Here is a 72089-nt window from a genome sequence, read left to right as displayed (position 1 = left end):
GTGGAGGATTAACAAAGTCAAATGTACTTCTTGTCCTAAAATATGTTCTAATTCCCTTATTGGTTACAATAAAAGGGTAAATTTGAGTGATAAAAGGTTGTACCTAAAATAACGTCTTGATCTAAATCTTTTGCAAAATAAAGGTATTTTAATACAAAAATTTTGTATACAAATATGAGCATTAGATAATTATAATTAATGTTTAATTGTTGACCATTTGTCCATATAATTTTTCTTTTGTTTTTTCATAATATTTGATTGGAATTAATCCTTCTCTTATACAATTTTGATCTGCTCCAGTGTCTACTAGGGCTTGTGTAATAATATCTAACTCATGATTAATATTGATCCTAATGTAAACATGCCATTTTTGAAATTGAATTTTAGAAATTCATTAATAAATGCATCTTCAGTTTCTTTAATCTGGAATCTGATTTTAAGGTTGATGGTTGTCCTACAGGTTCTTTGGAGGCTTTTAAATATAATAAATCTGTTTTGATTTCATATTATCATTTTACAATTCTTTAACTTGATGTTTCAGATATTGATTTCTTCTTGTAAATCACTTAAGTAACTTGTGTGGGTTTGTCAAATCTTTTTAATATGTTTTTAAGTTATAAGAATCTACATCTTTTTGTTTTCTTCGGATAAAATTAATTCTTTGAGTTTTAATAAATATTCTCTTTTAATGTCTTCGTCCTGTATTTTGTCAATAATATCTAATAAAAATTCTTTTGATTTGGTGATAACGTTTATTGACTTAGGTCTAGATGTTGAATCATATTTATTGATTTCATGGTCACTATTATTGCAATTTTGTAAAGACTGGCTCTTAATATCTAGAGGGTTTCCTTCTAAGAATTATTGAAGTTTTGTCAAAAGTTATTGTCAGAATTGTTTTGACTTAGGATTATTAATTGAGGGGTAAAATGTCGTTGAGGTGGTAGTAGTTTAAAGGGTACTTTGTTTTTTACATTATAAACAAATGATTACTTAATTAAATTATTATGTAATTAATTATAACATCATTACATTACATTATATTATGATCACTTAATTAATTATAGCATTACATAGTTAAATGATTACTTAATTAATTATAAATTTATAACATTACATTATAAACATTAGCAATTTACTACATTATTACATTACTTAATTAAATGATTAAAAATTTAATTAATTATAACATTACATTATAGATTTATAGTATGATTACTTAATCAATTATAACATTCCATTATAAACATTAGTATTTAGTACATTAATTAAATGATTAGAAATTTAATTAATTACAATATTAAATTATAGATGTATAGTATGATTACTTAATTCATTAGAATTTTACATTATAGTATGATCACATAATTAATTATAACATTACATAATTAAATGATTACTTAATTGATTATGACATTATATTATAAACATTTGTAATTTACACAATACTTAATTAAATGATTAGAATTTTAATTAATTATAACATTACATTATAAATTTATAGTATGATTACTTAATTAATTATAACATTCTATTATAAATATTAGTATAATACTTAATTAAATGATTAGAAATTTAATTAATAATAATATTACATTATAGTTAAATAGTATATTACTTTATTAATTATAACATTACATAATTAAATGATTATTTAATTAATTATGACATTATATTATAAACATTAAACATTAGTAATTAATTAAATGATTAGAAATTTAATTGATTAGAGGATTTATGAGTTATATTAGACACAAATGAATGAATAATCAAAATTTGTTAGGGGTGTATTTGTAAACTTTTAAGATATTTTTGTCATTTTTTAAACTAATTGGGGGGTAACAATTTTTTAGAGGGTACCCGGGAAAGGAACTGAAACCTGCATTTTAGTTTCCGGTTCCTTGCATTTAAGAACCTGTACTATGCGGTTCTGATCCAGTTCCCCTGAAAAATGCAGGGTACCCGGAATCGCTCACCCCTAGTAACGCTGAAGATGAGTTGTCAACATAAGATTCATTACTAGGAGCCACTAATGAGTTTTGTGGTGTGACCCTTTAATGCTTAAGTTGAACAAATTTATGAGAAATCATTTTATATTCAAAAATTTATATCAAAAATTGATGTATGATATATAATAATTAACGAGTAATAGATGAATTGATAAGAGATATGTGAAAGGGTCAAAGTGAGGGATTATAGAATAGGAGGACTAGATTAATAGTTAGAAAGAACTTTTCATCAAGTTTGAAACTTTCTCTTTTACAACCGTGTTATTTATCTCTTTTATGCCGTGTATACAAAGATCTCATCTAATGCCATTAGGCAATCAAGAGGACAAGAGACAAATAAAAAGAGATAAGTATGAATCAATGAATTGAGTCATTTTGTAACACTTGTTAACAACAATTAATGGCCTTAAAAATTAAGCTTAATGGATAAGTATCTTAGGTGGAAGACAAATAATTATCTCACGTGCATAATAATATCTTTGTAAGTCCTATTAATTATCTAAATTTAATTAAAAATAATTAATTTACAAATATATTTTATCCAAAATTACCCATCTCAAATCATTATCTTCCTAGAATTCTTTTGTTGAGCTCCATTGCATATATAGTAAAACCTCTCTATGTCATAATGGTGAGACTAACTAATTTTATTACTATAAAGAGGTTATAACTTAATAGAGGAGTAGTTTAAAAATTTCTTATTTCATAATTAATGTTTTAGTAATACAATATTAGGATTTCAATTCATGTTTTAATAATATTAGGGTTTCAATTTATCGCTTCAATTGCCTACTTTTGAAACGGATGGAAGATCGTGTTTTGAAACCAACAAAGATAACTGTCCTTGATAGAATTGTAAATGTAGTTGTTGCATGACAACTAATGTGAAGCCACAAACAATTATCAATTGTTTTAAGCATTACAAAATTAAGACCTCTAATGTCGATGAATTACAAGTTATAAATGAAATAGATAAGGAGAATCAAAAAATCATTGTAGAATTATGTGATCAAATTCAGACAACTTCATTGCACTAATTGAATGAATATTAATGTCTTCCTTAATCATCTAAATGAGTAACAAATCATGTATGCTTTAGCAAAAGAAGAAATCATTTCTACAATTAAACAAGAAGAGAAATGAAATAATTATGAGGATAATAATATGAAAATACAAAAAATTTCATGTCAAGAAGCTTTAAACATGTTTGAGAAACTAGAAATGTTCTGGTTTTAACAAAAAAATGTACATGCTAGCAAGTAATGTATCCACAAGTTAAAAGATGTGGAAACAACTCTAAAACATAAATTATTGTCTCAAACAATTTCAGATAAATATTTTATTTCATTTTAAACCTTTAATGTAACATACCATATTTTTTTTGCAACACATAGATAATTATTACTATGTGGGGGCAACTTTCCTTAAGACGGGAATTAGAAAAATTATAACTTATTACAATGTGGAGTTTATTCTTATTTATAACTATTCCAAATTGGGAATATAATTTTTTATGATTATGTAGAGTTTATTCCTATATAAAGTATTACTATAGAGAGCTTTTACTGTATATTTTAGTGTATTTCACTTCACATCATCAACCCATCTCATCCACAAACCTTCAAATATTGTTTTTATTGTTTTTAACTTCTCTTCCTCTCTCTTACACCGTCTCTCTTTCCTTCACTGTCAAGTGAAATACAACCGTCCACATCACTGTTGCAAGTAGAAACAATTGCCTAGTTTTAAGTTTAGATAATAATAGTGGTTGAAATTTAATTCACGAAAAAAAAAAAAAAAAAAGATGACGAGGTTAACAAAGAAACTTAGGTAAAAAAAAAAAAATTGGACTTAGCCAGAATTTTAAGTGAGTGGGTTCAAAACATTTATGTTAATAAATTTATAATAAAATTTTGTGGGGTCAATAAGAATTTAAGTTGAGTAAAAATTCTAAATATTATAAAATATAAAGCTTTTTTTTTTATTTATTTTTTTCAGAGTTCACAGAGATGGTTTTGGAATGAAATGTAATATGTCTATAAGGTAGCGTTTGGTTCAGGAAATGTTATATTATTGAGGAATGTTGTATTACTGGAAAGATAGATCAGTAGGGAATCTTTAGAGAAATGTATTTGGTCGGTTGGAATAAATTGATGGGTATTTTATAACAATATGTTTGGTTGGGAGGATAAATGAGTGGGTATGTTATGTAGATTACTAAATTGCTCTCATTTTAAAATAATAATATAATATTATTTTTTAAATTATTTCTTTTAACCCCCTTATATTTGAAATTTTACCAAAACACCCCAACCATATATAACTTTAATTTGTAGCAAAGTCACCCCCACTCACCCCAAACCACCGACTGTAACCACCACCACCACTGGAAGCCGCTGTAATGGTGCACGACCAACCGGATCTGGCTGGTCGTACGTCGATCAGGCCTAATTCGACCAAATCTGGCCTTGAATATAGTCGTTTCACGGCTAGATCTGGCAGTTAATCTGGCCATTTCACGGCCAAAGATGTGGCCGTGAAAAGGCTAGATCTTTGGCCGTGAAACGGTGACATCTTTGGCCGTGAAACGACCAAATCTGGTCGTTTCCAGCCATGGATCACAAATCCATGGTCGGAAATGTCCTTATCGGCACACGACCGGCAAGATCCTGCCGGTCTTGTGCCGATATGACGACTTTCACCGGTGGCCAGCGGTAGGGGTGTTCAAAAGAACCGGTTGGAACCAGAACCGGCGGGTACCCTGGGTTTGGTTCCGGTTCCTACCCAGAACCAATCATCAATGGGTAGGTTCCGATTCCAAATTTTTGGAACCGTTATTGTGCGGTTCTGGTTCTGGTTCCTATAGTTAGGAATCGGAACCAGAACCAGGAACCGAGACTAATATAAAATAAAATAAAATATTAGGGGGGTTAATAAAAACTTTTGTAGAAAAAGTAATGTGAATACATTTATATTTATATTTCATAACATTTAAAGTAAGTTGGTTTGACTTTTGAGAATCTACCATTACAAAGTAATGGAGCTTGTAATTTTGAATTTATAATTTGTAATTTTATTTTTGTTAACAAGTGCCAGGTAGGGGGATATTTGTAAGTTTTTAAGGATTTTTTTTGCCATTTTAAAAACTTTTGGGGGGTCATGATAATTTTACAAGGTACCCAGAATCGGAACTGGAACCGGAACCGTTGTTACAGGTTCTGGTTCTGGGTACCTAGGAACCGGAACCGTCGGTTCCGGTTCTGGTTCCAAATTTCAAGGAACCGTTGGTTCCGGTTCCTTCAAAAAGTGCAGGGTACCCGGAACCAAACACCCCTAGCCAGCGGTGGTGGCTAGCGGCCGACGGTGGTCTTGGATGATTAGGGGTATTTTGTTAACTTTTAAACTTTTTTGTGGCGGGGGTGTTTTAGCTAAGTTCTCAAATGTAGGGGGTCTGGGTAAATGTTATTTGGTAGACATATGAGGGCAAATGTGTTCAGAATGATAAAATATTAAGGGTAAAATAGGGTAAAAATTATGATTACCCTGGTAATCTAACATTAACACCCCCTAGGAAGGTAATCTGATTACCTCCAATATTATCAATAGTAACCACTATTTGTAATAAAATATTACTGTAATATTATATTACTTGACAATCAAATAAGAAAATCTTGAAAATTAAACAAAGATTACAGGATTTATCTTATTTCACCTCGAACCAAACACCCTAAATTATATTTTTAAATCATTTTCATTAATATTGGAATGTGGAAAAAGATTGAGTTGGGCTTAAATAACACTACTCAAATTCAATTTGTTATCTTGGCATAGACGTGGACCCATTTCCCATTTAGCAAGGAATCACGGGTTAGGCCCAACCATCTCAAGCCCAATTTCTTGTCTTATAGGTCACTTGACTCTTTTAGGATTGTCGTTAATCATCCCCGCCTATGAGGTTTTATCAATTTGTATTGGCTAAATTATAACGCCAAAAAATATTATTGTTAGAAAATTTTGATTAGGATTAAAAAAAAATCTACATGTAATCGAAATATCAAATTTAAAACATTCAGGAAGTCATATTTTATTAAAAATTTAGCATTTAATATTTACTAACATGACTTATCATACCACAAAATTATCATTCCTAATTAAAAGTTCATCCAAATACTATTACATCCATTCACATGGTAACATAAATTTCTATTAAAAATTGCTTTTGTTCTCTCAGAAAGTAACTTTCCCAGAATAAATTTAACTTTGATCTAACAATTTCAAGAAATATAAAAAAGATTATTTTATATAATGCCAGTTTTTTTTTTTTTTAATTTTTTTTTATCATTAGGGGTGTCTGCGCCAGGTTACCCACACCTTAACTAATCCCTCAATGTATTGAAACTGTTGTCAGATAAGAACCCCAATAATCACTCTTATTAGTGTTTGAGGGATTCGAATTCAAAAACTCATAAAACCTTCTTTTGCTCTTTTATCATTAGACCAACTAATGATGGTTAAGTATAATATAAGTTGTCAGATACAAAAATTATCACTTCATAATTCTATAAAAAAACATAATATTAGTCTGATTCCATGCATTTTGCATGCAGTGTTTTAGTTAAACAAACATCCATCTCGCAGAATTCATTTTTCATAAATTCAAAAATCATATATTTTGAACATAAATATACATAATATAATTATATATACTAAAGAGGATAATAAGCAAACCACCTATCAATCATGGCAAGACATTCTTTAGGCCTGTACTCTGGTGCTGTGTGACCAGCTCCCTGTAAAATGAAACAAGATTACAATTAAAATTTTTGAGTACTTTTCACTTGAATTCTTTTTCAGAAACTAGAATTGATTAATGCAACGAAGGATTCATGCTTGCCTTAACAGTCACATATGTCAAACTGTATTTCTTCAATGAATACATTAGGTTGTATCTGCGAGTGATCAAATTTGAAGGGATATAAAGTCAATATGATGCTGAGAAACATTGAAATGTAAATTAATTTTGCAAAAAGGTCATATATATATATAGAACAAGAAACGAACCCTGCAGTTTGTCCATCAACAAACCATGGTTCCCAATCATTGCTAAGAGACAATCCCAGAGATTCTATCCATTCTTGTGTTCCCACATATGGAATAACCATGTCATGATCACCGCTGTGGGAAAATAAAATAATACTTTGTGAAGAAAATATTATTTGTCTTGGAAAAAAATTGCATCGATTGACGTAGAAAAGAATTAAGTAACTTTTACAATACTTTTTGATGGAGAAGAATACAAAAAATTTGAAAAATATATACCTGTAGATAAGTGCTCGATAAGTTGTAATTCTGGTGAGGTTTCGTTGATAATCGATACTAGTAATGATGTCATGTACATATGTTGAAGAGAAGCTACTGTTGCATCTCTCCCATTCTTTTATAGTTCCCTGAAAGTGAGCCACATTCACTACAACTTAATTGTATTATTTGATGTAACATACGATTTCTTATTTAATTGTATTAACATACTTACCTCTCGAACATTAAGAGCTTTCTGAACAGTTTGATCATTAGCCCAAATGTAAGACCATAGATAATTATAATTCTGAAAAACAAATATAATTCATTACATATTTAAATTCATATACATAATATTCTGAAGTAATTACTTGTATTCAATTTTCAAACCGATGAAAGGACATTTACTCGACACCATTGTCCAAGAAGTTGTGGAGTTGAAAGGTGAACATCCATGGAATGCTCTCCCTGCAGAAAACTTGGATGCCCAATTGGTTTAGGAGTGAGTGTACTACACTTTGGTTCCAACACTTGAGGCATATATATTTTTTCCAGGCACTGAAGGGTTAACAGTAAAAGATTTTCAGGCCTACAAAAATTAAAAACGATGATAACAGGATCTTTGGGAAACCGAGAGATCAAGATGATATTTACCTTATTCACAACTTCAAGATCGCCCATACACAGTGAGTTATTTGTATCTGGGCGCATATACTCACCCTTGCAATTTATTTTAGTTGACTTGACATACATAGAACAATGCATTCTTTACCATTAGAAAAAACAATGCCATAATGATGAATTGAAGTTACAAGAAAGAGAACAAATTACGTTTTTAATATAGTATTGCATCAAACAACGCTGCTCATAATATAAATTCACCTCATAGAGCTGTTTTGATAGTAATCCCTCTTTGTGAGCGAAGATAATTCTTGAATTGAGGTCGGTTTTCACATCGGTAAATGGGTTACCTAGCACGTATCCCTGAGTTCATTTTGCAGAAAAACAATTAGGTTATATAAATCTCCCAATGCTTAAACAATAAAGGCATCAATATGAACAGGAATTGTATTTCAGTTACTAAATCAGATTATGTACTTTGATATTCATAATGGCACATCTCCCTCTTTAATACCTGCAAGAACATGAAATAAATGAGAACACAAAAACATGCTTCATGTTGGATTAACTATAATGCACATATAAACTATATCCCCCCAAAAAAATCCTTTTTTAGTTTCATGGTGTTTACTCATAATAATTATGAACTAAAAAGGGGAAATAACCGGTTACCATTGTACATTTTCTGAACAATGATTGGAACAGTCATGCCCGAATAAGAATCACCAGAAACATAGAGCGGATTCGAGAGAAATTTGGGGTGATCCAGGAGCCACTGCAAAGGCGCATTATTGACTTAATAACAAACGCACACACAATGTTCAAATAAGATCTCTTGTAACAGCATAAAAAAGTTTCCAAATTGAATCTTGCTCATTCCAGAATTGAGAGGTAACCGACTCATGGTAAGCTTGAAAAATGCAAGTTCACAAAATTCGGTATATATTGCAGGCAATTTAAAATGTCTTACGGCTTTAAAGAAAAAAAACCGAAGAAATATTTACACTGCTTTTGAGAGATCTTTGTCACCTTTCTTAGAAACTCATAGGTTTGAGATGCTGAAGTTAGATCTCCTATGTTATATCCTTCAGAAGTTTTTGCATAAGAGAAGCCAGTACCAACAAGTGCATCCAGAAATATTATGTTGGCAACCTGTAAAATTATAATAAGAGTCTCCAGTAACATGATTTTGGCTATTAAATTACATAAGAGCAAAAGTGGCTGCTCAGATACTAATTTCTTGGTAATATTAATTTTATAAATTTAATACTCTAATTGGTCCTATGACGTAAAATTTTGAAGTTATTGTTGTATAAACAATAAAATGATAATAATGTTATACATAGTAAGTTTGTATTCCAAAACCTAATTAATTTTTTTTTTTTTTTTATTACCAGGGATGTCTAGGTTAGCTTACGCGTACCTCAACTAATCCCTTGAGATCTTAAAACTATCGACCAGGTAAAAACTCCAATAACTATCCCTATTAGCAATCGAAGAGGGACATAAACTCAAAACCTATTGAGTAATACACCCAAAAATCTCTATCAAACCACTTGATCATCTAGAGGTAATTAAACTAATTAATTATTGTCATATCATCAATTATCTTATTTCAATATCCACATGCATAATACTATTTATTTTAATATCAATCACTTGTGATAAATAAAAAATTAGTAGACAAACTTAGAATATGTAAAACTTCAGACATCTGTTAAAAAAACTTAAATGAAAAGTTAAAATAAATTTCCTCCATTTTAAATAAATTAAACAAATTTATTAATCAAAGTTTTTTATTTTTAAATTATAAAGTAAAAGATATTAATTTATTAATGTAAAAGAGTTTTATTAACACGTGTTTTAAAGTAGATGACGCGAGTGACAGTTAGATAAAATAATAATAATGTCTGTCTTAAATAGTTGACACTTGATAATCAACTCTTTCTTTGGATATATTTTTTGACTTGATGAGCCGTTCACAAAGCAAACCACCCTCCGGTCAACATTTATATATTAGGTTACAATTAGTTTATTTCGACACTTTTTAGAATAATATTTAAAAAAAAAGATAAAATTAAATGGTCATTATGGTATAAGATTTAAAAATTAATAAAAATATTTACTAAACACCGTTATAATAAAATATTAAAAATTAACAAAAACATCTTCATTCATTCACTAAATATCGACAATTGGCCACCACCGTCGAAGGGTAGCCGGAGTCACTGTATCAGCGTACGACTGGTTGGATCTGATCAGTCGTACGTCGATATGACCTTTTCTGGCCAGATCTACGACTAGATCTGGCCGCGTTTGGTGGTCAATGACGGCCAAAGATATGGCAATCGTTGACGACTGGTTACGGCCAAAGATCTGGCCTTTTGCAATCACATCCACTATGGATTTAACAGAAAAAGACTAGATCAGCACACTACCGGCCAGATCCAGCCAATTGTGTGCCATTATACCAGATATCAGATAGCTTCCGGTGGTGGTGACATGAATCTGACAAATGTGGATTGTTGAAGTGTTTTTGTCAATTTCTAAATTTTTTTTTAGGGGTGTTGTTAATTAACAAATTTAAGGGGTTTAAAAAAAATTGAATAATATAAAATAATATTTTGAGAATAAAGAAATAAATATTGTATTTTGGATAGAATAGGAAATAAAGTAGTAAAAAATTGTGTACGAAAAGGGCCTTAAGCATTGTGTCCCTGTGCATAGAAGTGGGTTTTGATGAGGTTTTGCCATTAAATAAATAAATCATCTTCTTCAGTTTAACTTATAATCTTCAGTAGATTTTCGTCATGAAAGCATCATATTTTCTTGACAAATAAGATAAAAAGATAAAGGGAAATTTTATAAAAATACCGATTTCATAAAACAGAGCGGACAACGCGGAGCAACCAGGGCCACCGGTGAGCCAAAGCAGGAGCGGATCATCTTTTGGACTTCTCTCTGACTCAATAAAGTAGTAAAATAGCTGCACCTCCTCCAAGTAACCCATCCCAACATACCTTAATTATTTATTAATTCCATAGATCCCACAATAAACATTATTGATTATAATAATAATAAGTGCAAATTTAAGTTAAAGTAAGCCATATACATGTATATATAATTAATGAAGAGAATAAAACTGCACTCACCCAGTTTCAAGTTTGAAAGGGAGGTTTCCCGGAAATCCTGGTAGATTTTTTATTATTGATTGTGAAACAACCGGCTGCTTCGGGACCAAAAATAGAATGAGATATAACACTAGTTTAAGGATGTCAGTGAATGAAGTGAGTAGCCGCAGGTTTCTGTGACTTGGATGACCAAATATTGATGGTGATGGTGATGGTGCCATGAGCTAGCTGCCTTTTTCTACCTGCAACTTAAAATTGTATTGTATGGAGAAGAAACTTACCGACTTTCTGATAAGTTTATAGAGCTGGAAGGATCCAGTAATTAAGACTTTCTTTGTCTTCATTGGAATGTTAGTTGGGAGCTCATGATCGATATCACAGTACAGAACCCTTTTTCAAGTGTTACTTTTGCATTTAGATTTATTTTTCATGTCTTTTTACATGAAGACAAATGAACAAAATAATGACATATATGTGAAAGTATATGCATTATTTTCACTCATTTGTTATTTAATTGATGGAAAATAGATGCGAGAACAAAAAAGGGTCGAATTTAGAAAATAATCTAGTATGCATTGTAAAGAATCTTTCAAATAACTCTTGAGTTTTTGAGCTAACAAAGTTTCTCTATCCACTAATGTAATATCTTTGATTAGTCATAAAGTGTAAAGAAATATTTGTGTATCAAAATTTATATTTTACTGTGAATATTTGATTTTCAGTATGAATGAATGTCATTGAGTTTAAGCATTTGATTTTCTTCAAATTGAAAAAAGAAACCTATATTTTTACAATCAATTTCATATTGGGTTATTATCAATTGAAGGACACCTTTTAAAAAAAAAAAAAAATTAAAGAAGAAACGACACAAGTTTTATTTGTGTAAAAAATAAACGGACACCATTATCAATCAAAAGACATTTTTTAGTAAAACATGTCCGTTTATTGACAAAAATGGCAAAAAGAGTGTATGCTTATTGATAGAAAAGTTACTTATGTTAATTTTGGATCTTGTTTAGGATATATTTTTTAGTGGATCTATTGGCAACTTACTAATGGACTAAAGAAGCCCTAGTTTTTAATAAGTTTTATAATGACAGATTTATCCCATATTAAATTATTAAAATTAACTATAATTTCCTATTCTTTTGACCACCCACTATTATCTGATAAACCCTAATATTTTTATGTTATTCAAATCATTATTAGAAAAAAAAAAAGAAAATTAATTTAATGGAGGAAGAATATTTGCAATGGATATATCATTTTGCAAGCAATACAAAATTATTAGTTTTTAATTTCTTCGCATATAAATCTACTTTTATCTTGTTTTTTAAAGTAGTGGGAGTTGTTTTAATATATATATATTGTGTTGTTTAACTGTATTATGATACTGAGATTACTTCTAAGGATTTTTTTTTTTTTTTTTTTTTAAATTTCAATTTAATTATCTGAAATTTATTTTAGTAATAATGATGGTGGCAGTATATAACAGAAGCGAAGGAAATAAAATGTTAACTTTTTTAAAATATTAAAAATTACAATGAAAGGCATTTATGGAATTTATAAGGTGTCAATAAGAAGAAAAATTAATTTTAGAATTTTGAAATAAGATGCCTCAAGAAAATAAGAAATGAGATTTGTTTAGGGGATGTTTGTCTGAGCTTATGAAAATTAGCTTATAAGCAACAAATGTTTATAAGCTAATTTTAGCTTTTAAGCATTTGAAATTTTAAGCAATTACGTGTTTGGTTAAAGTACTTATGACTAATAAGTAGTTGACGTGTTTGGTAAAATATGACTTATAAGTACATTTTATTATAAAATAACTAAAAAGGGTACTACATTAAACAAGGGTATACTATGAAATTTTAAAATTAAATAAGGATAATATGATAATATACTTTGTCAAACTAGCTTATAGAAAAAAAAAAAAAAAAAAAGAAAAAAAAAAAAAAAAAAAAAAAAAAAACCTCTTCCCAACTTATTTTTTGTTGCTTATAGCTCAACTTTAAGTTTAAAAAAGTTATAAACAAACAGGTCTACTTAATTTTAAAACTTATAAACTAGTTTGACCAGCTTATAAGCTTAGACAAACACCTCTTAGTCTATTAATGAGATGCCAATTACTCCATCTATATTTGTAACCAGAGAATGTATGGGCTGATGGCCCATTATGACATAAACAATAGAGAGCACTATTGGAATGGAAAATAATAGAGATATCGAGAGTAGTGCATCGAATTTATTAGAGCTGGGCATTTGGGACCGGGCCCAAAAGCCTAGCTCCAAAAACCGGTCCTAGGACCGATCCTTGGGAGGACCTTCCTAGGAGGCTAGTCCCAAAACGGGACCAGGCCTAAGGAGGAGGGCCCGGGCCCTCCTCCAAGGCCCGCCTGGCCCAAAAGTTTTTTTGTCTTTTATCAATTTAATCATTTGTAAAATTACATTAAACCCCCTAAATCATGTATAAATTCAAGGACTAAAATAAAATTTTACAAAATTTATTAAAAAAAAAAAAATAACCGTTGCAGCCGACGGTAACTGTCAAGTGCCAACGGTTACATTTATTATTTATATAATAAATTTTTTTTTTCATTTCCCCCCCCACAACTACACTATAAATAACCCTAAAACCTTTAATTTTTTTTCACACCAATCTCTCAATCTCTCATTCTCATTCTCTCAACTCTCTACTCCAAATCTCCAATCAATTTCTCATTCAATTATATTTATAATTATTTTATATTATTCAAATTTTTTCATTTTTCAATATCATCACAATTTCATTATTATTTAATTTCTTTTCATTTTAATTATTTATTATTTTATCATAAATTTATAATGTCTTCCCTAAATGAGTTTTACGTTCCATCACCGAAGAAATTGAAGCCTTCAATCCATTTTCATTTCACCATTTCTCCAGAGATTAGCTGTAATCCACAACCACATTCGGCCGGACGAGGTGTAGCAAAACACATGTGACTGCGAGTCACGGGCACGACATAGCCCAACCCCTCGACCGTCAAGAGGGTCGTGTCCGATGTCTGACGATACTTCACTAAATCAAAAAGGCCAAAGACAAATGGGGAGGGGGAAGAATCGTGTGGGATATGTAATTCATGTGGAACCATTATTGGGCTGAGAAGGGGACTTCGACGATGAGACGACACGTAGAAGAGAGCATCCCCAAATAAATGCATCTTCAAGCGGATCAGGTAGACAAATTCAAACTCAACTTAATTTAATCCACATCCTCAACTCTCTCACATGGCAATACAATACACATGTTGCACGAGAGGAAATAGCAAGATATATAGTTGCTACAGACTCTCCCATTTGTTTATCTGAAAATCTTTTTTTGTTAATATGGTTAAAACTGCATTTTGTCCAGCATATACCCCTGTTAGTAGAACTACAAGTAGAAGAGATATACCAAAACTTTGTAATAAAATAAATAATAAACTTAAAAAGAATTTCAAATTTTAGGAATATATCTATTGCACTTACATCGACATATGGGCTTGTAGATCAAAAACCGATTTTTTAACTGTTACGTACTTTCTTAGATCATAATTGGGGTTTACAATAAAAATTGATGAGTTTTAAACCATTATATGAAAAACATAGTGTTGAAACTATTTATTTTACAATTCTTGAAGTTTTGCAAGAATATTTTAACTGATAGAGTTGTAGCGCTAACGCTTGATATGCAGCTGCTAACACTGCAGCAATATCTTATTTGAAAAGAAATTGGATCCGCTTGGTGAAGACAAATTTTATCACCAGAGATGTGCTTGTCACATCATCAATTTGATAGTTAAAGCAGGTTTAGATGCTATACATTCAGGATGAGACTTGAGAGGGTGCGTAGCTATCGATTTATCGTCGGTGGTAGCATAAAAGATGACAAGAGTACTTCAAATATTGCAAGCAAGAGGACCCATCGGTTCGACCTTTGAAGTTATGTACAGACATGCCTATCCTTTGAACTCTACCTACTTGATGTTGGAAAAAGCTTTCCCACCGTGAAACAAATTACAAATTTCGTCAACTGGAAGACCTATCCAGAGGAAGTTGTCGATTATGATGATTGGGGGTGTTGTGAACTTTTTTATTCATTTCTTAAAATTTTATGATGCTACTAATACTTAAGTGGTATTTATTATCCAACTACTAATTTAGTGTTAGATATTTTAGTTCAAATTGCTAAACTTTTTATCAATATAGACATGATAACATTTTTAGTGAAATTGTTTAAAATATGGAAGAAAAATATAGAGATATTGGTTAGATATTTCATTCTTATATGGATTAGGCCTTTTTCTAGATCCTAGGTTTAAATTATCTGTAGTTAACGGTGTAATTAGGAGTTATGCCATTATTTAGGACATGATTATACGTCTTATTTGACTGACTTTAAAAACAAATTGGATGGCTTTTTTCTTTTATGAAACAGTACAATGCAAGTAGAAGTGTAAGTGGAAGTGGAAGTGGAACATCTGGGAGAGGCGATCAGAACCTTGATGTAGCCCCCCTCAATGGTCGACCAAGTGGGCGTATGTAGCAGGTAGCAGAAGCTCCAGCTCTAGCTCCAGCTCGTACATACATAGCCCAATGAATGACTCGCTACCTACAGGTGACTTGACCTTTATGACGATGAAGAGACACTTGCATGGATATTCTTCAATGGTGGAACCACAAGAAGTCAATTCCCCATTATATCCCAAATGGCACGTGACATTTTATCTGTGCCGGTTTCTACAATTGCATCCGAGTCAACATTTTCAACGAGTGGTCGGATTGTTGAAAACAGAAGATTTTCTTTAACCGATGAGATGATTCAAGTGATAACGTGTTTACAGGATTGGACTCATGAAAAGAAGACTACAACAGCACCCTGAAGATCCCGAACTACTCGAACTCTTTAGGAATACAGATTTGAATAATGTAACTAGTGTTGACGATGAAATTGAAGATGAATAATTTAATAAAAAAATTATTTAATTGTTTATTTGTGAAGCGTGAATGTGTGAAATGTGAATATTATATTTATGTTAAAAATTAAAATTAACTATTAATTTATTATTTTTTAAAATTAATTAAATTTTTAGAAACTTACTAATCAACCCCTAAAAAATACTAAAAACCCCCTATAAATTTTGTTTTGCCCCCAAAATATAAAAAAAATTGAGGGGGGAAAATAAAATTTTCCAAACCCCATGGGACCGGTCCTAAGACCGGTCCTGGGCCCATGGGACCAGTCCGGACCAGGCCTAAGGCCTGGTCTGGGTCCTGATTTTTCTCATGGGCCTGGGACCGGTCCCAGGCCCATGAGAGACTGGTCCCATTTGGGACCAGTCCCAAACGGGCCTAGGCCTGGGCCCGCAAGGGACCGGTCCCTTGCCCAGATATAGAATTTATGCATCAAATAACGTGACATAATTCTGACCATCGATTAATTATAACTTAATATTAATAGACAGTCAAGATTGTGTTATGTCATTCGGTGCATTACTTTCGATAACTGTAGCATTATTCCTATTGGAATACCTCAACATCTTAGTTCTATAGATAATCTCAAGTGATAAACATAGCTCTAGCTATTTAAAGGGATACCTTTATCAATCAAAAGACAATTTTGTTATAAGTTTTTAGGTGTTTGTTTTGTTTAATTTTTAAATTATTTTTACTTTTAGAAAATGATATGTAATAAATATGAAATGACAATAATAGGTTTCTTTTAATAAGTTTTTTTTTTATTATTGGAAATAATTTTTTTAAATAACTGGCCCATAAGGTTGCTGGCAGTGGTTGGTCACTGTTGCTGGAGGCGATTCCAACGACACCGCCAAACCTTTTCTAGCCTGTTGCTATGAAATGTCCTAGCTTTCAGCCGCTATGATTGATCCATTGGGTAAATCAGCCAACGATCTACCCAATAGAGTTGGTAGAGTCATCAAACGCACCTTTGACCACCGCCAGCGGCTAATGTTCTACGAGCCTCTTGTCGGTCAGTTTCAAAGATTTTTCAAATTTTTATTATATTAATCATTTAATTAAAAAAATTAGAATTTAAGTTAATCTTAGGGTTTTTTTTTTTTTTTTTAATTAACCTTTTCAAAAGCAAATTTTGAATTTTAAAGCTACAAATACATGCTTTTGGAATCCCTTTATAAAATAGATTATTTGATAATCAGATTGTTGGATAATGCTTTTTAAACTAGTTTACTAAACACTTTTCAGGATTATAGATTATGAAATAAGTGACTATGGGAGAAGCTCCAACAACCCCAAACTCACCCTAAGGTTCACAACATAAATGAATAAAATGTCAGATAATTCTTTATGCATATTTTATATATAATTTTTAAGTATATTTGAAGTTCAAATTGTCCTATAATTACGCTAAGGAAAGCAGAGTTTTAATACTCATATATCTATATATCCAATATTAAATTGAATGTCTTCTCCACTTGAGGCAGTTTTTTATGGACGTAGTTGCAGATTTTCTGAATTTGTTCATGCCTCAAAATCAGTAAGGTCCATGCTGTAGCCATTGTCAAATTTTCATATCAGAAATAGTACAGAAGCCATTGCTCTGTAGTTTCTCTGTTTTTTAAAAGATCAATATTATGTTTGCAGTAGTATCAAACATTTTCAATTAGCTAGAAAATCCTTAGATTCAACAGATTTATTTTAGATCTCTTAAATTTATCAAATGAAGCTGCATCATTATGAATAATAGTGAAAATGAGATGAAAAGTAAACAAACTTTACATTTTCTCAAAAGTTTCCATCACTTTTTAAATTTACAAGAGAAGGTAAAATTGAGTGCATTCAACTGAAGTGAACATACGTGGTTAGTAGTTAGCAAGTACACACTTGTACTGAATCTTATTTGTCTTAGTAGAAAATTACTAGTGTTGTTACAGAATGCTCTGATTACATTAATAAACAACAAAGAACTGATTCTGAATAGACTCTGCAAACTTGATTATGTTGCAATAATCACTTAGATGGGATAACGAGCGAAGAACCTGTCAACCATTGCTAGAGCTTGTTTTGGCTTAAACTCTGGAGCCGTGTGACCTGCACCCTGAATAAGAAATAAGAATGTGTAAGCCTTTAACTCTACTGCAAATATACCAAAAACTAATTACTTACTTTTAATGTCACATAAGTCAACCGGTAGTTATCATTCATATACTTGGATTGGTATCTGCAAAAAATGTAATACGTTACTATGATCTCATAAAGAAAGAGGTTAACCAAAAACATTTAGTTTTGAGGTTGTTCAGAGACATACCCTGCGACTTGGCCATCAACGTACCATGGTCGCCATTGATCGAAAATAGGTACGTCGAGAAGCCTTATCCATTCTATTGTAGCCAAGTATGGAACAGAAATGTCATGATCTCCACTGCATACCACAAAAAGCAGATATCAAAATTTTTGGGTCAGAAAAAAAGGGCACTGAAACTATATATCAAGAGAAGGCATTAAGATTCACCTGTATATCAAAGCTCGCATGCCAGTGGTTGAAAGATTTTTGTGATAGTCAATAGTGCTATCAATGTTTTCTGTGTAGGTTGGGAAGTCTTTCAGGCATCTGGCCCAATTTTTTACAGTTCCCTAATGGAATAAAGAATAATAGATATGGATAAATGCGATATAATGATAAGTAAGAAAACTCCAAGGAGATATTAGTCTTTCAATTCACATACCTCTCGAACATTGAGAGCTTTCTGAACAGATTTATCATTCATATATTTATAGGAGAGTGCATAAGCGAATTCCTGAAAGAGAAGAAATGTTACCAACGTTGTCCATTATTTTAAAAAGGCGGAGAAGGAGAAAGAGAAGGTTTACCCTGCACTTCAATTCCGGAAGCCTTTTAGCCTTGAGGTACTCCAGGGTGTTTGCTTCCTGAGATCTCACATCCCACTGTGGTTCTTTCGGTTTTGTGAAAGCACATTGAGGTTCCAGGATTTGTGTGAGCTTTATTTGCAGAATGCACTGCAAAATTAAGTAGACATTCAATATCAATAATCAATGTACTTTAAATTCCAGGAAAAACAAATTTTCAAATAAACTAGAAGTAATAATTCATCAGACCTCTTTGATATTTTGCATAGCTGTCACACATAATGTATTGTTATATTCTATGTTGACATAGTCACCGTGACACTGCAATTTGGCTGCCTGCAAAAGCATGATATGCTATACATTAGCTTTATCAAAACTTATTTAAATGGCTTTATACACCAAGATTATTACATATAAAATTGTATTTTAAATCACCTCATAGTAGGCGTCAGAGATAAGCGACACCCGGTGAATGTATGGTATCCTTTCATTGTTATCAATGTAATTGTCTGTCACCGGATTTCCGAGTATGTATCCCTGATGCAAATTAAACCAGTGTACAATGCATACCATCTTAAAACCTCAAAATGGTAATTCAAGTCAATTATAGATACTCTTTAATTGAAGCCAGATTTTGTACCTGGAGATCAATGATTGGATGGACGTCAGCTTCAAGACCTGCAATTCAGGTAAATCAGATACTCCAGGGATTCTCAATTACAAATACATCTTGAAATGATAGAAATTAACTAACCTTTGAGTATATCTGTCACCAGTATTGGAGCAGTTATGCCTGAATATGAATCTCCACCAATGTAGGTTTCATGTCCAATGAATTCGGGATGTTGATACAGCCACTGTTTCACAACTTGTGCATGTCAGTTTTGAGTTTATAAATCACTTTCAAGTAAAAGAATTCAATGTAAAAGCAAAAGCATTTGAAAGCGCTTTATAAAAAGGAAATCAAATTGTGGAGTTACCTTTCTTAAGAAAGTATAAATTTGGGCTGCATTTTTGGTGTCAGAAGTGTTGGCACCTTCAACAGTGGTTGAATATGAAAATCCAGTTCCAACTGGTGCATCTATGAATATTATGCTGGCCACCTGAATTATTATAATGAAATTCCAGTTAATATATTAAGAATTAGAATATGTTATATAGTTTAAATGAAAAAACTATTTTTATGAATTTTTTATTTTTGTATATAGATAAAAGCATTATGAACCTTGGTCCATGAGTATGGGTTTAGCTTAAGACTTGGTAAACCCCCAGTAAAACTTGTAGTATTAATACCCACTGGACCTGCAAAAAAAGTAAAATTTATGTTATGGTAATTTCTGACATCTTTTTACATGTTATTTTCTTGATCAGTGCCACAACTTAGTTCAAATAGATATTAACTTAAATTTTGCAAACACTTTATTACAAATAACAGCTAAATTAAATAAAGGAATTAAAAATTTGATGGCGATTAAAAATAGGCCCTGTTCATATAATTCATGATGTAATAAGCTTCTAATCCGATTACAAAATTAATAGAAAATAATTATAGTAAATTGATGCAGACCAAAATTGATTGGCTATATTGATCTTCATCTCTTTATCATTTCAACAAGAAAAATAAATGGATAGGATGCGGACTAACAAGCAAACAGTTGGGTGCCAAATAGAAGCAATAGAATTACTTCCATAATTTCTGTCTTCAAATTATGCGGCAGACCTTTTTTATTGCCGTATCATCCAACTATATTAGTTACATTAAATTGACTTTTTGTGAAAACTCACCCATTCTTTTTGTCGTTGAAGGAATTTGTATATCTAATATTAATGAGTTAACAAAATAATAGTTTAATGATTATTTTTTACCCATAAACTTTTAAAATATTATTTTATTATCTAAATTTATATTCTGATGACGAACAAAGAGCAAATTTAGTTCAAGCTATTGAGGCTTTTAAAGAGAAAAGACCAATAAGTCTTTTGATGGTGGAATGTTTGATTTAGGTAGTTGGGATTGATCGAAATTTTACTTGGGAGAGTTAACTATACAAACCCTAATCGCTCGATTATCGACAATTGGCAAAGTTGGCGAAAGTAGAATTTGAGAGGTTTCGGTGAGTGATAATCGGGAAGAAAATAGTAAAAGTGTCAAGTCGCAATAATGTCATAATAGGAAACGAAATACAAATTTGGATAATAATGGTATTTTAAAAGTCAGTGAGTAAGAAAATGTCATTAAGCTATTATTTCGGTGGGAAAAAGTCGTTTGCTCAATATTAATTACATAACATTAGTAGTGAAGTGTCATTTTGATACTTTTTGGTAGGGGTGTTCGGTTCTAGGTACCCGACATTTTTTGACGGAACCGGAACCGGAATCGACGGTTCCTTGAAATCTAGAACCAGAACCGAAACCAACAGTTCCGGTTCCGGTTCTGGGTAACATGTAAAATTACAAGGACCCGCCAAAAGTTTTTAAAATGGAAAAGAAAAAAACCTTAAAAATATAAATGTATTCACATTACTTTAAATGTTATGAAATATAAATATAAATATAAATGTATTCACATTACTTTTTCTACAAATGTTTTTATTAACCCCCCTAATCTTTAATTTTATTTAATATTAGTCTCAGTTCCTAGTTTCTGTTCCTGGTTCTGGTTCCGGTTCCGGTTCCGATTCCTAACTATAGGAACCGGAATCGGAACCGCACAGTGACGATTCCAAAAATTTGAAACCGGAACCTATCCGTTGACGGTTGGTTCTGGGTAAGAATCGAAACCAAACCCCGAGTATCCGTTGATTCCAGTTCTAACCAGTTCTTTTGAATACCCATACTTTTTGGGTGGAAAAGTGTCATTAGGCCAAACCTTAAGTGGGAAAAAGTTGTTTACTCTATTAAAAAAATTAGAAAAATTAACCCGTCTATCAGCGTTCAAATTGATAATTGGCCCAAAAAGGGTCTCCAGGCCCAACAAATAGGGACTCTTTAAGTGGGCCTCTAAGTTTGGAGCTTATGATAAAACGGTTACAAGTGCTTTGAAATAAGAGTTCTTCCTTGAAATAAAATTGCCGCACAAAATATTTTTCGCATTCACTAAATATTGACATTTGACCACATCAGGATTTTCTGCCAATGCCCACGCCGTAATCTACCCTTCTTGAAATTTGAATTCTAAATAAGAAATTATTGGACAATACTAGGCATGAACTTGTTACATCAATAACTGGTATGAATTTTTGAGTGGTCATGACTGCATTTTAGTGCAACGAAGCTTACCATTTTCATAGCATAAACAACATTTATTTGTCTCATTTTATGTTAAATGACATGAGAATCGAAGGAAAATAAAAAAAAAAAAAAAAAAAGTAAAACTTACCAATTTCAAAAGCAATTGCAGAGAAGCCAGAACATCCAGGTCCTCCAGTAAGCCAGAGCAAAAGAGGGTCAATCCGTGGGTCTCTCTCGGATTCAATGTAGTAGTAAAAAAACTGCACTTCGTCCGTCTCTCCTACTCCAACATATCTTCACATACAAAAAATTAAAAAAATAACGTTTCTATCAGTTTCTCATTCACACAGAACCAGAAAATAAACTACTATAAATTCTTCCAACAATCATATACTAAAATGACTAACCCAGTTTCAAGCTTGAAGGGAAGCTTTCCGGGATATCCTGGAAGAGTCTCCACAATGGTTTGAGAGGCCGCAATGTGAGAGAAAACTAGTACAAGAAAGATACTCAAACAAGTTCGATTGATGTTTCCTGGAAGCGCCATAAGTTTGCCCGGAAAAGGAATACTGGAACACTTTTCTGTAATTGGTTATTGATTTTGAAAATATTATAAGGTTTTTATTTATTGGATTGGCAAGTTATTAGATGGAAATTTTAACTTGCCACGTGTAGAGACCTGCTGATGAATGAAAATTAGGTAGCAGTGACCAGTTGATAAGTTTTAAAGTCAAACAAGCGAGGCATTCTACTTTACATTCAAACCAAAATATGGTTTGACTCAATGGATTTGAGTTTTGATTCAACAAAACTGCTCAACTGAACTTCTTGTGAACTGAAATGAAGAAGATAACTGCTAACTGAATATTAAAGACTTCTTTCTTTCAGTAGAAAACATGTGATATATTATCTGATCTATTGAAAGAAGAAAGTAGCTGTACCTTCTAATAATTCTCAACTATAGCCACCATTCTAAGGGACATCATATATGCCCTTCTTTATATTTTTCAATTTGAAAACTTTATTTTATCTTTCTAACAAAACTTCCAAATCCTTTAGATTAACTGAAATTCTTGTGCCGGCCAAATCATACATTACTATAGATTCAATATATTAATTCATATCATGCATATTTCATATTTCATTTTTTATTTTTAAATCGAATAAAGGGTCCATTTATTGTGATATTATAAAATTAGAATGATATACTAACTTTAACATTAGTATATATTTAAATAAACAATAATACATGCCCTTGACTAATATATTTAAAATTAAGATAACATATAACTAATTTTACTAATCTTAATTTCAAAAATGTCAAGGGTGACTTAACCTAATTGTCCTTACTGAAAAACTACTGTAATGCGCTAGACTTTCAAGTTTAGCACCATCTAGCATGTTTTTATTAGACTACTAAATCATATTGTTAAATGCTAGACTCAATCTAAATTATTGAGTTTAGCATAGTCTAGCGTTATATATTAGTAATATAATATTTATTGTTTCATTAAGGGCAATGGTAGACCTGAGATTTTTGCCCGGGGGGCCTCCGCAGCTCCACCATTGTTTGCCAATCAACTGGTAAAAACTTTTAAAAAACCATCAAACCTTGAGTAAAGGAAACAATACAATATCGAGAAGCTGAAAAGAAAGAATGCAATAACACAATACTTTCCTACTTAAATAAATCCATGAGAAGCAAAACCTTCAACAAATGTGTTGAAAATAACATCCAATTCATAAGGAAACATAAAAAAAATTTTATGTGGTAAAACCTCTTTAATGTGAAGAGAGCAAAAAACCCTAAACTTAAACCCTAAATCTTGACCTAATTTACTTTTAATTCAAATTCTTCTCTTACTAATTGATGTTATTGATGTTTTATGAAAATTTGTGATGAAATTGGGAGGGAAGAAGCAAGGGCTGAATGAAAAAATGAGTTTAGTTATATGCAAATTTAAATTAATCTTTTATATGATTAAATTCTTTAAAAAATTAAATAGTAAACCATCTTGCTTGCTCTTAACACTAAGTTGTTACAGTCAAAATTCAATGAATGATTCAAATTGCATTATAATCTGATTATTTTTTTAATTATGTCACATCATTGTCATTAATTATAAAATAGATTTGTGAAAATTAAGAGTATAACATAATCATTTGAAGTTTATTAAAATTAGGGAAAAATAATGATAATTATTAAGTAGATTATTAGTTTATAATTATATAAATTATTAAATTTTATTTCTATTAAAAAGGGGTGTAAGTAACAGTATAAAATCTTTCATTAGTAGAGAGAATTGACGTATGTTAAGTAATTAATTAGGGAGAGGGGTGAAAGACAGAAAGATTAATACATATGAAATGACAGTGAGGTCAGGTCGTAGAATTAAAAATCATAGTTAATAATAATTTGTGTGGTATATTACATAGACTAAATTAGGGGAAATGAGGAGGACAGAAAGATCAAATTAATAAAGATAGATAGAATCCTTAATAAAGATAGATAGATAGAATCCCAAAAGGATAAAGAGAGATTATAGGGAAATTAGATTTTTTTTTTTTTTTCCCATTTAGGGTAGGCCCAATGGGCTAGTCCACTCCTGATTAAGGATATAATTTATAAATTATTGGATTTTATGTATGAATTTGTATTTTAAATAAAATCTGCATATTTTAAGAAAAGTGTGATAAAATATGTGTCCAAACCATTACTATTATCTTGTTTTTTTTTTTTTTGTTTTTTTTGGGGGGGGGGTTGGATATGCAAATTATTAATAGAATATTTTCCACGTGCTTATAAAACGTACACATATATTTAATCGATCATGTGCCCACCAGTCCTATCTACAGGCTTTTTTATTGTATGTTTGTTATTTGAACGGTAGTTTTTGTGAGTACCAAGATTTTACAAATTGAATTATAGATTGAACTATGATAAGGTGGAGCGTCCAAAACCAGAAACGCAAAGGCAAATTTTGATTTGATGTGTTCATTATTATGGTAGGGTCTACAATTATTGCATTTACATGAATTGCAGCCATCATTCATTAATTTGCTTGGATAACCTTAAGGATATTAATTTTTTTTCTTTTAAAACATCACAAGCATATGCCCGCGTTGGGGCAAAATATTCCCAATTAGAGCTGTCAGACGAGCCGCTCCTAGGACTGTCAGACGAGTCAAGCGGCTCGCGAGCTGCCTTGACTCGGCTCGTCTCGTCTGAAGCTCGTTTATGACTCGGCTCGAGCTCGCTATATAAAATGAGCCGAGTTTGAACATGAGGAGGCTCGGCTCATAGGCTCGTGAGCCTGAGGAGGCTCGGTTTCATTTGTTGTATTTTATAAACTGTGAGGACTGAAGTGTTATCTATATTCTTTAGTTTTAAAACTGTGTAAAAATGATATTTAACTCTCCGATGTAATTTGTTATAAAACACAAAATTAAACCTCCAAATCAGATATCCCAAATCGACAAAACCCTAACCCCTAAATTTTTTTTTTTGCAAATATTCATAATCAAAAATCAAAATCAAAATCAACATATTGGTTGTGTTGAAGATGAAGATGAAGATGAAGAAGATGGAGATGGAAGCAACGTAAGTCTGCGTAACTCTTGATGCTCTGCAAGATGAAGATGAAGATGAAGATGATGGAGATAAAGACGAAGAAAAGGATGAAGATGAAGATAAAGATTATGGAGATAAAGATATGCAGATGATGAAGATGAAGTTGAGTCGACTCGAACTCGATCGAGCTCGAGTTTGAGTCCTTTTTCTCTGACTCGACAGGCTCGAACTTGATCCTATAACAAACGAGCCGAGCTCGATAAGTCAAAAACTTGACTTGGTTTGGCTCGTTTACAACCTTATTCTCGACGACAATAATTGGATGAGTTGAATGAATTTTTTTTTTTTTTTTTTTTTAATGTGATTGATAATGATGGATAAATAATGAAAAAATATAATAAAGTTGAAAAGGAGAAACAATTGTGTTTGCTTTTGGAACAAATAAAAATCAAACGATCATTCCGTTTTGTTGGAGCAATATGAATAATTTATTAAAACCAAGGCTAAATTCATTAAGTAACTTCAGGTTATCGAAAACTACTGGACATAAACTCAGTTTAGGATTATTCGTAAAAAAGCCATCAACTAAAAAATCAAAAAAAAAAAAAAAAATTATGCCCAAGAAAATGCTACAGTCTAGTTATGTGTTCCTTTAGGAATCTTGTTTGAAAAGGATTGAGGTATTTTGGGTTTAATAAATTTTTTTTGGTAAGTGAGGTGTACAGGGTAACTTGCTTGTATCTCAACAAATCTTCGAGGTTTATTGAACACTTATCCAAATGACTTGATAAACCACAATATTATTGTGATAGATGATCCCAAAGTTTGAATCCAAGAACTTAAGAAATGAAGCAAACATCTTTGACTGTCATGCCAACTTCTTGAAATTGATTTAATAAATCATATGTTAAAAGAAAAATAATTTCTTTTATCGGTTAACATTTATCATTTTAGTATTCTATATGTTGAAATGGAAAAAACTGCTTCGAATCACTTGATTCAAGCTATCGTTTGCTGACTTTAGGGATGTTTTCATCGGTTTTTGAAAGCATTATCCTTGATGATGTAGATAAAACTAAAGGAACTATAATGTAATTGACCTATTTATATCCCAAATGGTGTAAAAATTGATTAAATGGTAACTGAACACAACTATGCCAAATTAAAAACTTTTATCATTTTGATTTTGAGATGAAATGCTAAGATATTTTACCTTTTTGAGGGTAGCATTCTTTGTGAAAATAAATCCAAACATGTGGGTACGTATTTCTGATGCTTCTATAACATAATTTTAATACATATTACAGCAAATAAGAACAACTCAAATGGATGTCAGAAATTACACAATTTCAGACTTGTATATCTTTAACAATCAACGTAATAAATTATCTTCATTTTACCATTACAATACTAAAATGAATTTATTTATTTATTTATTTTTTTTTTTTCCAGTTTTCACATAAAATTCAACATCATTTTTATATCATTGGTATTATCTCATAATTTCATATGAATTTACTTCTCATATATTAATTTGAAGAATTATTCCATTACTTGTTTCAACATCCTTTGATCAGTTAGAAACTTACAACATCGATCAATTCCCAGAATTTCTAAAATGCAAGCTTTCTCTAGAGAGGATAGTAGTGAATAAACCTCTCAAACATGTTATAACATTGCCTACGCTTGGACTCTTGTGGTGTGTGTCCACCTCCCTGCACAAACAAAAACCCAAATTTATCATTAAAATTCTAAGTTTTGAATTTACATTCATCAACTAACTCAGTTATTCGTTTCTTTAATCTCCTTGCCTTCACAGTAGCGTAAGTCAAGCGATACCCATTTTCTGAATACTTTATTGTGTATCTGCATAAAAGCGTTGCAACAAGTTAAATAAATTTTTTCTCTTACGAGGGATAACATAATTATAAGTTATTAAATATAGTTGTAATCTTACCCTGCAATTTGACCATCAACCAACCATGGCCGCCAGTCGTTAACTATTGTCAAATTGAGCTTCCCTATCCACCCTTGTGTTGCAAGATTTGGAATTATAAGATCATGATCACCACTGTGCCAAGATTAGCCAAAAGAATATAATTGTTAGCGTTATACCAAAACATGATAATCAAGAATGGAGAATTGCTAAGTACTTGTATACAAGAGCTTGTAAGCCCTTGTTGGTGAAATTGCGATGATAATCAAGGACACTTTTGACATCCTTTCCGTAATTTAAGGACTTGTTGCATCTCTTCCAATCGTGAACTGTTCCCTGATTGCATTTATCGAAACATATATGGTGTTATCGCTTCTTCTAAGACTTGATTATGACTAATCACAAATAATTGTCACTCTGAGGAATTCCATACCTCACGGATGTTAAGAGCAGCTCGGACACTCTGATCATTTGCCCAGATATAAGATAGTGCATAATTGAAATTCTGTAGATAGATATATAGATTAAGTTTTCATGTAAGTTTACAATTATACCTGGAATGTTGAATGTGGAGAGACAGAAAAACGACTGACAGACTTACACGACACCAAAATTCAGGAATTCTTGGAGGTGATAGGATGAATCCTTCTGCATTTTCTTCAAGTAATCGTCGAGCTGGTTCATCAGCGGATTCTGGGGATGCCCAAGTGCACTTAGGTTCCAGAATGTTATTTTTGTATAGGTCTTTAGTGCACTAGAGTTACAGAAATTAAAATCAATCAGACATTCAGTACTGCTGTTTTCAAAACTATTGCAAAAAATAAAAAATAAATAAATATTTCAACAATCTCTCACTTTGTTGATCAGTTGAAGATTCTCATAGCAAGCTGGATTTTCTGAGGTTGTATCAAAGTAATCTCCTCCACAAGTGACTTTAGTAGCCTGGACAAGATGAAAATAACATTGTTTACTAGAAAGAAAGAGTAAATGATAACATAAAATTCTTAACAAGAATTACATTGTAGAGTTCATCAGATATAAGTCCGATCCTGTGAGTAAAAACTATCTTGGCGTTCGCGGTAATTTTTCCATCTATTTCTGGGCAGCCAAGAATATAACCCTGAAACCACATCAAGAAAATCTCAAATTCACTCTTAAATTTCAATATTCATATCCTTTAAATAAGACATCATTCTAATTGAAATAATCACGAACCTTGAGATTTAGTTGCATCAAGTTTGTATCAAGATTACCTGAAAGTTTATTATGAATTCAACAAAAAATTTAAACGTCGTTCAGGAAGAAAAGTTTCAAGTAAATTACGAAGTAAATGTCACTTGTAGTTACCATCTAATACATGTTGAACAACTAATGTGGCTGATATGCCTGAATAAGAATCAGCCCCAACGAATAGTTGAAGTTTGAGATATTGCGGATGCTCCATCAACCACTGCACAATAACTTCAAAATTAATGCATAAGTAAATATTCTTTGACTCAGTTTATCGCAGGACATTGAGGCAACATTAAAGTTTAGGATTATAAAGGATTTGGCATGACTAAAAGATGTTACAGATAGTTTAACTGACCTTTCTGAGAAATTGATAGATCTCTTTGGCAGCTAACGTATCTGAGGTCGCGAAACCCTCTGGAGTTAATGGGAAGGAAAAACCAGTACCAACAGGTGCATCCACAAACAAAATGCTGGCTGTCTACAACACAAATATTGCCGTTGCTTTGCACTTTACTTTTGTATTTTTAGATGAAACAAATCAATCATAAACTTGTAACATTGGTGGGAAGATTATCAAAACAGTTCTCCGTTATCAATAGGGCATAATATTTGTCAAAGAAAAGAAACCAAATAGGCTTTGTATATTACCTTTGTCCATGAATATGGATAGTACATCAAAGATGGTATGCCTCCTTCATATTCTGTTATATTGAAAGCTAATGGACCTACAAATTGTTGAAAATACATATTGTCATTTCTCATGAGAAACTTTTGTTCTTGATTGGTTATTCTAACTTAAAACGTGACATAATTTTTTTGACTTCCCCCTCTTATTTCACTTCAATAATTTCTTATGCCATGACTCTTAACGCTTTTAACCCAAAAAAAAAAAAATCCCAACTATCGTATGTAGAGATAGATAAGGGCTAGATTGACCGCATATGTCCATGAATGAGATAAAATAGCCCAACAATTTTTTTGCATAAAGTTTGGGCTACCTAATGGTTTCAGGCTTGGCCTAATGCACTCTATTTCTACCCAACAATTCCTCAAATTTTAACTCAAGAAGAGCACAGAAGAAGTTATTAACAGACCAAAAGAGGATTACCCAGATAATATATAACTTGAGCTTAGGTCAGCTTTTTGCTTTAAAATTACTTTCTACTAAACTACCATTATCTGTCTCTATGGTACTTATAAAAGAGAAAGGAAAAAATAATTTTAGCTATTTAAAGAGGTTGAGAAATGATACCAATTTCATAAATAAGACCATTGAGAGCAGAACAACCAGGGCCACCACTGTACCAAAGCAGGAGAGGATCCTCTCTGGGATTCCCTTCAGATTCAATGAAGTAGTAAAACATCTCCGATGTGCCCACTCTCACGTACCTTATCAATCAAAAACCGAAAAAAAAAAAAAAATCCCATTTTCAAATCACCTACAATATAATCAAATCTCAAGCAAAAAAGATAGAAATCTATTTCATTAATTAATTACCCGGTTTCAAGTTTGAAGGGAAGTTCACCATCGAAACCAGGAAGGGTCTTGACAATGGTGCCGGAGAAAGCAGCATTTGCAGAGAAAACTAGTAGAAGAAACAGACGCAAACACCAAGTGGATGACATTTTGATGTACCCGGACAAATACGTAGCGGCCTGTGCTCGCTTGATGGATTTTAAATCACTGTAAGCTGAGAGCTTTGATTGTTGGGTGTGGTGCTACTTGTAAAACCATTATTATATTATATTTTGAAATGAGGATGTCAACGCTGGTAAAAATTGACATTCGGTTTGAAATACAGATACTACTGTTGATACCGTAGAGTCAGATTGGAAATGCTGGGGCTTGGAGTTAGCGTCATTAAAAAATGAAGGAAATTCAACATCTGTTAGTTGGTATAATATAATAATAATTTTGTATTCTAGAGAGGTTCTAACGTTTTGGTAACTGACACTTTAGTCCCCAAACACTAAATAATTTTTAATAAAAAGACATAAATACCCCAGCCATATTTAATTAAAAATAAAGAGACAATAAATAGAAAATTTACTAATTGTTTTATAGATGGCCACTCCATATTCAAGTTCTCATATTTCAAGAAATCTATTTTTCAATTGTTGTGTTAGATTCATCATCTTATATAATCTAATATAAATTAGAATGCATCTTTTAACTTTTTTTTTTTAAATTTTTTATTTAAAAAAATGGAATGATCTTCTATTGAAAACTATTCTTATTAATTTTTAATTAACATATCTAGGGTATTTATGTCTTTTTCATAAGTGAAAAAAAATCTTTGTTGTTTGGGATTAAAGTGTTAGTTATCGAAACATTAGGACCACAAAAAATCCTTAAGGTCAGGGAATAAAATAACAAAATCCCCCTTAATTCTCTAATATTGACAGTAATACACGATGGAAATCAAAATGAGAGAGTTGAGAACCCCAAAAGAAAAATTTTGTCCATACTCCATCTTTATGTGATTAAAAAAGAAGTAAAAATCAGGTGTACCAATACGTCTGAGATGTACAACCACCTTTCTCCATTGCTAACAAGGCCGGGGATGCATTCGAATCATAAACCAATGGCAGAGTAATAGTTTGACTCTACTTTTTCTTTTCTTAAGAAATAAAATAACTCTTTTTAAACTTGTTAGGGCGCGAATAGTATATGGGATTATTTGAGCCATTGAATTAATTATGACTAATATTACCTATATATATATATATATATATATATAATTTTTTCTGACAAAAAGATGAATAGAAAGTGATGTGATAATATTCTTTAAATGACATCAATTCAGAATCTGAAACTTAAATGCTTAGTTTGGGTTGTCGTGTCGATAGTGATTTGCAAGTGTAGGTGGGGTTTGCTGTGCACTTGAGATGATTTCTTTTCTTTTATTTTCAATTATTATTATTTTATTTAACTTTTCTTTCTTTTTCAATTAGAAGTGATTGAAATAATTAATTTCCCTTGTTAGTCATCGAAGTTGCAACGACGTTAGCCCCAACGGCGGTTGGTTAACAATTTTCAAAACATGAAGGTGGTATTGGTATAATAACCCTAAACTCAAAAACTATGTTCAAATTTTTGAAACCGGAGGGATGGTTATTGCAATTAAACCTACTGATTATTGTATGAAATTATGATTCCGGATATTGTGACTTAAATTTTTGATACTCTTTTTTATTTTTTTTTAATCTAAAAGTGTGAAGTTAGAGTTAATTACATTTAATAATGACTCAAAAATCTTTTATTATCATTGGATCAACAAAAATTAACGATTCACAAAAAGTGTCAAAAAATTATGAAAGAATTTTAAGTCACAACATATATCTGATTAATAGTTTTAAAACTAAACGCTAGATAAATATAGTTATATTGATTTTAAATTAAGAAATCAAAATATTATAATCTCATAAAATAATTATAATTTATTTGGCCCTATTTACGCGTCAAACCAAATTAACAACATAAATTTCAGTCATGATTCAATTCATTTAGATTGTTGGAAAGTTATTGAATTAATACAAAAAATATCCACCTCTAATTTATCTATAATAACTCTGCGTACAATTGATTTTTTTGTTGTTGCGATCTATCACATAATTATTGAGTTTTTGAATGTAGTGCTAGTGATTTGAAAATATCATCAGCCCCTCTCCATCACTAAAATGATTGTTCATTCATATAATTAATCCACATTTTCAATTTATCTACAAAAAATAGATGAAAGTTGCATATGAAAATAATATCCCAGAAATGGTACATGTCTAAAAGTAGTATACCAAATTGGTGTCCTAAAAATGGCATATGCCCCAAAAGTGATACATAAATGTTGCCTCATAAGTGACCGATCAAACAATTGCCCCAAAGAGGCACAAAGAACTGTTCCCTCAATCACCATTGAATGATCTAATGGTAAAAGAGTAAAATAAGTTTTATGAGCTCATGACTTCGAACCCCTCATGTATTAATGAAGGTGACCATTAAGTCTCTTATCTGACCGATAATTCTAAGACTCTATGGGATTAGTTGAAGTGTACACAATCTGGTCCAAACACCGCCAGTGATGAAAAAAAAAATGTTCCCTCATAAGTGGCACATAAAAATATTGGCTAAAAATTACCTACAAAAATCTTGAAATTCTTATAAACTTTATATACACAAGAAACGATGATAATCGATGATGCATTTTGATTTCAATAGCTTCTGAAATTATACTTGATGATTTCAAATCGCACATAGTTGATGAAATAGCCGAAAGGATATGAATCAATCAACACAATATCAACTTCTAGTACAAAAAAACGTGAAGTAACTTGTAGTTTAGACGCTTGAAGACATCAAGCTCGTGGTTTAGACGCTTGAAGACAAAATTCTCGAATTATAAATGACGGTTCGCTGTGGAAGCAAATGTTAGACCCTCAACCGAAAAACCACCATCAACATTATATATAACTAATTCTCTTATCAAATACCTAATACAATTAAAAAAATAAGAAGAAAAAGTTTTTGTAACTTTTACTTTTATATGGGTTGGTGGGGTTAAAAATTAGAAAAATTAAGTCAAATGCTATTTACACAAAACAAAGCACAAGACCATTGAATACCCTATAAACCCAACATAATAAGTGACCTCAATGTGGTAGGTGGTTTGAACCCAAAATGTTGATGAATTGAATAACTTATAAGCCCAATGTAGTAGGTGACCCAAGGTGGTTTGAACCCAAGAAATTAATGAATTGAATAACCTATAAGCCTAATGTGATAGGTGGCTCAAGGAGGTTTTAACCCAAAAAGTTAATAAAATTAAATACCCTATAAGCCCAATGTGATTTTAACCTAAGAAGTTAATAAATTGAATATTTTATAAACCCAATGTGGTAAGTCCCCTAGGCTCTGTTTGGTTCAAAATTTTGGGTTTTTTGAAAAAGTTTTTTGAAAAAAGTTAAAAAAAAAAGTTGAATTGGGTGGGTATTAAGATGTAAGATTTACAAATTAATAAAATATCCTCTATATTTGTTTATTTACAAAAACACCCCTATAATAAAACATTAAAAGTTAACAAAAACACCCCCAACCCACCCTCAAATACGGACAGCAGGCCACCACCGCCAGAGGGTGGCCGGAGTAGCCGTATCGACGCATGACCGATTGGATCTTGCCGGTCGTGCGCCGATATGGCTTTTTCCGACCAGATCTATGGCTAGATCTAGCCATTGACGGCCAGATCTGGTCGTATTTGCTCGTCAACGATGACCAACAAACGATCGTCGTTAATAGTCAACGACGACCGTTTGTTGGCCGTCATTACAGACTAGTTACGGCCAAAGATTTGGCCGTCAACGGTCAGATCTTTGATCTTAGATCTGGCCTTTTCCGGCCAGATCTATCATGGATCTAGCCGGAAAAGGCTAGATCGGCATACGACTGGCCAGATTCTATTCTAAATTCTTAAACACATATTTACGAGTAATAATTTTCATTCTTAAATTAATTTGTGAACAAAAGTTGTAATGCTCCAGCAACAACTTATGATCAATATTATTTCAAAGTAGCTAAATTCCCCTTGGTTACACTAAAACGATACAATAATTAATTTATGTCCGTAACAAATTGACTTTCCTGAGGATAAAGCTAGTACATAAACTAGATACTTTTGAATTATTACTTAGAGAAGCTAAAAATTCCTACAGAGGATAATAATTAATCCATCTATGAAACATGATGTAACATTCCTTCCGTTTGTCCTCTGGAGGCGAGTGGCCAGCTCCCTGTATAAACAAAAACAAAATAAATAATTTAATTTAATCCTTTTAATTTCATTTATAGATTAATAAGAACTAATTTAAGGATATATAGTAAGAGTTTTATTGCCTTAATTGTTGCATATGTCAAACGGTATCCACTGTTGTCAAACTTCCTCGTGTACCTACAAATTATGCAAAAACATTTTAACTTAAAAGAGAGTTTTATCAATGGTAGAATTGTAACCATCACTTTGAAAATTCACGAACTTACCCAGCAACTTGACCTTCAATAAACCATGGACGCCAATCACTATCAAGACTCAAATCCAAATAGCCTATCCATTCTTCAATACCGTTATGTGGCATAACCATGTCGTGATCACCACTGCATGCAGAAGGAGAAGTTTAAGAACAATTCTCATTGCAATTTGAGTTTATTTCAATGTAAGATTTGCAGAATTTTTTGTTCTTTTGTGTTTTGAAAATCTCATAAGATTCACCTGAAAACCAGAAGTTGCAAGCCTTTCTGTGTGAGCTCCTTATGTTGAGGAATAGCTGAATTAATATCAACTGTGTATGCCAAACTAATGTTGCATCGATAAAATTCTTTAACGGTTCCCTGTTATCACAAGAAAATTTCAGGAATTTTTGTTGATTATTCCAAGTATTATATAAATCTCATTACTCTCCACAAACTCATACCGGTCGAACTCCTAGAGCTTCTTGGACAGATTCATAATTTCCCCATATGACAGACAACAAGTATGGGAGGTTCTGTCATACAAAAAACAGTGAGGATGATTATATTTTTACTTTAGAAAATAATTTGAGCATGCACGCAACATGAAAATTCATTACATGGCAATAAAGATCACGAGTTTGAGGCGATTGCATGATGAAATTTCCTGTGTTTTCTCTGAGATATCTTCGGATCTTTTGATCTTGTGCTTGCTCCGGAGATAGGAGAGCGCAATCGGGTTCGAGAATATTTTGTCGATTTATCATTTCGACGCACTATAAAATCAAACATCAATTAATCACTCAATTTTATGCCCATATAAGACTCGTAAAAGACCATACTGTAATAAAATAACATTCATAATCCATCAAATTCACCTCATCTATAGCATCAATAGCCTCTACACATTCAGTATTGTTTGGAGCGATAACGGCATAGCTCCCATTGCAACTCTTGTTGGCTTTCTGAAAAAAGATAAAAAGAAAAAAAATTAAATTAAATTCCCAATCCAAAATAACTATTATTGAAAGCATAAGTTCATTTTTTTTTTTTAATTTTGATTATACCTCAAACAATTCATCTGTAATAAGTGCCATTCGATGAGCAAAGGGTATTTTTGCATTAGTTTCAAGGTCTGTATCTGTGTGTGGGCATCCAAGCGATAATCCCTGAGGTTGTTTAAAAGAAATTACAATCAAAGATAATACATAAAATAATTTTAAAAACAAATGACTGACAAAGTAAGATTAGCTTTGCACCTTGAGATTAATAATTGGCTTATCTCCAGCCTCATTGCCTTCAAGTCCAAAGTCATATATTATATTATAATGGTGACTTCAAAATCTGATTAAATTGAGCAGTACAAATGAGTTTGGAGAAGATTAAATTACCATCCAAAATATCAAGAGCAATCATAGGAGCATTTATTCCAGCATATGAATCGGTACCGATATAGACTGGATTTGCCGTGAAACTTGTATGATTACTCAACCACTGCATTGCATTTCAGAACAAAGTAAGTTAAACTACCAATAATTAATTAAATCATATCATTGTTTTGTTAGGTATCATCAAATAGTGAGCTCACATTTCTTAGGAAAGTGGTAACTTGTTGCGCATGTTTTGTGTCTGTTGTGTTCCAAGCGTCTAAGGTTGTAGCATAAGAGAAACCAGCTCCAATTGGTGCATCCAAAAATAAGATGTTGGTAGCCTGAGAAATGAAAACAACATTACTTAAGAACAAAGTTTGAGATAAAAAAGACGCATGATTGATTCTACCTTGGCCCATGAATTGGGTTCATATAGCAATGTCGGTAGGCCTGAAGTGTAGTTTTTGCGGTCGAATTTTAATGGGCCTAAGACACACACATAAACACCAGATGCTAAGATTATATAATGCATACTACTTAATACACTTTCTTTTAATTAAATTCACACAAAAAAGTTACAATTAGAAAAGTTATTATGGAAAAAATGCTGAATAAAAAGAGGATGTCATATCATTTATTCTACCTTCAAGTAAATTTATGTCATATTTTAAAAAAAAAAATTCATCTATCTTTAAATAAATTGCAATTAATAATTATTAAATACAATAATTACTAGCACATAGACATTACATTATCGTCCGTTTGTTTTATTATTTTGGATAAGATTTTGGAAATAATATTGGGTAGTTGAATAGGGGAGTATTACGAGGTAAAATTTAAAAATTTACAAAAAAACCCCTTAGATTTGCTAATTTAACTAAACGCCCTAATATATAAAAAATTTGTAAAATAACAAAAACACCCCCACCACCCACAATGCCAAATTTCGGCCACCACCGTCGGAATCTGGCCGAAAAATGGCGTTACGACACAGACCGGACAGATCTGACAAGTAAGGTGTCGATATGGCCAGAAAAGTCCAGATCTGGTTGTCGCTAACGGCCAGATCGGTGAATTACTAGCTAGTCCCGGTAGTTTGTAGGCTGTTGTGACAGATTTCGACTATCACCGACGGTGGTTGCCAGAATCTGGCAAGTATGGGTGGGTGCGGGTGTTTTTATTCATTTTTAAACCTTTTTTTTTTCTGAGGGTATTTATGAAATTAATAAACTTAAGGGGTCTAAAAATAATTAAAAAAATATAATAATATTTCTCAAATAACAAAACAAACAATATTTTGGGAATGAGATTGAGAATATGGGTAGAAATAATGTGTCGACAGAGTTTTTCTCTCCTATTCAAATATTCAATTCATTTTACCAAAAATCCATTATCCTAATACCAACTCAACTACCATTCAATTTGACTGTTAAGCATAGAAAAATGAGCGTCTCACCTGGTTCTATTTACTGACAAATTAAATTGCTAATACATAAAAAATTCACCCAAAAGAAAATTTCATTAATCTTGGAAGACGAAGAAGAGTGGATATATAAAGCTTACCTATTTGGAAGAGGAATCCATTCAAACCAGAACAACCAGGACCTCCATTGAGATAAAGAAGCAAAGGGTCAGCCGCTGGATTTTTTTCTGACTCCACAAAATAGTAGAAGAACTCAACATCTCCCACACTTGTATATCTGAAGCAGAAAAAAAAAATAAAAAAAAAAATAAAAAAACATTTCATACTTATCAATATTCACATTTTCTTGCAAATAATAAACATCAAAGTTGAAGTAGAAATACTGCATTATAGTACGCACCCAGTTTCAAGTGTGAAAGGTAAGTCACCAGAAAAGCCGGGAAGAGTTTTGACAATGGTGGAAAAAGCGGTGCCTGAGAGAAGGAGCAGAACTAGAAATTGCAAATAATTGGTATGATTGAACGCCATTGCTGCACTTTTTTTGAAGGGGCAATGGAGAAAGCCAGCATAAATAAGGATGGCAATATCTAAAATAGTTAATGAGTTGAAAATAAGCTCAAATTTTGGTACAGAAAGTTAGGAGAAGTAAATTTTGGATAAATGACAGTTAGNCATGACCGGTTGGATCTTGCCGGTCATGCGTCGCTATGGCCTTTTCCGGCCAGATCCACGGTGGATCTGGCCGGAAAAGGCCAGATCTACGGTCAGATCTGGCCATCAACGGCCAGATCTGGCCGTATTTACTCTCAACGACGGCCAACAAACGGTCGTCGTTGATGGTCAACGACGACCGTTTGTTGGCCGTCGTGACCGAGTGTTACGGCCAAAGATCTGGCCGTCAACGGCCAGATCTTGGGCCTTAGATCTGGCCTTTTCCGACCAGATCCACCGTGGATCTGGCCGAAAAAGGCTAGATCGGCGCACTGCCGGCCAGATTCAGCCGGTAGTGCGCCATTCTACCAGATTCCGGCCATTTTCCGGTGGTGGTGGCCGGAATCTGGTAAATTTGGATTATTGGGGTGTTTTTGTAATTTAAAAAAAAATATTTAGGGGTATTTAATTAAATTATCAAATTTAAGGGGTTTAAAAAAAGTTGAATAATTTTGGGAGTAGTATTCCCAAAAATCTGAAATTTTGGGTAATTTACTGTTTAACTTTTTTGGGAATACTAAAAGTAGTATTCCCAAATGTGAAACAAACGCAGCCTATATATATTGCCATCCATAAGCTCTAAAGCTTTAGACAAAAAAATCAAATTCCGACCACCAAATTAAGCAATTCTTGTGTCAGCAGATGAGAGAGGCTGTCCAGGGGCAAAACAAGGATTTTATTTTAGGGAGGGCTGAATTTTTTTAAAATAAAACTTAAATTTATATTGATATTTTTTGATAAATTTTGTTGTCACGATAAATTTTTATTAATAGAATAAAGATCATGAGGGACATGAATATAATGAGTCTTACCTTTTGAATTTTGTTTTTCTAAGGGTGAGCGGTTTCGGGTACCCTGCAATTTTTAGAGAAACTGGAACTGGAACCATAAAGTATAGGTTCCCAGAAAAAGGAACTGGAACCGAAACCTATTGGTTTCGATTCTTAAATTCAAGGAACTGGAACCTGAAATGCAGGTTCTTGTTTCTTACCGGGTACCCTGTAAAAAATCAATTACCCTCCTATTAGTTTAAAAAATGACAAAATTACCTTAAAAGTCTACAAATACAACCCTAACAAATTAAGAAAGCGTGCATTTAATAGTTTTCAACTTTTGATTACTCATTCATTTGTATCCAATGTCACTCATAAATATTGTACTAAATTTCTAATAATTTAATTAAGTATTATACTAATGTTTATAACGTAGTATTATAATTAATTAAGTAATGATACTATAAATATATAATGTAATGTTATAATTAATTAAAATTTTAATCATTTAATTAAGTAATGTACTAATGTAGAAAATTACTAATGTTTATAATATAATGTTATAAATTTATAATTAATTAAGCTATCATTTAACTATGTAATGTTATAACCAATTAAGTGATCATCCTATAATGTAATGTTAATTATAATTAATTAAGTAATCATACTATAAATCTATAGTCTAATGTTATAGTTAATTAAATTTCTAATCATTTAATTATGTATTGTACTAATATAGTAAATTACTAATATTTATAATATAATGTTATAATTAATTAACTTATCATTTAATTATTTAATGTTATAATTAATTGAGTGATTATACTATAATGTAATGTTATAATTAATTAAGTAATCATACTTATAATTAATTAAATTTCTAATCATTTAATTAAGTATTGTACCAATGTTTATAATGGAATGTTATAATTAGTTAAGTAATTATTTAATTAAGTAATCATTTATTTATAATGTAATGTTATAATTAATTAAGTAATCATTTAACTAGTAATGTACTAATGTTTATCAATTTATCATATATAATTAATTAATTACTAATTTACTATAGATATATACTTAGAATTTGATAATTAAAGTAAATAACTAATGAATAATACTAGCCTTACAAAGAGGCATATAAAGACCCATATAAAGAGTCAAATCCAGCCTTTAAAATTCATGATTGCCTATTTCTCTCTCTCTTTTTCCCTTCTTTTAAGGGTTAGATTTGACTCTTTTTATGAGTCTTTGTATGCCTCTTTGTAAGGCTAGTATTACTCATAACTAATTATTATATTATTATTCAATCAAATATACTATTTTATTCAAAAATAATTCTTTTAACAACATCAAAACACTTTTAATTGGATCCTAATTCCAATTATACACTTAATTAATCAAAACTTTAATATTATAATATATTAAATTTTTTTATATGTACATGTTTTAATATGGGATATCATTCATCTTTATCATCTCAGCTTCACTTTTAGGATACTGGTTTTTACTAAGCACGAAATGATTTGCTAAGGGCATTGAGACAGGTTTTGAGTCAGTCATACCAAATTTATTTATGAGTTTCTGCAAATAATTACTCTGATCAAGCTTTAAACAGTTATTCCTCTTATCTCTAGATATCACGATTCCTAATATTTTCTTAGCATTTCCCAGATCTTTCATGTCAAATTCAGAGCTTAGTTTCTTCTTCAGATCTTGCATCCTAGATTTGCATCTACTGACTAACAACATATCATCAACATATCATAAAAGGTAAATGGGCAGATTTTTATCTAAGTCAAAATAGAAGCAACTGTCATACTTGCTTCTCCTAAATCCCAGGCCCATTATAAAGGTGTCAAACCTTTTGTACCACTGCCTAGGGGCCTGTTTGAGGCCATATAGGGACTTATGAAGCAAGCATACATGGTCAGGAACCCTAACATCAATGAATCCTATAGGTTGGCACATATAAATTTGCTTATCTAAATTTCCATGAAGAAAAGTAGTAGTTACATCTAGCTGTTCTAATTCTAGATTCTGGTGTGCAACAATGGACAACATTAGTCTGATGGTTTGGTATTTCACCACTGGGGAAAAGACTTCATTGAAGTCTATTCCCTCTTTTTGGGTGTAGCCTTTGGCAACCAGCCTGGCTTTATACCTAGGAGGGTCAGAAATTGAGATACCGTCTTTCAGTTTATAAATCCACTTACATTGGATCAGTTTCTGGTCTTTGAGTTTGGGTACCAAAGTCCAGGTTTTGTTTACCTCTAGTGAGTGCATCTTTGCCCTTATTGTTGCTTCCTACTTATCTTTATCTTTGGATTTCATAGCCTCATCATATGTTTCAGGTTTTGTCCTATGGACTTTTATACTTGCAAGTAAGGCAGTAAAGATTAGTTCAACATAAAAATAGCGTGCAAGTGGCCTTAGCTCTCTCCTGGTTCTGTCCCTGGCCAGTTGGTACTATTGAAGTTCAACTGGTTGATGTTCTAGGATTTCATCAGTGATTTCTTCTTCTGGTTGTCCAAGTTCAATGTGTTTAGTTTTAACTTCAGTTTGGGGTTCTGTTTCTGATTGGGCAGGGTTAGGCTGATGTGTTAGTTGCTCCACCTCAATTAGTGTACTTCCAGTAGGGTTGGGGTAAGGTTCAGTGTTTTTTATGCTTCCCTGATCAGTGGTAGATCCTTTGCAAGGGAATTCACTCTCATTGAACACCACATCTCGGCTTACAATGATCTTTACCCCTGGAGTCTCCCTATCCCATAATCTATACCCTTTTGTGCCTTCTTGGTAACCTAGGAATATACACTTGGTGGACCTAAGTTCAAGTTTTCCTCCTACAGTATGTGCATAAGCAACACATCCAAATATCCTCAAGTGACTTAAGTTTGGTCTTCTTCCAGACTAGATTTCTTCAGGACACTTTCCATTGATGGCAGTGGAAGGGCTTCTGTTTACAAGATAGGTTGTAGTGGCTAAGGCTTCCCCCCAAAAGGTATTTGGCAACCCTGAGGTAAATAAGAGACACTTAACCTTTTCTAGTAAGGTTCTGTTCATCCTTTCTGCCATTTCATTCTGTTGAGGGGTCCTAGCTACAGTTCTATGTCTCAAAATGCCATGTTCTTTACAGAAGTTGTCAAACTCAGAATTGCAAAATTCAAGTCCATTGTCAGTATGAAGTGCCTTTACTTTCTTTCTTAGTTGGTTTTCTAACAATCCCTAAACTTAGTCAAAGCTTGATCTTTGGTCTTCAGGAGAAATGTTTAAACTTTTCTACTGTAGTTATCGACAATGGATAGGAAGTAACTGTTCCTACCATGAGATTTAATTTTTTCAGGTCCCTAGAGGTCAGAGTGTAAGTATTTTAAACAGTTTGTGGCTAAATGAGTCCCCTTTGAAAAACTTAGTCTATGTGGTTTTCCTAAGACACATTTTTCACAGAATTCTAGGTTGCTAATGGTGTCCCTTCCAAACACTCCTGACTACTAAGGATGTTCATACCCTTTTGACTCATATGCCCCAACCTAAGGTGTCATTTTTCAGTTACAATCTGTTTAGTGGGAGGCAACACAATATTAAAACATTCAGGATGAGAATCTCCACATAGTATATATAGACCATTTATCTTTTCCCCTTTAAGAACCAGATTCTGATTTTTATACACATATAAGCACCTATTGTTAGCTTTATAGGAACATCCAACCTCATCTAGGGTCCCTAAGGAGATAAGAGTCCTTTTTAAATCAGGGATTTATCTAACCTTGATTAATTTTACAAGTTTTCCATCAGTTAGTCAAAGAGTTACATTGCCTATACCCTTCACTTTACAGGCCTGATTGTTTCCCATATAGACAGTTTTAATTTCCTGTGTTTCTAGATTCTAGAACCAGTTCTTGTGTGGGCTCATATGAAAAGAATAGCCTGAGTCGAGGACCAATTCCTTAGCAGTATCAGATGTTGATACTGTCAAGACCTCAGGCTCATCCCATTGGTTTTTACTAGAAGCCAAGTTACTCTCAATGTTTCCTTGTTTATGTTTCTTCAACCATTCAAAGCAGTTTTTCTTGATATGACCAAGTTTATTGCTAAAGAAACACTTCCTAGTGTCAGATTTTGTTTCATTGTTCCCCTTCCATTTTTTCTTGTTTTTAGACCCTTGTTGATGCTTATTAGTCTTTCCTGTTTGACTAGATTTTGACCTACCTTTTACAAACAGATTGCTCCCAGATCTTTTCTGAACCTTAAGCTCTAGTTCCCTAGCTTTGAGTCCAACAACTATCAAATCTAAACTAGGCACAATCCTTGAATACTGTAAAGCATTCTTTACAACTATATAATCTTTGGTTAATGAATTTAATAAAATCATTGCTAAATTGGTGTCCCCTAGTTCTTGATCAGTTCCTTTAAGAATTAAAGTCATTTTCAAGAATTCATCTAGGTTATCCTCAATTGATTTAGAACTATCCATTTTGTACGAAAATAAACCACCCTTTAAAAACGCAAGATTAGGTGCTGACTGTAAAGAATAAAAGGTTTCGAGTTTACCCTATAGGGCTAGAGGAGTTTTTGGCCCATCCACCTTTCGTAGGACATTGTCTGACAGATTCATCACTATGAGGTTGTACGCTTCCTCATTGATCTCATCCTTCTTCTTCCGTTTCTCTTTTGGCCATCTGGATGCGTCTTTCTCTAGGGCAATTCCCACCTTGTTGTGGGAAAGCAATGCCTTCATCTTCTTTTTCCAACTCCCAAAATCTATCTTTCCATCGTATTGAGTGACTTCCAATCGTGTGGTTGTCATATTTGTGTTAAACAATTGACTCTGTTTCAAGAAGCCCTAATTGAAACCCTAGACCGACTTGACAAAAGAATTCTTGAATGATTTGCTAAGACCCGAACCTAAATCTTCAAAGAACTTCCTCGATTGATGATTTGACGACTTGAATCTATAAACTAAGACTGAAGATTACCAGAGAAAGTCCCAATTTGAAAAAGCCCCAATTCTTGACAAACCCTAATTTTTCCAGAAACCCTAGATCACCAGATAATCAACAAATCAATCAAACCTATTGTCTATTGGCTCTGATACCACTGTTATAATTAACCAGCAAACACAAACAAACCACCAGATCACACAATCACAAAGATTCACACAAATCACATAAACACAAGAACACAAGATGTACCATGGTTCACTTATCCAAATTGGATAAACTACATCCATGTTGAGCTCTGGAAATGGGAGAGCTCGTTGCACTACTTATTAGAAAAGATCCAACCAAGAACAATTACAAGCCTATCAACCTCTCTTTGTTACAAGAAACCCACACAGTAACTCCTCCTAGAGACACTCACCTGGAATCCCCAAGAACAAGAGCAAATTAGCCCTCTTGATTGATTACCAAATCACTCAATCAACCCAAGTTGCAAGAGTTTCTTTAACCAAACTAAACAGCTCAAAACAGAGAGTAAAATGCGAAAGAGGAAAAGGTTAAACAGAAGAAAAACAACAGCCAAAAAACTATCGTTGACTGTGCACCCCTCTCCTTTTATATTGTTGACTCAGTGATGATTCTCAGCCATCAGATCTGGAAGAAATCAATGATCAAGATTTGTTTAAGCCAAATGCCAAATGCTGTATTTCATTAAACTTCACAGTGGCCTTATTTCAGTCTTCACTTCAACAATATACATATATATATATATATATATATTAGCCTGGAAATATATATATATATATATTAGCCTGGAAAACTGAAAGTCAGGCCCATAGCTGATGTTTGTTTGTTTCAAACTTCTTAAACAGCTCCAACATCTGAGTAATAGAAAGGACTTTTTCTTCCTGAGTTGATTATGAAAATTTACATAATGCTCATGGATGATTGGTTATGATAATTTAAGCAGTGACCATGCATCTATGTGCCATCAATTTATTTCCTTTATTTCATTTGTTTTTTCTGGCAAGAACTTGCATATATTCTTAATGGGTTGTCTGTTTTATGATGCAAGTATATCTCTATACTTTTTGTTTCCCTTTTATGAGTGTCATTTTTATTGAAACAATTCAACTGATTTTATTGTTTGTGCAGTCGACTGATGGATCCAGTAACTACAGATTTGAGAAATATGAATTCTCTGGCAAAGGTATGCTTACCTGGAGCCTGCTTTACTTTGTTCATGGGATATTAGTGGATTCCTCTGAGAAAGTTGCTTCTTATGATTCTGCAGGTGATGAGGCAGAGACGTATTGAAAGAGGAGCCTTGACTCTTGCCTCTGCTGAAGTCAAATTTCAAATTGATACAGAGACTCATGACCCTCNGTATTAACAATACAATCTAAAAGATAAGTAACGTAATTAAATCAAACTAGTTGATTTATCATTTAAGTATATAAGGTTTAATCTTTTTAAATTCTATGATCATTAATTTGTTATGTCCTCACTTTTTGCCATTGAAAAAAATATATTAAAATAAAAAGGGAAAAGCAAAGGAACCATCCAACTTATAAATAACATTAGACGTAGAAAGTCAATTAAACATATAGCGTATGTTAATATAAATTCATGCTTGCGTGAAATTTCAGTCTAAGAAAATTATTTTTCCTATTTAGACTAAGATTAACAAGAAGTAAAATTGTCCGCCACGACGCATACGACAATTTGGGTCGATCATCACCGTTCACCCCCATCCAACAACTGATCAAAGTCAATACCCTTTCTACACGGACTCACCTCACCACTCAGCATTCAGCAGTCATACGTACTTTCATACGCAACAGGCGTGCTGCATATGCTTTATTTCTTTCGCCTAAATGTGACTTTCGTAATTTCCAACGGTGTTTTGTTTTTGGTAATTATCATACTTATTGATCAGCCCCTTCAACGCGTTAACTATTTATTATATTAATTTCTATGTTATATATTAGATTTTCAAGTTAATTACTGTATATTTGATTCATAGCTTGGACCATATTTGTTCAAACTTCAAACCGTGGCCAATAGTCAAGAAAATAGACTTCATTGTGGAGAACTGAACCTTATCCTCGCCTATATAAGTAAGCAATATGCATACCAAATCTTCACCAAACACATTCCCAGCAAAATTAATTCAATTTCCATTTCTTACTTTCTCGCATTAACTAAAACAAAAAGTGTTTTTCAAATTCAGCAGACAAATGGCCTCTAAAATTAGCTTCTTGTCATTTGTGTTCGTATTCACCATTTTGTTCACTTCAAGTGGCATTCAGTTTGGTGCAGCCATGAGGCCTTTGCACGAGAATCCATTGCTGAAGAAATACTTTCCTGGTCTTGCTCTATCCCTTGTCGGCCCTGTGCCACCAGTTCATGGTTCTCCTCCCACTCACATCCCCGCCGGCAGCGGTAAAGGGACCACTGTCAATGAAATGAACTTTGCCGGCCAAGCCGTTCGTGCACCTCCTGCTTTCTCAGGAAACTTTATTGATTCTTCCGTGGCTGCTTGATCATTTATGGACTGCAATTATAACTTCTCTATCGTGCATTCTTATGTTATGTTCTTTAATTGATTTTTTTTTTCGTGGGGAAAACCATGCATACCTTCGGTTGTCAGAATGATTTTCACTTCTTTTTTTCTTCGACTTAAATAAGGTAGCTCAAAGCCTAAGGCAATGAGAATAAGGTCGATAATGTGTTGTATACTTGGAAAATATAAGTGATTTTTATTCGTTTTTATTTATTAATTCCTGTTCTTATATAATGGTGCTCAATGAAGTTTAGTTTGTACGAGAAAACGGCATGAATTTAATTTGAGAAATTGATGAATGACAGTAGTCAGTAGACCGTTGTTTCTGAAATGTGGGCAAACAAGAAATCCAAAGCCATACTACCGCGTTTCGAACAAACAATTTAAATTATTGATGTGATGAAGCATTTCGATTTAAAATGCTTAAATCATAACATATGTACGTAGTAACTTTTTAAAATCATTAAATCGTAGTGATAATTTTTGATGAAACATGTTATGGTTATTGATGAAAGATAAAAGTTTAATAGAAATCAGCATATAGAGATTTTTTTTTCTGAATAAAATGGACCAAGAATAAAATCTACAAATAAACTTTACACATGATAATACAGGATTCATTGATCCTATAAATAATACAATGCCAAAAGATCTGATTTTGCCCATTCATAATGAAGTAATTGCATGATCGCTTAGACTAATTAACTTACAAAGTTCCATCTCAAGCTCAAAATTAGACCTATAAATATTAGTAATTTTTAAGTGAAAATATTTTGAGTTTTACATATTAATGAAAGGGCTATCAATTATTCACTGATTTAACAAAATGTAAATATAAAAAAGTCACTGATTTTAACTACCTTTAGGTGACCAAGTGATTTGATAGAGACTCTTGAGTGTATTATTCAAAAGGTTCTAAATTTAAGTTTTTCATTGATTGTCGATAAGGGTAGTCATTGAAACACTTACTTGATCGATAGTTTCAGGATTCTCATGGATTATTTGAGGGGTACGTAAGCTAATATATCTAAACACCCCATTTATTAAAAAAAAAAAAAAAAATTATAAAAAAATCACTGAAATTTCATATGTATGTATACATGTTAACATGTTATGCCAATTAAATGCATGTGCGCCATGTGTTGTCTCTGTCAGATGGAATACCAGTCTTTACATTAAAAGGTTAATCGTGTTCTGCAACATATATTGTATATCGTATGATCCACGGGAAAGGAGAAATTAATTAACGAGAGTATAAAATACATATTTAAATAATTTTAGTGGCAAAACATAAACATTACTTGTGGTCTGATAATATGAATTCGTCTTCTGTAAAATATTGTTTTATGAAGGATTCAAATATATTGATTTTCAATTCTTGGGGCAAAATTTTCCACCTTCCCTTCTCACATTTTTTCTTCTCCTTCAACACGTTGTTAACAAGTTTTGATTCAGCAAACTAAACTAATCACGTTTTTCCTGGTCTCTCTTATTCTTTTTATCCTTTTATTTTCCATGGTAAGCAATGACTTCTATGTATCCAAGTCTAGTTAATTACTTATCCAATCGGATTAGGAAATTAATAGTAGCTGGATTAATTGCTGATAGTCTACGTTCTATATCTTAAATGATCTCATAAGACTCAGTTTTATGCATTTTCAAATCACTTTCCTCTATATTAAAAAATTAATAAAAGTTCTTCTTGGTCGCCAAGATACTGTATATGTTTATTCAGATTTTGGACCATCCTGTTAAAAAATCAAACTTATTCGGAGGATGGCCAAGTCAATAACCAAGAAACATCTCCATTTTAGCCATAGTCAGTGCATGCAATTGCCCTATATATAAGAGTACTGAGATATTGTGGCTCACTTTTCTATTTGTTTTAATGTGAAATTGTATGCCTTTAAAAAAACTATTTAATAAAGAATACTATTTACGAAATCTAATTTAGAAGTCTTATTAGGAATTGAAATAAATCTTAAGAATATCTCATATACTACCTATAAATATAGGGGTGAGAGCTAATTCAAGGTTATAAGAGAATGTGAGAATACAGACTATTTGATGTAAGGGTTATTAAACACCATGAGGAGAGTGTCTTAGAAAAACTAGGATTGTTTCCATTCTGTTTTATGTACCGGGTTTATAGTGTTGTGCACTCTTATATATTATGTTCATGAAACTATTGTTGATTTCTCTTAGCCGTGGACGTAAAACTGTTATACCAAACTATGTAAATATCATGTTTATTTATGTGGTGTGATTTTATTCTTATGTTATTTATCTGGTGTGATTTTATTATTGTGTTATTTATCTCAAATGTATATTTTTTGATACGCAATCTCCTAAATAAAGTACCTCTCAGTATCTCCACCCACAACACCATTAATTCTCTTTCCATCTGATTCAGTTTCATTCTCACATAATTAAACTGCAAGTTGCGAAGAGGGCTTGAAATTTCAGCTGACAAAATGGGCTCTAAAGTTTTTTTCTCGACTTTTTTTGTTCGTTTTCACCATCTTTTTTACTTTGACTCAAAAAAAAACTTGGTGCTGCCATGAGGCCTTTGAACGAGAAACCATTGCTGAATAAATACTTTCCAGGTCTTGCTCTTACCCAGTCCCTTCAAGCAGCTCTTGTGCCATCGATTGCCGGTTCTCCTTGCACATACATCCCCGGAAACAACGGCGGTAGCTGCCCATCATCAACAGTGACTGGATCAATGAACATTGCTGGCGATGTCGTTCGTGCACCACCTGCCATTGCACACAACGTCAATGATATGGCGGTGGCCTCCTGAAGGTTAATTAATTCTGAGAATAAAAAAGCAAGATGCAGGCTCTTAAACTTGTTGCTTTGATCGAGAAGGGTTAAATTCTTTGATTGAAAATGGAAGTGTAATTAGATCTGTATACTTATGAAATATAGTGTATTGATTCTTTTATTCTTGTTCTTATATCAAGATGATTGGGATTGCTTTTGGTGTATTGTCACCGTCAACCAATCAACGACCGATTTGTATTTGGGTGTATTTGCTAAATTTCAAACCTGTAAGGACTTAACGAGATTTCTGTGGTATATTTGTTGAATTTTAAATTTTTTGACACCCGGTCAAACCGGTTGAATCAGTCAACCCCGGACCTAACAACTTTGTTGGGTTTCACCTAGTTGGTATTAAAACATTGATTGGATGGTCTTCTTCTCTTCTTCGACAAAATTAAATCACCAATATAGAGACCCTTTATTTTGGTGAAAAATATGAAAACCTTTGGACATATTGCCATTCATAAGCTGTAAAGCTTTAGGGAAAAAAAAAAAAAAATGTCAAATTCTGAATACCAAATTAATCAATTCTTGTGTTAGGAGATGAGAAAGCCTGTCCCGGAGCAAAACCAGGATTTTAATGATATTTATATTTTTTTGATCAATTTAGTTGTTATGATTAAATTTTTACTAATACAATAAAGATCGTACGGGACATGAATATAATGAGTCTTACCCTTTGAAATTTGTTTTTTCATTAGAAGGAAACGTTAATTACGTAAAAGTAAAGTAAATAAAAAATGCAATGTTAAATTAATAATAAAGTAGAACACTATGGAAGTTGTGCTCCACGATGCTTTAAGAAGTAAAATCGTTACTTATTGAATCTGAACCAATATTCTTGACAAATTCTCTTTGAAAATAGACAATCATACAATCTGTTTAATGAGAATTTATATACAAATTATAATTATAATATAAGGATTATAATTTCAATGAGAAAATGATGACCGATCAAGTGGTATTCAAATTTCTCGATACCACGTCTGACAGCGAGAATTTCCTTATATGTGGAATGGTAGTGTTCTTCACTTGGTTTGAAGTGTCCACTTTTGTAACCACATACTTTGCGAACACCATTATTTTCTTCAAGGAGAATGGCGGACCAGTGGGAATCACTAGCATCGGTTTGAAGTATTCGTTGGCCAGTTGAGGGAATTTGTAGTGGGGGCAGCTGTTGGGCAATTTCTTTGAGTCGTTTTACTGAAGTGGTTTGGTCTGGACCCCAGGGAGGAGGATTCTTTCAGATCATTAATTGGAGGGGTCGGACTAAAGGGGAAAGTTTTTTGATAAAGGGAGCCATGTACGTGACAATGCCAAGAAACTGTTGGGTTTCGTTGAAAGTGAGATGAGTGTCTGGGAATTTGAGTAATTCCTTGCCAATATGGGGTTGAAGTTGATATTGGCCATTTTCAATATGCATGCCAAGAAAGTCAATGGAAGTTGTCTGAAGAACCATCTTTTTCTTGGAAAGCATGACACCATATTTTTTGAGAATGGTGTAAAACTGGTGGAGCAAGGACATATGGCTTGAGTGGTCAGGAGAGTAAAGCAAAATATCATCAATGTAGATGAGAGCTTGCTTTAAAATGGGTTGAAAAATACGGATCATGGCTTTCTGAAATATTGAGGGAGCTGTTTTGAGACCAAAGGGAAGAACAGTCCATTGATAGTGAAGATTAGGTATGCAGAAGCCAGTTTTTTCTCGTTCAGTAGGATGAAGACCAAGTTGCCAAAAGCCAGCTTTAAGATCAAACTTGGAAAAGACATGAGCATTGGTTAAATAGCTGAATAAAAAATTCAATCGAGGCAGAGGAAAATTGATATCAGCCAAGAACCAATTTAAAGGCTTATAATTGATGACAAGGCGGAGTTTTCCGCGGACTTGTTCTGCTCGTTTATTGACATAGAAGGCTTGGCAAGCCAATGAGGATTGGGTAGGTTCAATAAGACCTTCTTTTTCAAGTTGGGCCAATTCTTCTTGGGCCAGAGCAAGGTGTTCAGGAGTCATACCAGGGTGAGTGGCTTTAGTAGGATTGATGTCTTCATTCTTTTTGAAAGGAAGACTAACAAAGAAATCAGGGTTAAGCCACAACGGGTTGGAACACTTGGTTAAGAAATCTGAATGTGACTCAGCAGCACAGTCGGAGATAAGTTGGGCTTTAATATCAGTGACTGGGGCAGAGTTGATGGGTAAAGTTGTAAAGTAATTTTTGGGTTGTTTTATTTGACATGGAATAGTAGAAAAATAACTGATGATGAAGGAAAACTAAAATCCATGAAATACACATGAAACTCCAAGAGCAGGAAACAATTAATAGTTTCTATTCTATAATTTTGGCTTCATGTCAAGCACTATACTAATCTACAATAAGCTTATACAAAATGATTAATTCATTACAGTTACTCTAATATTATTGAAAGCATACAAGAAACCCAATTACGTGGCATCGTGTGTTCAATTTGCCTTACATACACAATAACTTAACAGTATCCTTGATGATAATTCTGATAATTTTTTGTAATTGTTTGCAATTATATTATGCAGAAATAGACATGGATATTTCCTCCATGCATGGAGTCAAAAGTTGAGAGAATGAATTAGATCCCTGTCGCATTCTGTTTCCTTATCCCCGCCTTTTAGGACAACGTGGATATTTATATATGTATGATATCAACATTTTTTATGCTTATCTTAAATGAGTCAATTCAGCTGCAGCTTAATTTTTTCCAGAAATAACTGGGAATGACTTTTTCAAATTTTCATTAAATGCAAGCATACCCTTGTAGAGACCACGTTGGATATATCATCTATAGATCATATTACTGATACTGTCTCACTATTAGTATATGATGTGTTTGAAATATAAGAAATACTTGGCTTCTTGATGAGAATTCTGAAGGAAATTCTCTATTATGGATAACCCTAATAAGATTTTTTGCATACAGTTTGAATCCATGACACTTGTATATATAAACACAAACACACACACACACAATGTATACTAGAAGTAAACAAGATCTCTGCAGCAGGAAGGCTCAAGTAGTAATGACGTCCATCATCTTCTTGTTGATTATTTTGAGGTCGGAGCGATCTCTTGCAATGGCTAGGCCTTTGAACAGAAAGCTACCAAGACTTGTGGTTGTGTCGCATGAAAAAGGTTCGGTCCGGTGCCAGTGCCACCTTCTATGCCATCCAGCTGTACTTATATTCCAGGGAATAATAAGGGAGGGAAATGCGATGTGCACGTCTAAGCTAGCGATTCCACCCCCCCATAGCTATGCTCCGTTCAATTCTAATAGCAAATAAATGATGGACAGGAAACTAGCTTCTCTGAATTATAAACTGGAACCCTCATTAGGAAAAAACTGGATAAGGTATGGCATTATCGTATGATTATTAGAAGGTTTCAAATTATATTTTGTTTGTAGTATTACAAATTGTATAAGGATTGTGTACTTCTCGGGTAAAGTTTGAATAAATTGTTACAAATAATAACTTAAAAAAAAAAAAAAAAGAGATATTATATTACAAATATATAATCTATCAGACGTGTCAAACTTGTGCTTTCGTAAACCATGCACCGCGTTGCAAAAGGACCTTTTGATTTTGTTCCCCGTCAAGCAGCACTAATTAGTTACACTTGTGACATTATATTACTTTTTGTATTTAATATAATAGTAACAAACTTTTTAAAACTGATGATCATAAAATTTTTCAATGGAAAATTATTAACAGTGGTTCTAAATTTTTTGCATCAAAGATATATGGCTCTATATAGTTATTTGTCAATGGTAATTAATTGACAAAGAAAAAACAAGCACGATATTAGTTTTATATATAATTATCTAATAAATTATTATATTATATAAAATACTCTAAGAAGTAAGAACTGGAAAGTAGGGTATTAAAAACCGGCTCGGGGAGAAACCCGACAAAGTGGCTGAGTTCTGGGTTGACTGGTTGAACCGTTTTGATCGGTCGGTCAAACCAGTGTCCAAATGTATGAAATCCAACAAAAACACCCCTTAAACTTTATAAGTCCCTACAGGTTTAAAATCTTGTAAAAACACCCTAAACACCACCCCTGGCGTCGACAACCCAGGCAAAATAGGGCCTGTTTCTAGTGACGACAACACTAATCATCACCATGAAAACACTTCCCTTAGCCTCCTAACCAAACCCTCCCCTATTCGCTTCGTCAATCGTCGGTAATAGCCATCTGTTTTGGCTGACCAATTTTTTCCTTTCCCGATCGATTCACTCACCGAAAATCACTTCCTTCACCACCTTTGGACTCACTATCCCTCACTACTAGAAAAACCCCATTTCTTGATAAAATGAGTTGACAAATTTTCTTGACTGTTCTAAAAAACTGTCAAGAATTGTAATTCTTGACAGATTCTTGACGGTTCATATTTGAAATAATCTTTAACAATTTTTTATGATTCTTAACCGTTATTAACTATCAAGAATAATTTGGATGTAATTTAGCAAACAATATGACAACGTATGCTTAATAGGATGATATCTAGTGGGCAAGTCAGTCACGGGATGAGTTGCAGGTATATGCAAAATCTATTCATGACGTTTGCTACAAACATTTAAGGTTTTAGCTACAAGTATTTCTAATTCATGCATGCAAACATGGGCAGAAACAAGTTGAGTTCTAAGTAGAATTGATGCATGTCATGTTTTAAGATTTTTAGTAATTGGATGTGTAGTAATCTGTGTAGATATTTTTCAGTTCAATCTACGCTACAGGTCTTGGTTAATACAGCTTGATTGTAGTCATTACTTGGACCCAAAACAGTGAAACGCCTCAAGTTACATTTATGATGTGATGAGAGAAAAAGCCTTCAAAATCTTCCTATAAGTTTGGTCCAAACTAAGATATAATTGACCCCCATTTTCGGCTGATGTAACTTTAGAATTGTTTCATAATTCACAACGCAGAAACCTATCTACTGCCACAAGTTAGATATAAGATATAAAATCCAGTCCTTATAAAATATATTATGAGCTAATATTAAATTGTTTTCGCTTTCTTGGAGCATTGTCTATAAAACGAAGCAATTCTGTATTAATTATATATAAGCTTAATATAAAATGTTGAAAACCATGACCTGTAACATTGAAAAGGTCTTGCTCTCCCACCTGAAGATCAATGAATAATTCAAACAACACGGCCGGTCCTATCAAACTCCAAGGGTAAAGGATACATAGCCCTACAAATACCCATTTATTCGCAATAATATATCGGCAAAGTTGTCGCACACTTCATTTAGTTATTACAAATGGGTCCAACAACTCCATTTTTTTTTTTTAAAATTAATCTGAGAATATAGACTTTATACTCTCTGTACCTAAGACTTGCGTAGTGTAAATTAGAGGATTAGACAGGAACATGCAGTTGACTATATTAGAAAACATCTGCAAAATTTAGACAAGTGATCAACAATTTTGAGTAGCTTTACGACAATCCAATCAGCCCTCTGTAGTGCTAAAGAACAGATTAATCAAACAACATATGAACTGCATCATTTTGTCTTTATTTATTTGTTGGGCGCAGTTGTTAGGTTTTCTTTATGAATATGTATTTGTCACTTCTTTATAAGTTACAACCAGGAAAACCAACATAACTTGGATAGAAAGATGGTGACATATATAAGGATTATCCTGTCTTGTTCCCCTTTTCGAGATTAATTTATGTAAATTATCAATAAGTATTTTGAAGTAGTAATTAAATCCACCATGGCCTGTTTCGTTTCAAAACTGGGAAGCCGGCGATGCTCAAACAGGAATGAAGGACTTAGCCACTTAGCTAATCTCTCTTCCTCCTATAAATACCCTGTCGATATAATGAAGTTTCTCTACCTCAAAAAATAAGCAACAAAAGAGAAAATTAAGAAGTGGAAGTGAAGATGGCAAGTTGTCATGCTGGTAAGTATGATATATTGAAGAGATTCTACTAGAATATAAGAAGAAAAATGACACACGCAAAAGAGGAAAAAGTTAGTTACACTAGCTGAAGTTTAAGTGGGTATACTTTGGATTTCATCCATTGAGCTCTCACAAAGAAGAAGCACTTTTATACTGATATTACAACACTAAAACACAGCGTTTTATGCAGCTGATATAATAGTGAAAACGCAGCGTATAAGACTGCTAGTTATTTACTAATTTCCCGACAGTCATAGTCGTTTTAATTGTTACAAAGATGACCCCTGTTCTTTGTCTCTTTATCTCAATATTCTCCCTTAAACCAAACTCCCTTGACTAGGAAAGATGACACCTGTTCTTTGTCTCTTTATCTCAATATTCTCCCTTAAATCAAACTCACTTGACTAGGTGAACAGTTGTTGCTTTCATTCTGCTCTACAATTCATTTCTTCAATATTATACCATAAATTGGACTCTCTCACTTTCTATAAACTTTGTGATTGTGCAAACTTCAATTCTGCTCAGCAACTTCTCCTGTAAAAAAAAAAAAAAAAAAACTTCAATTCTGTTCTGCAGTAACCTTCAAATCTGCTCAGCAACATTCTCCTATAAAGACAAACTTCAATTCTGTTCTGCAGTAACCTTCAATCTGCCCAGCAACATTCTCCTGTAAAGACAAACTTCAATTCTACTCTGCAGTATTTTCCTGTAAATGCTCTGCACTCAGCAACATTCTCCCGTAAAGACAAACTTCAATTCTGGAACTTGTATTTGCATTACTTAACGAAGCTGATTTCTACTCTCTTACTCCCTGATTTGAGAAAAAAATGAGCTGTCAACTCTACTAAACTGTTTTTCAATCATACAGCACAACTACTTTAACTAGGTAAGACAGAAAACACATTTAATTTCTCCTGCAATGTATTGAATCTGCTGCCTGACAAAGCTTTGTCAGGATATCAGCTTTCTGAAATTCGGTGGAGACATATTGAACAACCAAGTTTTTCACTGCAATCAGCTCTTTAACCTAATGTATATCTATCTCTATATTCAAGCGTGAAGAACATGATTGGAGGATAAGGCTCTAGCACTCATGTTATCACACCAAATGAGGGGAATCTTTTTAACTTCAATCCCTAGTTCCTTAAAGAGATGTTGAACCCAAACCACTTCAGTTGCAGCCTGACTGAAGGCTTTATACTCAGCTTCCGTAGATGATAGAGAAACCACCTTTTGCTTCTTTGAGCTCTACTGAACCAGGTTGTCCCCAAGGAATACTGCATAACCACTAGTTGATCGATGATCATTGACATTGCTAGCCCAATCAGCATCAGCATAAGCATAGGCTTTAAGATTAAAGTGATTATGTTTCTTAAATAGAAGGCCATATTGAAGAGTGCCTTTAATATATCGTAACACTCTTTTACAAGCTGTCCAATGTATAGCCGAGGGACTCTGAAGGAATTGGCTGAGTTTGTTGACTGTAAATGCAATATCGGGTCTGGACAATGTAAGATACTATAAGCCGCCAATGAAAATGCGATAGAGCATTGGATGTTCAAATAAATTTTCATCTTCTTTCACCAATTTTGTCCTAATAGTCATAGGGGTGAGACATGGTTTACAATCTCCCATATTAGCTTTATCTAAAAGCTCTTGAGCATACTTTGTTTGTGTAAGTAACATACCAACATTATTCCTACAAACTTCAAACCCCAAAAAATAGCTCACTTCTCCCATAATTTTGAGAGCAAATTGATCATTGAGATCTCTAACCACTTGAGCAATAAGCTGGTCACCAAAATATCATCTACATAGACTAAAAGATAGATCACATCCTCACCTTTTTTGTAGTAAAAGAGACTGATATTAGAATTGGAATTTAGGAAACCCCAAGCCAAAAGTGCCCCTTTTAGCTTATTAAACCAAGCTCGCGGGGCCTGCTTAAGACCATACATGGCCTTATTCAACTTACAAACCTATTGTGGACCAACATAATCTGAAAAACCATCAGGTGGCATCATGTAAACCTTCTTCGTAAGCTCTCCATTTAAGAAGACGTTGTTAAAATCAAGTTGTTGAACTTGCCAATTTCTATGAACAACTAAAGACAAAACTATGCGTATTGTAGCTGTTTTAACAACCGAAGAGAAGGTATCAAAATAATCCAAGCCAAGGGTTTGTGTAAGACCCTTGGCAACTAATCTAGCTATGTATTTTTGAAGAGTTCGATTAGAATTGAGCTTGGTTTTGAATACCCATTTACAATCAACCACAGTCATACCATATTCAGAAGGTACCATCTCCCAAGTTTTATTATTTTGCAAAGCTTGATACTCTACTTCCATAGCTTTTTTCCATTCGGGAGTAGTCAAAGCTTCCTTAACAAATTTTGGCTCTTGAAGAATCTATGAGTGGAGAGTAAGGCTTGAGCTGGTGGAAGAAATCTATTATTGACCTTAAAGCAACCTGTTTTTGATCGTGTAAGCATGGGGTAAGCATTATGAGTTGAGTTGGAACTCTAACCAGGTGGAATACTAGGAGCCACTAACGGCAAGACCACTTCCAGTTGATTACCAAGAGAAGAATACAGGTGTGAAGTGGAGACTGATTCAGAGTTTGTATTCAGTTTAGTCAACTCATGATGCACTATTGGCAATTGATCAACCATGAGTGGAGTATGCTGGTTAGGCTGAGTTAAACAATCAACAATAGGTGCTACAGAAGATGGGTTAACGTCAGGTTAAGTGTGTTGGTGAAGCTGAGCTGAAGTATCAACAATGTCAGGGTGAGTTTCTATAGACTCAGGGTTATCCTTAGGTTGAATCATTTCTAGGATAGAGTGAGACTGTGAGAAAGTGGTGCTTTGTAAATTAGGGTTGCCACTTTGGGAAGTGAGAACAGGAGATACAGATGGGGAAGGCAGAAACCAGGAACAAGTTTCTTGAGACTATGGTGGATAAACTTCTAACATAGAGCAATTAGGCTGCTATTGAAAACCATGTTTGAAGGGGAATTCATCTTCACAAAATCTAACTTGCTTGACTATATAAATTCTACCGAATGAAGACATGCACTTATACCCTTTGTCAGGTAAGCTATAGCCAAGGAAAACACATTTTTCAATGTGGAAAGATCTTGAGCTTGTGCTTGTGATAGGGTTTGAGATAGGGAAAACAACTACACCGAGATGCCCTTAACTCATTATATTGAGGTTTTTGATTAAACAACAACTGAAAAGGAGAGGAATTTTTTAAGACAGAAGAAGGCAGTCTATTTAGTAAGTAGGTTCCTATCATGAAGGCTGACCACCAAAACTTCAAAGGCATAGATGCATGAGCCAATAGAGAGATACCAAATTTAGTAACGGACCTATGCCTCCTCTCCACTCTACCATTTTGTTCATGTAGGTAAGGGCAAGGATGCCTAAACATGATTCCATGCTTTTGTAGGTACTTGGAGAAAACTCTAAACTCTCCTCCCCAATCAGTTTGCAAACACTTAAGAGGAGTATTCAATTGATTTTCTACAAATTTATGAAATTAGACAAACACTCCATATGCTTTAGATTTTAATTTCAGAGGGTATATCCATGTGTATTAGCTATAATCATCAACAAAATTAATGTAGTATCTGAACCCTTCAGTGGACAATACAGGGGCAGGACCCCACAAATCAGAGTACACCAAGTCTAAAGGGGCCTGTGCTCTTGAATTAGAAGAAGGAAAACTATATTGCGACAATTTTCCATAGGCACAGGCTTCACATAGAATATTTTTATTAACATCAGCAGTAAATCTCACATTCAGCTTATTTAGTACATAATGAAGTACTTTAGTACTAGGGTGTCCTAGTCTAGCATGCCAAAGTGAGAATGTACTTGATAGTGCATATGTTGTTTTACAAACAAAAACACTATTGTCAACAGTACTGTTCAAGCATTGTGAATCAGCTAACAACTTATTAGACATTCTATATGAACTTGAAGAGATCACTGGTGGTGAATGAAGTGATGCAGACTTATTTGAAGCAGTAGTAGAATTAACAAAAGTAACTGTAGAAGAAGTAGCAGTGAATGGAATATCCAGCCGATAAAGACCATCCTTGACAGTCCCTTGCAGTAGTATAGCTTTGCCGCCTCTATTCTTTACCAAACAATGGTCAGAATAAAATTCAACACTCACATTATTATCTTTTGTGATTTGAGAAATACTAAACAATTTTTTTGCAATCTTAGGCACACAAAGAATATTCCTGAGATGTAAAATCCTATGACAATCAGAGGAAGGCAACATTACCATACCTGTGTGAGTTATTGGCAAGGACTCACCATTCCCAACTTGCACCTTAGAACCCCCTGAGTATCCTAATGTCATCAGCATAGTATTAGTGTCTACAGTTATATGGTTGGAAGCACCCGAGTCCATGTACCAGGACTGATCCTTCACTATTTGTGGTGTAGCAAGTGTGTGACTAGCATGTCCTATGGGCAAGATAGTATCTGGTTTGGTGGAAGAACCAGATGTGCTTTGTGAAAGTTGAGGGGAAACTTGCATGGTGAAGGTTGGACCAAGAGCAAGTTGATGCATTACTGAAGCTCTAGTAGCTAAGTAATCATGAAATTGTCCAACATGATTGTTGTAGTACTGAACTGGTACAGTAGTTCCAGCATATATGGCTTGAGGAGTTTCATTTGGAGAGGTTGAATACGTATGTTGTATAGTGGGCAAAACTTGTTGATTTGCTCCAGTATGATTGACATAGGATTGGTATCCTGGATTTCCATAACTTACAACTACAAAACCTAATAGTCTTGATCGAATCTGTGATAACAATGAAGAGTTGAATGACCTTTTCTGCAAACTTGGCACATCAACCGTGGCTTAGAGTAGCCTCTTCCTCTGCCTCTGCCTTTGTTAAAAGGAGAAAAACCACCAGCAAATATTTGTAAATTCACAGGATATGAGTTATTTCTCATGTTTCCAGATTGTCCTTTAAATATAGGTGCTTCCCCATAATGAGAACTGCCCGAGTTTCCCAAAATCATGTTTTGAGTTTGCTGAAACATACTAGCAAATTCTTGAAATTGCGCTAGTGGTGGACCTTACTGTGACGATATTCCAGATGAAACACGTGACAAAGATGCAGTTCCTTCAGAAGTGTTAGTCTTACCTACCATTAATGTAGATGACATTTGCTCATGAAAAGTCAACAATGTACTGTTCTGTCTTTCTAACCTCAATTCATGTTTGTGTAACAAGAATAGAACTTTCTGAAAGGTAATCTGACTCACAGTTGAAGTAAGGTTAGCTACTATAGAATTGTATTCAGATCCCAATCCATCCAAAATGTATATTAACAATTCTTCATCTTCTATGTGTACACCACTAGCATTAAGTTTATCTACAAATTCTTTCATACGTAACAGATAATCATTCATACTTTGAGACTCCTTTTTAGTTGTATTCAACATATTTCATAGGTACAAAGTTCTTGCTTTAGAAAAAGATTGAAAGTGTACTTCTAGTGTGCTCCATATATCTCATAGGCACTATTACATTTAGACACATGCCTAAACATTGACTCTGAGATTGACAAAAACAACCAATTGACCAGAAATTGGTCTGTCTTCTTCTAGTTTAGATACTTAGGGTTTGGACATTGTATCAACTTCTCACTCTCATTTACTTTCTCCATTACAAACATAAGAGGACAAGAGTTCGTACCTGTGAGGTATCCATCCAATTCGTGAGAGACCAATGCTGGTAAGACTTGTGAGCACCAATAATTGTAGTTTCTTTCAACCAATTTCACTGTCAAATTCAGAAGGTTTGAGTGAGTTGTAGAATTTTGAGCATTTGCACTGATTGATTGTTCAACATCCATTGTAGAGTTACTTGATTGTAGAGTTTTGTTCGAATAAAAGAATTGATTTCAAGATTTGCCTTCGAAGTTGGTCTAGGGCTCTGATACCATGAAGAGATTCTACTAGAATCTAAGAAGAAAAATGACACACAGAAAAGATGAAAAAGTTAGTTACATGTAGGGGTGTTCAAAAGCGGTTAACCGAATCGGTTAACTACTTTTCTAAACCAAACCGGATTTTCGGTTTGGGAATTTTTCTGAACCAAAACCGAACCGGTTTTAGGAAAAACTGGTTTAAAAAAAGCGGTTAACCGGTTTTGAACCTGTTTTCCCTTTTTTTTTTTATAAAACTTTTTTTTTTTAATTTTGTCCTAAATTAAATTGTAAATATAGACAATACATTGGGAACTAAGAAACAAAATTTGGGTTGGGATTTTAGATTGAGTGAATTAGGGATTTATTTTAGTTTAAGTTATTATTAATTTATTTAAGATATATATATATTTGAAAAACCGGTTTAGAAAACCAGTTTTCGGTTAACCGTTTCTAATTTCTTCCAAACCGGTAACCGAACTGAAAATTCGGTTTTTTGAATTTTTCGAACCGTAACCTAACCGTTTTTTCGGTTCAGTTTTTGCATTTTTTTAACACCCCTAGTTACATGAGCTAAAGTTTAAGTGGGTATACTTTGGATTTCATTCATTGAGCTCTCACAAAGAAGAAGCTCTTTTATACTGATATTACAACACTAAAACACAACGTTTTATACAGCTAATATAATACGCAGCGTATAAGATTGCTAGTTATTTACTAATTTCCAAACAGTCCTAGTCATTTTAATTGTTACAAAAATGACCCCTGTTCTTTGTCTCTTTATCTCAATATATATAAATAAATACTACCTAAAAATTGTATAATAATTACTTAATGTGTTTGTTAATTATGTACTGCATTTACAGGTAAGAGTTCATGGCTAGAGCTTGTAACGACTCGATTCTTATAAAAACATGCACAGTGAAAACACACGTAACCATAATATAAAAAGTTGGGCCCAAAATTTTTCTTTCATTAAACATATGCATTCTTTATACAAATTTATACAAGGTTTGTGACATATGCAAAACTATCAAAAAGGGTGGACAGTGTAGCCATTTCTCTTCGTGTGCCGATGTCCATCCGACTGTGTCCTCATCTAGGACCTGCAAAAACATAGGGAACAACTGGATGAGCACAAACAAGGCTCAGTAAGTAAACCCCTGAACTCAAATATCACCGTAACTCTTTCTTTAATATAACTATATGAATTCTCTTTCTCATAATTCCTCTATGCTAACTTTCTTTCTAGTAAGTCACGGCCCCATCTGACCGGAGGCACGGCTGGGACTCGCTCCCACTCCCGGTGACTTCTACTCATTCTAGCCGATCGGACTTGGTTATGCATGGATTCGGAACCTTTGGCCATGTGAGTGCATAGAATCTCTCGGGTAAACTCGGGTATAGCCCTCATCCGCATGTACACTACGGGCTACACCGCTTCTCTTTCTGATACTCTGGCCGCTTTATTGCTGCGGCGTACATGCGGGAACACTCCACCCGTACTCACAGGTTCCCCATCGCACAACCTACTCTATTCTCTTATTAAACACTACTCTAGCTTTTACTCTATAGTGCTCATTCTCTCTTTCTCTTTACTCTTAGAGTAGTCTAAACTCAAAAGTCTCTACTCTTTCTCTACTCTCTTTTCTAGTGCATAAGTAAAGCATAGTTAATGCACATAAATGACTCATACTCATTAATGCATTTATGAAAAGCAACTATGACATGTAGCAACAATTAAGGCTTTCTACCCTTACTTATGATTCTCTTGAGCATTTCATCATACAACTCATGTGCATAAACAACTCTACTCTAACTCTAGCTTTTCTCTTTTCTTAAATCAACCAAATGGGAGAAAACTCCCTCATAAACTCTAAATTCCCTGTCAAAAGAGAAACACTTCCATAAGCTTGCTCAAAACTTCCTCCAACTTCCATCAAACTCAACCCAACATCAAGCAAATAAAACACTTCTCATAACTCAATCATAACTACTAATCTCATTCAACAATTTAATGATTACACATATATGTATATAACTCTACTCAAAAGAGTTCTTAAATCTCAACTTAGGTTGAGTTTACTTACCTTATGAGAAATTAGCTTCTTTAACACTTCTCCTTTCCTTTGGTAGCTTGCTTTTCCTCTACAACTTAACCAACAATCACAACATGAGACTCTAATCAAAACATAATAAAACTCTCATCTAAAGCACAAATCCTTACCTTAGGAAGCTTTAGATTAAAACCCTACTAAAAGTTACTCAAAAAGGCTCTTGGAAATCCTTGGAAGATTGAAGGAAATTGAAGAGAGTTTAGAAGAATGAAGGAGGCGGTGGAATGGGAAAATGAAGAGTTTTCAAAGACTAAACCCTTTTAAATATCTCTTAATAACTCATTCTTCCCATTTTGCCCTTGCTCTTTCATGGAAATTCCATCCATATCCTTTGATTCCTTACTAACACACCCCCATACTAACCTATTCTCCTTGAAATTTCCTTACAATTTACTCCCCACTTTTCTTGCTAATTAGGGGTAGAATGGTCAAATTGCCCTTAGTGAAGAAAATATCTAAAACTTAGTAAACATTTTGGTCGGACCGTCGCCGCGGCGAGGAAACTTCTGTCGCCGCGGCGAAACTGTCCAGAAAGTTTCCCGTGGTTTCAACATCTCTTCGCCGCGGCGAAGATTCTTCTTCGCCCTGGCGAAGCTTGGCACACTACACTTCTTCTATTTCTAACCAATTTTAGGGCAATTATTCGACACAACACTCGTACTAATGTCAATCAAAAAATATTAACAAGATACCCACTCAAAAAAGAGCAAACGAAAGAACAATAACTACGTACCTCAAGTGGGGCGTTACAGAGCTGGAGGGCATAAATGGGGAGGCGGCGACGGCTATTGTGATGGCAGAAAATCCAACGGTGAGAGCCAGCACAGCGAAAGAAAGAACTTTTTTGATAGATGATTTTCGTTGTGATAGGGTTCGAGTGTTTGTGGATCAGCAGGGGCTTGTCTCTTCAGTGCCTAGAATCAGTTAAGAAAAATGCTTTCATAATATGTTGTGTTCATTTATGTGTGTTGATTACATAGTCGGGGAACTGAAATTCATGTAGTTCTTGTGTTTGTTCTTGCAGTGTGTTTCGATCGATTTAAGTAACAAGATAATTGTTATGGGGTTTGTTTTTCATTTTTATTTAATTTATTATTGCAAAATAATGAGAGAAATGTGTCACTGGATGGGCTTCTTCTCTTCTTTGATATAGAGACCTTTCATTTTGGTGATAGATATGAAAACCTTGGATAATCCTAATGCATACTATATATATTGCCATCCATAAGCTCTAAAGCTTTAGACAAAAAAGTCAAATTCCGAACACCAAATTAAGCAATTCTTGTGTCCGGAGATGAGAGAGGCTGTCCAGGGGAAAAACCAGGATTTTATTTCAGGAAGGGCTGAAAATTTTTTCAAAATAAAACTTAAATTTATATTTATATTTTTTGATAAATTTTGTTATCACGATACATTTTTATTAATAGAATAAAAATCATGAGGGACATGAATATAATGAGTCTTACCCTTTGAATTTTGTTTTTTCTAAGGGTGAGCTGTTTAGGGTACCCTGTAATTTTTGGGGGAACTTGAATCGGAATCACAAAGTGCAGGTTCTCAGAAAAAGGAATTGGAATCGGAACCTGTTGGTTCCAATTCTTAAATTCAAGGAACCGAAACTTGAAATGCAGGTTCCTATTCCTTATCGAGTACCCTATAAAAAATCAATTACTTCCATATTAGTTTAAAAATGACAAAAATACCTTAAAAGTCTACAAATACACCCCTAACAAATTAAGAAAACATGTATTTAGTAGTTTTCAACTTTTGATTACTCATTCATTTGTATCAAATGTGACTCATAAATATTGTATTAAATTTCTAATCATTTAATTAAGTAATGTACTAATGTTTATTACATAATATTATAATTAATTAAGTAATCATACTATAAATCTATAATGTAATGTTATAGTTAATTAAATTTTTAATCATTTAATTAAGTAATGTACTAATGTGGTAAATTACTAATGTTTATAATATAATGTTATAAATTTATAATTAATTAAGAATTCATTTAACTATGTAATGTTATAACTAATTAAGTGATCATACTATAATATAATGTTAATTATAATTAATTAAGTAATCATACTATAAATTTATAGTCTAATGTTATAGTTAATTAAATTTCTAATCATTTAATTAAGTATTGTACTAATATAGTAAATTACTAATGTTTATAATATAATGTCATAATTAATTAACTTATCATTTAATTATGTAATGTTATAATTAATTAAATGATTATACTATATGTAATGTTATAATTAATTAAGTAATCATACTATAAATCTATAATGTAATATTATAATTAATTAAATTTCTAATCATTTAATTAAGTATTGTACTAATGTTTATAATGCAATGTTATAATTAATTAAGTAATCATTTAACTAGTAATGTACTAATGTTTATCAATTTATCATATATAATTAATTAATTACTAATTTACTATAGATATATACTTAGAACTTGATAATTAAAGTAAATAACTAATTATTATATTATTATTCAATCAAATATACTATTTTATTCAAAAATAATTCTTTTAATAACTCCAATTATACACTTAATTAATCAAAACTTTAATATTATAATATATTAAATTTTTTTATATGTAAAAGTTTTAATATATATATATATATATATACACACACACATTTTAGATATAAAAGTATAGGCTTTCCCTGTTTTGCGTAAGCAGTGTCGTTTTCATTAAAGTGACAATAGGATGGTGCGACGTCGTTTTGTAAATACAATGGGTAGATAAAGTCAGTCTTTGTTGAACTCTGTTAATTCAGCTAAATGAAAGATTAAAATTCTCTCTAAATTTCATCCTCTATTCGTGAACCCTAACCTCTTTCAACACACACATATAGAGTGAAGCATATATTACTATATATGCATATATATTTGATTAGGTTATTATAATATATTAATATTTTCTATATGGTGTAGTATATATGTGTAATTGTATATATATATTTAATTAGGTTATTGTAAAAATTTAATTTTTTCCATTTAATTTTTTTTATATGTAAAATTATATAGACAACCCATTCTTCACAGATATTTCATTTCCGCCTAGGTTTCAAAACAGGTTCTAATCCAGGTACCCTCCATCGGTTCCAAGCAAATTCCAAACCGGGTACCCACCCTTGGTTCTAGGTAGGTTCCAAACCGGGTACCCGCTTCAGGTTCTTTTCCTAAGTTTAAGTTTTGGTTCCTCCACATGTAGAATTGGAACTGGAACCGCACAGTCTCGATTCCAAAAAAATGGAACTGGAACCTACCCACACAGTGTCGATTCTGGGTAGGTTCTATTCTTGTTCTGAATCTGTTCGCTACCCATGCTTACCCCTAGTTTTTTCATTTGAAAGAAAAGTTATATAAAACCCCTCCCTAGCCGAGTATTTCCTAAGAATCCCTTGGCCATTGAGAACTTAGAAAACGCACGCCTAGGAAAGAAGTTTATTTTAAAATCCTATTTAAAGAATAAACTTGTAGTTTAAAAAAAATATATCTAATTTTATTTTAATTTAATTTCTAAACTATAATAAGTTTATTGTGCAAGTCAAAAATATAGTTTCCTTTCTTGGAGTACATTATGAAATCCATAGTAGTACTTACGAGAACATACACTCTTTTACAAAATTTACTAGTAATTTGATTTCCTTTATTAACACAAACATATATACTCCATAATAACATGGACATATTTACTGCATTATGAGATATAAACATAACTACTACACTAAATACTAGCAAAACCATTCAATAGTCATAATTAAAACATCTCTTCATGCTCATAGCGTCCCTTGGAATCCTCTCCCAGCTTCATGCCTTAATCCTTACCTGCAAAACATTTTAAAACATTTCGTGGGATGAGCGCTAATCGCTCAATAAGGAATATGGCCATTTAAAAACTATTAAGGTTCATTATACAAGTATATTACTTAGGACCTTCCTTACTTACAAAACATAACCTTCATTCTTTGACATAACAAGTTCATAAAACATATCATACACTTTGGACTTTTCTCCATACACATAAGTCATAACATAATCATACATAATATAACATAGAACATATATGACTCATGAAATATTCATGTACATGGCATGCTATTTTCTTTTGTCTTTATACTTGATGGTTTCATTAGTCTTTGTTATCTGATTGGATTCATTTGAACCATTACCTTGTTCTTGGTTGTCACCTCAAGGACTTATGGTTTCCATAAGAATTCCATTCCTCTGATCTTGGTTTATACCTCAAGAGACTCATGTATTCATTCTTTAACATTTCATAATTTTTTCATAAGACAACTAAATAAGCTAATGCATTACCATTATGAATGCAAACATATGGACTAACATATCCCATGCTCAATCATACTTTATTCTCCTCTAAACTTCTTAACTTAATTCATTCAATTTCTCATACAATACAAAATTTCAGTAGTAAGATTATTCAGGTTTATTAGAATTAGAAACAATTGGGAATTTCCATGAAGAAGGTGTATGCCATATAGTTTGTCACTTTTCAAGCAATTTTTCCCTTATCTTCCAATTCGAATTGTTTTTGGCTGAAACATAAAAGTTTTAGGTATATTTCTCCACTTTTTAACACTTAAGAATCAACTCAATCGGACTTCTATAACTTCAGTTATGACCGATTCAGTGAAGCATGTACAGTATAAGTCCTAAAAAGCCAAATCCGAATTCTATTCATTTTAACCATGTCACCTTCATTGCACATTCACATCATTTGCCATGTCATTCTAAGTATAAAAGCCACAAAAACCTCCCTTTTTATAGAACCAAAAAGTGCCAAAACATCGTCCAACTATAAATCTCTTAATTGGCATAATCATCCTCTATATGCACACATACACCAATCAACACACCCATATAAACAATCCATAACCAAACATAGCATCACACTCATATTAAATAAATAAATGTAAGTTCCATAAACCTTAGGTGTCATAAATTGTAGTCATAAGGGATATTTTTTTTCCTTACCTTAGTATTCAAAGCACAAAGACACTCCTCCTTAGCTCCAAAAGTTCACCCTTTCACCTTATACACATAATCACTTATGAATTTCTCTTTTAACTAAAGATCAGAACAACTAGGGTTTTGAAACTCACCTTTTACTCTGAAATCGAAGTTCTTTAAGTGTGAATGGTGATCTCCTTTGAAAATCAACTTGAAATCCTATGAAAATTTGAGAATAAAATGCTGGATTAGTGGCTTTTATGGTGGATTTGTGAGATGAAGAGAAGATGATATGTTGGGGTGTACAAGGCCGACTCCTCTCTCTTTAAACCTTGTAAATATTTATTCCATTGTTGCTCTAATGTGATTGGTCATAAAAGTTAGATATAAGGGTCATTTGGCATAAGTTTTTCATATAAGGGCGTTTTAGTCATTTCCCCACAACATAAAGATTAGCACTCATAATGCCATTTGACTTCTTTAAAACACTTAACAATAAGAAATCCCATTAGGTAAATGACTAACTTACCCTGGTGCACTTTTATGGATACTTATACATATGAATTTGTATGAAAAGACCATTATACCCTTGTTACCGTTTACACCATTTAACCATATCAATCAACTTTATGACCATTCTACCCTCATTTCTTCAATGAAATCACCCCTTACACTTATATATGGCCACATCTCGAAATACATGTAAATTGACCATTTACCCTTCCATTCAAAAAAAAGAAAATTACTTAAAAGGTAAATTTCTACCTTAGGGCATCAGAATAATAACGCGGAGTTTACACGTTAATTATGTAAAATAAGTAATAAAAAATGCAATGTGGAATTACTAATAAAGTAGATAATATGAAAGTTGTGCTTTACGATGCTTATTTAAGAAGTAAAATCGTTACTTATTGAATCTAAACCAATATTCGGCAAATTCTCTTTGAAAATAGACAATCATACAATCGTTTAATGAGAATTTATTACAAATTAAAATTATAATAGAAGAGTGATGTTATTATATGCACCCTATTAATTCTCTATTAGCCACCATTCAAAATAAATCCATTTTAATTCCAAAATTATCCTCAAATCTTGGTTATTTTTTATTTTTTCCAGAAATAACTGGGAATGACTTTTTCAAATTTCATTAAATGCGAGCATACCCTTGTAGAGACCACGTTGGACATATCATCTATAGATCATCTTACTGATACTATCTCACTATTAGTCTATGCATGTGTTTGAAATATAAGAAATACTTGACTTCTTTATGAGAATTCTGAAGCAAATTCTCTATTATGGACAACCCAGGCCAAATTGGGCATGTTTCCGATGACGACAACACTAATCATCACCATGAAAACACTCCCCTTAGCCTCCTAACCAAAACCCATCTCACCCCTCCCCCATTCGCTTTGTCAATCGTCAGTAATAGCCCTCTGTTTTGGCCGACCGATTTTTTCCTTTTTCGATCAATTCACTCACCAAAAATCACTACCTTCACCACCTTTGGACTCACTGGCCCTCCCTCTCCAAAAACCCGAACATAATTGCCATTGCATGCTTGTCAATTGTCGTCTATAATTCTAGGATTTATGGTGAATAGTTGAAAGTGATACCCCGGCCCGGTGAAGGCCCTGGGTTTTGGTTTGACTAGTTAAATCGGCCAGGCTGGATCGGACTGCGTTTTAAAACATTGCTGGAAGGTGTTGAGAAGTATGAAAGGAGATTGATATATTATGTTAATTCTAAAATTAAATATGATTGAATAAAAAATTAGAATCAAATTGATGGGTTCTAGAAGTTCCTTATATATTGTAATGTAGGGTTAATTCTATTTATTTCATTTAAGCTAATAAAAAAAATCTAATCCTACATAAAACGATTTCTATTAGTTGAAATATATATATATATATATATATGTCGGGAAGATATTAGAGAGGCAAGAGTAGCAACAAGTTGTAGAAAATGCCTAAGAGAAATAAAGCAATGTAAAGAAGAAGAATTTATGTAAAGTGTTTTTTGTATATTTTCATGTGTCAAGGTTACAATTTATGCAAGAATGTAACTTGTAAGGAAACAAATAAATACAATAATTACATAATCATTACATATAAGGAAACAATATAATGTTACTAATTATATTGTGATCTTGATCACACCAAATCCTCTACATAATTTGGATGCTAATTTAGCATTTCATCATCCAATTGTCAACACTCCCCCTCAAGCTCATGGTTTATAAATGTCATAAACTTTGAGCTAGCCTAATAGATGTGAATGCTATCTTTGACATAACGACTTTGTGAAAAATATCTATTGGTTGGTCCGTGGTCTAGATATGCTTTGTTTTGATCATACCTTCTTGTATTTTATCTCTGACAAAGTGGCAGTCAATCTCCATATGCTTCGTTCTTTCATGGAAAACTGGATTGATTGCAATGTCATTTGTTTCCTTTATCACAATATAGCTTGACTGGTGTTTCCACTTGCAGTTTAGATCCTTTAATAAACCAAGAATCCATGTAATCTCACATGTGGTTTTAGCCATCCCTCTGTATTCTGCCTTCTGCCTCTGCCGATGAGAGAGATACTGCAATTTGTTTCTTGGTTTTCAATGAGATGAGAGACTTTCCAATTTTAATGTAGAAGCAAGTGAGTGATCTTCTTGTCATTGGACATGAACCCTAGTCTGAGTCACAGAACACACTGATGTTAAGATCTCATTTTTTTTTTGTAAGAGAAGTCTCAAACCTAGACAACCTTTTAAGTACCTAAGTACTTTTACTGCTACATACATGTGAGATTATTTTGGAGCATGTATAAACTAGTTGAGAATTTGCACTGTGTAGTTGATGTCTGGTCGGGTCGTTATGAGGTATATGAGCCTTCCAACAAGTCCCTAGTAATTAGTATCGTCTTCTAATAAATAGTCTATCTCAGATTTTTGTATCTTTTCATCGTACTCCTATGTGGTGGGCTTAACGTTCTATTCCACAGGAATGACACTTGGCTTGCATGCTGTTAACCCGGAGTCTATTATGAGTTCAAGCACATATTTTTGTTGATTGAGGGATATTCCTTCTGGAAAACGAGCAATCTCAATGCCAATAAAAATTTTTGGTTCCCCTAGGTCTTTGATATGGAATAATTTGTAGAGATACTCCTTTAAATGTTTGATTGCATTCTCATCATTTCTTGTAATGAGGATGTCATCAACATAGACTATAAAACTAAGGAAGGACTCACCCTGATGCCTGGAGAATAGGGCATAATCATGTTTGGATTGGGTGAATCCAATAGTTGTGAGAGCTTCTATAAACTTTGCATTCCATTATCATGATGCTTGTTTTAAACAATATAACAGACTTTCGCAATTTGCATACAAGATTCTCCCTCTGATTGCAAAGACCGGTTGGTAGATCCATGTAAATTTTCTCATCAAGGTCTCCATGAAGGAAGGCATTATGGACGTCTATCTGATGTAGTTGCTAGTCGTGGTAGGAGGCAACAGAAATGAAGGTTCGGACAGTAACATATTTGGCCACCGGAGATAAGTT

The 72089-nt window shown here is 32.9% G+C and overlaps 4 protein-coding genes across 4 annotated transcripts; all 4 read right to left on the bottom strand.

The window, feature by feature from the left end:
* Positions 1–6595: 6595 nt before the first annotated feature.
* LOC116142401 (serine carboxypeptidase-like 18) lies at positions 6596–11336 on the bottom strand. The gene is made up of 13 exons (XM_031427818.1): positions 11081–11336; positions 10803–10948; positions 8958–9121; positions 8601–8703; positions 8426–8442; positions 8190–8291; positions 7962–8048; positions 7716–7865; positions 7543–7614; positions 7329–7456; positions 7071–7184; positions 6904–6958; positions 6596–6799 (listed from the first exon to the last, which is right to left on the bottom strand). The coding sequence occupies exons 1-13, from the start codon at positions 11278–11280 to the stop codon at positions 6716–6718; spliced, it is 1422 nt and encodes a 473-aa protein (XP_031283678.1). The 5' UTR covers positions 11281–11336; the 3' UTR covers positions 6596–6715.
* Positions 11337–17944: 6608 nt separating this feature from the next.
* Positions 17945–22771, bottom strand: LOC116142444 (serine carboxypeptidase-like 7). Its single transcript, XM_031427862.1, has 14 exons — positions 22567–22771; positions 22308–22453; positions 20154–20230; positions 19909–20031; positions 19683–19785; positions 19569–19606; positions 19364–19465; positions 19178–19264; positions 18932–19078; positions 18787–18858; positions 18573–18694; positions 18369–18482; positions 18227–18281; positions 17945–18158 (listed from the first exon to the last, which is right to left on the bottom strand). Exons 1-14 carry the CDS (start codon positions 22704–22706, stop codon positions 18075–18077), a joined length of 1410 nt encoding a protein of 469 aa, XP_031283722.1. The 5' UTR covers positions 22707–22771; the 3' UTR covers positions 17945–18074.
* Positions 22772–27233: 4462 nt separating this feature from the next.
* Positions 27234–30632, bottom strand: LOC116142445 (serine carboxypeptidase-like 13). Its single transcript, XM_031427863.1, has 14 exons — positions 30398–30632; positions 30152–30288; positions 29548–29624; positions 29255–29377; positions 29014–29116; positions 28882–28919; positions 28685–28786; positions 28522–28608; positions 28268–28420; positions 28100–28171; positions 27884–28002; positions 27688–27801; positions 27542–27596; positions 27234–27445 (listed from the first exon to the last, which is right to left on the bottom strand). Exons 1-14 carry the CDS (start codon positions 30523–30525, stop codon positions 27362–27364), a joined length of 1392 nt encoding a protein of 463 aa, XP_031283723.1. The 5' UTR covers positions 30526–30632; the 3' UTR covers positions 27234–27361.
* A 3794-nt stretch (positions 30633–34426) lies between these two features.
* LOC116142443 (serine carboxypeptidase-like 7) lies at positions 34427–38330 on the bottom strand. Its single transcript, XM_031427861.1, has 14 exons — positions 38091–38330; positions 37831–37967; positions 36677–36753; positions 36486–36608; positions 36289–36391; positions 36157–36194; positions 35965–36066; positions 35776–35862; positions 35518–35673; positions 35362–35433; positions 35160–35278; positions 34931–35044; positions 34787–34841; positions 34427–34683 (listed from the first exon to the last, which is right to left on the bottom strand). Exons 1-14 carry the CDS (start codon positions 38216–38218, stop codon positions 34600–34602), a joined length of 1395 nt encoding a protein of 464 aa, XP_031283721.1. The 5' UTR covers positions 38219–38330; the 3' UTR covers positions 34427–34599.
* Between the last annotated feature and the right edge of the window lie 33759 nt (positions 38331–72089).

This window comes from Pistacia vera, unplaced genomic scaffold (assembly GCF_008641045.1).
Source record: "Pistacia vera cultivar Batoury unplaced genomic scaffold, PisVer_v2 Contig408, whole genome shotgun sequence".
Lineage (NCBI taxonomy): Eukaryota > Viridiplantae > Streptophyta > Magnoliopsida > Sapindales > Anacardiaceae > Pistacia > Pistacia vera.
The sequence above is the reverse complement of the archived record's forward strand: the minus strand, read 5'-3'. Positions and strand labels throughout refer to the sequence as shown.

Bases quoted from the DNA above. Each gene is read 5' to 3' on its own strand.
- LOC116142401 (XM_031427818.1), bottom strand. From the start codon at position 11,280: ATGGCACCATCACCATCACCATCAATATTTGGTCATCCAAGTCACAGA. The intron at 9,122-10,802 runs GTATTTTTATAA...GTAATTTAATAG, and splicing joins CGCTCTGTTTTATGAAATCG to CCAAAATCATGTTACTGGAG. The intron at 6,959-7,070 runs GTTCGTTTCTTG...GATCACTCGCAG, and splicing joins GTTGATGGACAAACTGCAGG to ATACAACCTAATGTATTCAT.
- LOC116142444 (XM_031427862.1), bottom strand. From the start codon at position 22,706: ATGGCGCTTCCAGGAAACATCAATCGAACTTGTTTGAGTATCTTTCTT. The intron at 19,786-19,908 runs GTAACTCCACAA...GTTGTGAAACAG, and splicing joins TTTATACTTTCTTAAGAAAG to TGGCTGTATCAACATCCCGA. The intron at 19,466-19,568 runs GTACAAAATCTG...AATTTGCATCAG, and splicing joins ATCCAATCATTGATCTCCAG to GGATACATACTCGGAAATCC.
- LOC116142445 (XM_031427863.1), bottom strand. From the start codon at position 30,525: ATGTCATCCACTTGGTGTTTGCGTCTGTTTCTTCTACTAGTTTTCTCT. The intron at 29,625-30,151 runs GTATCATTTCTC...AACAATTTGTAG, and splicing joins TGGTCTTATTTATGAAATTG to GTCCATTAGCTTTCAATATA. The intron at 28,172-28,267 runs GTAAGTCTGTCA...ATCTATCTACAG, and splicing joins TTCCTGAATTTTGGTGTCGT to AATTTCAATTATGCACTATC.
- LOC116142443 (XM_031427861.1), bottom strand. From the start codon at position 38,218: ATGGCGTTCAATCATACCAATTATTTGCAATTTCTAGTTCTGCTCCTT. The intron at 36,754-37,830 runs GTAAGCTTTATA...TGTGTGTCTTAG, and splicing joins TGGATTCCTCTTCCAAATAG to GCCCATTAAAATTCGACCGC. The intron at 34,684-34,786 runs GCAATAAAACTC...TTGTTTATACAG, and splicing joins TGACATATGCAACAATTAAG to GGAGCTGGCCACTCGCCTCC.